Genomic DNA, 72,089 nt, shown 5'->3' with positions numbered 1-72,089 from the left:
GAATGATTGCTTTACATAACAGGCGTGGTGTCTACAACATGTGCATCTAGTTTAAACAGCCCCATTTCATATTCATACTGGCATCTGCCTGTATGAATAATCGTAAAATCCTCAGAAATGCAAACTGTATTCCATTCCAGGGATTACAGTGTAGTTAGTTATATTTACTGGCATAAATGTACATACCGGTATACATAAATAAACGTAAGCTCCATTTACATACAATTCTTAATATTTTCACGTTTTTTAAATAATGGTCAATGGATTTGGAGAGATTTTGGCACCCAAAGACCACAAAGCGTAACAGGCCATACATGTAGAAGCATGAATAGATGTCAGATCAATTTTAGGCATGATCTCGGCATAAGGGCCGCCTGTGAAAAGATCAATTATTTTGCCTGTATCTGAAAATAATACTACTGGTAGACCAAAATCTTTAACATCTGTGTTTAATACATGATTGCATACTGTTTGCTGTTTGACTCGTTATGCAGAGAAACGCAGATGGCTTGCTCAGATACACAATTTATCAGTCTGGCTCTTCTCTCATAGTCATGTGCTTGCTCCATAGACTCAGTAGGTCTTCAGGCCTTTGCTAGACACAGCGTGTATGTTTCATGTTTTGTTTTCAACATTTTGAGCATGATATTGATAGGGTTGGGTACAGAGTAAATTGCTGCTATAATCCCTTGTTTCAGAACAATCCATGGTTATACATGTAAGCCTCTACATTATATTTCTATGAATATTGATTAATGAAGTAATTAAATGAATGATAAGAACTCCATGTATTATTTTTGCCGGAATGAATTGTACTTTAAAGTGTCGGTTATCTATCATTCAGCAAATTTGTATGGTTTGGTGTGTACATACATGTATGTATAGACATGTAGGTTTAATTGAATAAGACAAACTAAACATTTTGAAGTATCAAAATATGCTTGTTCTTTGAATTACTAAAAACAAACAGTCCTTGACATTTTCTTGATAACTACATGCAGTATTGATCCTACAAATATTGTGAATGTATACCACATTCATTTATAATATTCCCCCCATTCAGGTCTTTCCCTCACAAAGGCAAAGGCATGTCGTGTGTACATAGTGCATCATACCAAATATTGTGGGATAGGAATCTCCCCTGTGTGTGTTTTGTGCACAAACCGTTGTCCCATGTACTGTCTTTTGTGTGGGTTGTCCTTTTGTTGTTCATTGGAGTGGAACGAATAGCTGTCCCATCCAAGGGGGAAGTGTGCTGTTTGTACACAAAGGATGGAGCCTCTCCACTGTCTGTCTTAAATCCATATTGGGAGTTTATCCCTTTGTCCTGAAAAGGCATGCTAGAAATGAACTGTACGAGGTGATCTTAACTCCCGGGGGGGCCACTTACATTGACGAGTGGATACCATGCGCGACCAAAAAAACACGTAAAAAGGATGTCCTTTTCACGATAGGGCACGTTACGTACGTAACGTGATAAGGGTGTCAAAAACACAAAAATAATGAAAAAAGGGTGTCTATTTCGCTAGGAAAATTACGTGTTTAGGGTCAAATTGGCGGGAATGATAAAACAAAATTAAAATGTTTTATAAAGGATGTCCATTTTGCCCCAACACTTCGTGTTTAGAGTCCGATTTGCGCGAGGTGTAGAAGTTGGGGTCGTACTAAACCAAATAAGGTAAAGCCGACGACCGAAGGACCCGTAACAATAAAACATTCCTGTACTTGTTTAGGGGTTCATTTCAGGGAATATTTGCCAAGAGTATCGTTTTGTTTCCAATACTTGTTAAGGGTAGGGTTTCACAGGCCAATACTTGTTAAGGGATGCATTTTCAGAATATGGAAATTACGTGTTTAGGGTGCTTTTCGAGACCCTATGGTCGCGCATGGTATCCACTCGTGAATGGAAGTGGCCCCCCCGGGTCTTAACTACTTTGTGTTGAGAAAAAAATGAGAATACATGTTAGAAAAAATCACAAAGTTATACAATTTTCATTTGGTTATAAAAAGGAATGAAGGTGAATTAAGGGATATAATGGAAAAAATGTGTATTTAAAGTCATAATTGATTTATTTTTAAAGTGAAATACTTTTGTAGGATCACTTGTGCCTGATATAGAGCTCAGAAAGTGTGCAAAGACTCCCATACCATAAAAAAAGAGTATTCAGCAGAATGCCATTATTACTCTGTGTAAAAAATTGACATTCATGGTAATTGAAAAATTATTGCTATTAGCAAAGCAAAGGATGCTTGAAGATTTATGTAACTGTATATTAATTCATATCCCCCCTTTGTTTTTGTTTCATTGCAGTTCTATGTGCCAAGAACATCTGTAAAAAGGATTTTTTCAGTAAGTATGGAAAACTATGTTGTCATGATTTATATACCTAATACCAATTACTGTAGAAATGCATTGCACATTACAAATATTTCATAAATGTTACTTCCTTTGCTAAAAAAGTAAAAAACAAAACCACATGATATCACAGATATTTATTGATTCATAGTGCATTTCTTGGTAGGCCTCTTGCATGGATGTAATTGTATTTCCATTCATGAGTAAAGAAATACTTCATTCAATCATCTACAATATATTTGAGAGCACCACTTTTCTTCCGAGACATAAATACATGTTTGAACTTAATAATAATAATATAATAATATAGGATATTTATATTGCGCACATATCCACCTTGTTAGGTGCTCAAGGCGCTCCTATATTACCCGGCTAAGCTAGGCGTTCATAGCGCACACAGCTTTTTAAGGAATTACTTCCTACCGGTACCCATTTACCTCACCTGGGTTGAGTGCAGCACACTGTGGATCAGTTTCTTGCTGAAGGAAATTACGCCATGGCTGGGATTCGAACCCACGACCCTCTGTTTCAAAGTCCGAAGACTAATCCACTGGGCCACAACGCTCCACTAATAGGAAAACAACTAAGTAAATAAAACAAATAAAAAAAAACTTCTGAAAATGAGCACACACAAAAAATAGAAATTGAAAACAACCAACTCCCTCCAATTCATTTTCGCATAGTAAACCAACATGTAATACTTATTAATATCATTCTTGATGAGGAGGGACTATTTCATTATTTTCACAAGGGATGATTAATTCATTGGTTTGCAAGAAACCTATCTATAACCTTGAACATGGATCCCATTCATAATAAGTCATGTCTGTCCATGGTTTGATTTGAGATGTTTGTGTCACTGCACTGTGTCTCTACCCCCAACTTTCATCGTTTGCTCTAATTATACACAAGTAGTACCTTTGTTGTGGTTTTTCCTTTACCCACCACTGACCCTGTTACCTGCTCCAGCACTAGTACAGATATTATTGATTTATAATTGCAGAATTGTGGAAATATGTACGTGATAGGCCCTCTCTATTTTATTTGTCCTAAATTCTTCATGATATTGATTGACATTTAATGTAATTAATGAACCTATGTTGCAGGGTGTATGGGTTTCTGAATTAGATCTTGTGGCTAGTGATTTGATTTGATCTGTGTTACATGTTTTTGCAATTTGAATTGGCGTTGCAACTATATTGAAAAGTAGAAAGCATACAGTACATTTTATTTTCAATAAAAAAAAAATGGGGGGTGGGGGCACTCTGATAGAATTCAGCCAATTGATTCAACATGTGATGCATTTGCTTGATCTTTGCAGTGGCATAGATCTACCTAATAATTTATTTTGTAAAAGAAATGGAATTACATTGTACATGGTAACAGGGACACGTAAAATAGTAAAAGAAACTCCTACAGTAATCATTCTTTGCCTATAAAACATTAGACCTATAAGAAACATAAGGTGGTTTCAGACCGCCTCGAAGTTCGTCAGTTCTAGGTATTTTCTGATCGGAAAATTTACCCGATCAGAAAATACCAGGTAATATTGGCAATGTGAAAGCAAATTACGCGTGACATCCCCGAAAGAAAATACCCACTAAATAGTAGGTACTTGGCAAACTTACGAGAACTTTCGCGGGGATTTTTCCAAGGTTGCAGGTATTTTGGCAATGTGAAAGCAATTTACGGGAACTTTTATCCCAGCGTGTAGTTGGGTGCGGGCACCGTGGGTGGCTGCTGAGCTAGTGGTTTTGAATCTCGCGCCTTGCCTGCTTATCAGACCATACTGCGCATGCTCCTAACTTCAGGAATTTATCCCGAAGGGTATGTTTCGGGGCGGTGTGAATGCAGGAATAATTAATGGGTATTTTTTAGCCTAAAAAAGTTCTCGTAATTTAATGGGGATTCTTATGATCGAGGCGGTTTGAAACCACCTACATGTATAAAGTGCAAAGTTTTTTCATCTGTTCAGCCTGCATTGATGCCTCATGTTACCCATTGTTATAACCATTTGATATCATTAAAGGAGAATGAAACTCTTGGAGCAAGTTAGCTTTTGTGAAAGCAGAAAAATCAAAGAATAAGATCAACAAAACTTTGAGTAAAATAGGACTAGCAATAAAAGAGTTATGAGCATTTGAATGTCGAGATCACTAATGCTATGGAGATCCTCCCATTGGCAATGCGACCAAGATCTGTGATGTCACACACGTACAACTCTCCCATTTGGACACTGAAAATATACCCCAAAACATCTCTTTTTGCTCATTCTAATCATATGACAAACGATTGATCAATGATATAATGTTGTGAAACCTCTGTACTTGTCATCTCATAAAGAGAACACCTCACCTTGTGGTAGACTCTATAAAAGTGAGAATATAAGTGAAATAAGTACTAAAGTAATGAGGGAGTTGTACGTGTGTGATATCACAGATCTTGGTCGCATTGCCGTTGGGAGGATCTACATGGCACTAGTGATCTCAATATTCGAATGCTCATAACTTTCTTATTATTCATTCAATCTTCCTCAAACTTTCAACAATATGTTTCTTTGATTTTTCTCTTTGATATGGATTCAGCTGGTTTCAAGGGTTTCATTCTCCTTTAAGGGTTATTGAACTCTACCGTCCACTATTTTTTTTTAGACAGGTGGGCATTAAACTATGGGTTAAAAGTCCATGTAATCATGGCATTTATTCATTTCAATGTCTGTAACTGTGTAACATGTCTTGTTTCAAATGTATGCAGTTTAAAACAATATTTTGGTTTGCTTGAAAGAAAGAAAGAAAAAAAAAGAATAAAATTGTTCTGAGCTCTCAGGGTAGTACAGCTTAAATGGCCAGGGTGACAGTTTTTATGTAGTGCTATTATAAGCCTACATGTACATGTATGTAGACCTGCATACGATGTACATGTACATGTACCTGTGGCAAGCAGTTAGAGTAACATTTTGGTCATGCTGTCGATGCATTAAACAATCTTGCCCATTACTTTTAGACGGTTTCTTTTAGTATTCAGGTTCACGACTGGAATTAAAGTTTATCTTTCATTTCATTGCTGATCGTATATTCAATAAGCCAGCCACGAGATGTATGAAGGCACACTATTGAGTGGTCATGTACTCCTGAACAAATAATCTTTAGGTTCAGATCCATCATCATATATAAAGCTTAAATGTATTATTCCAGTTTTCATTATCTTTTAGAATTATTTCAACAGTTTTTCTATAGCTACAATTTATTTGCAATGAATTGGCTCAGAGGCTTTTTACGGTACCGTACCTCATTCTCGTCATGTTTTCAAACTTCATTCTATTATAAAAGTAAACATGTACATGTATATGTTAATGTGCAAACAGTTGAGAACATTCAGCTTCTTGAAGTTGATTGAGGTCATTCACTGCTGCACTTTAGGTTTGAACATTCCAACATGTTCAGGAAATGCTAGGGGTCTTTCCCATATTGTCAAAATATGGCATGAGAACATGTGGATTAAAGAAATAATGATACAGAAGGATAACTGTGAATGTGTCAGAATTCTGCAAATGCTTTGGGTAATATTTTGTTGAGAAGAAAGGGGTGGGAGTGTATATTGGTGAGTAAGAATTTTTCCCACGGTTTGTTGGGTTCTTCAATACAACATTTGGAAGACAAAAGCTGAGAATATTGCAACCAAATCATTGATGCCAGATAAGAAAGCAATATGCCAGACAAGAAAGCAACATGTAATTGCGTGAATTAAATTATGCTGATCACATACATAGGCTATATACAAACAAAGATGTTTAGTTAAAACCATGGTTTCGATTACAAATATTTTTTTGGTCTATCTGTGAAAATACATGTAAGTCTTTCAGAATGCAAACAGGAAACACTGAAAAGGATGCATTTTGAAATGTGATTTTTGAGCACCATACGAAGGTTACTAGTTAATGATATTTCTTCAAGAACTTATTTTTTTTCTTCCAGTATTCGTTATGAGTCAGGAAGTTGGCTTGCATGTGAAAGGACTGGATGTTATGAATCCTCTCTTGGTTTGTAGATGTGGATTTCATATAAGATACAATGCAATGGTAAACATGGGAATGCAGACGTGACTGTAATCATGTTCCAATCTTTTCTTCTCAAAATTGTTTCATTATGGCAATGTATTTTTGGCTTGTGTGAAGCATCATTCTAAAATGATTTGGACAGCAAAGACCTACAGGACTTAAATAGTAATCCTTGAAAATACTGTATTTTTAAATTATTTGAACTTGCAGCGTTGTCTTTGTTCAGGACTATACTTTGCTAATCTACGAAAATTGCAATTGAGATAGAGAGTTGAAAATAATATGGCAGTGTGAATGAAGCAATATTGTAGCATTATGGTGCTACATGTACTTTCTGATAAATTCAAGCTAGAATTCATATACAAATTTTGGGAAATTTATTTCATAAACTACTTGAGGTCAAAGTCTTTGACTCTGTTTTGTAATCTTATTTCTTTGAACTTCATCCAGATGCAGGAAATTGCACCGGTGACTGGCAACATCAGTTGGGCACCGGTAGACCAGTCTGTCCATTTTTAGGCCTAAGTTTTTTTAAAGTTATATATTTTGGAATGTTCAAGTCTACATACATGTAGTACATATATATACATGCAGGCCCAACTAATTTTTTTGTAGGTTTACAAATATGACAGACATTCTAAAGAATCAATTATATTTCAGCCTTCAGGGTGACAAAACAAAAATCAATTGAAAAAAAAATGATCAGATATGAAAAACAAACTTCACCAGCAAATTAACACTTTTCTATTCAAAGATTCAGATGTAACAGTATTTTCCAAATTGTGTGGGCTATTTTTGATGTAATCTTTTGATAGCAGACAGTTCAAGTTGCTATGAAGTGGGGAGACTGTAGTGGCCAACCCTTAAAGACAGGCTGCCTGGCTTGGCCTAGCCAGTCGTACTGATCAATCAACTTCCGTCTGAAGCACTTGGCTCTTTCCCACTGCTGCCATCTACACTTTTGTCAAAGAAAATCGCTATTGCTGCATGCATGACTCAGCTTTTTTAATGAAATTGGCAACAATATAATCGGTCACTACATTTACGCTCGAAATATCGTTCGCACAATATTTTCTTCATCAACAATTGCTATTGTTTTTATTTCTTCCCCAAAATGTGGTTGCAATTCAGGTTTTGATTCAGAATAATATGATAGGGTTATGAATATATACCTTACTTGTACATGTTTACAAAAAGTGTTTGGCTGAAGGATAGAAATGGCGGACCATGGTTCCATTATACAAGTTTGCAATTAATTGAAAATATGGTATGAAGAATAATTTTCCTGCCTTTCAGGTCTATGTTTTGAACAAAAAAACAGAAGAAAATACACACACAACATTGATCTTGGGCCCGTTTCATAAAGAGTTACAACTGTTGTAACTTTGCCATTCGTACCATGACAACCTTGATTATGATTTGCTGCTGAGCCCTGTTACCATGGAAGTTGCCATAATGGCAAAGTTACAACAGTTGTAAGTCCTTTATGAAATGGGCCCCTTATTGGCCATTGCCATCGAGCAATTGATTGCAATATTGCAGGGAATCAGATTTTGAATTTGGCACTATTTCATCATCAAGCAATCATAATTGACATGCATCACTTCCATGTACGTGTATAAGGTTATATTCCATACTGCACATTTAATAGTGGAAACAGACCTCTATGGGAGAGTAGCGGCTGACTCCCAAATCAACCATTCAATTTACGCGGCCATTTAGGCAATTGGCGGACATGGTGGCTAGCATTTTAGCGCTGTCCACCCTATGTCGGTCGACCATTTGACCGTCCTGTTGTTGGATAGATAAATGACCACAGCCTTACGACAGCTTGTGAATGAGCAATTACTTTGACGGTTGTCTCTCTGATGGCGAGTTCTCATTAGACATGTATATTGAATTCACATCAACTGCATGTGCTCTTTTGATGCTTTTGAATTATGGGTTGCAAACCAATGCCCAGATGCTGGTGAGATAACTATTGAGCTAATCTTCCACACTCGTCTTCGAATTTATGGCAAACCTCTTTTTCTGTAAACAGGGAATCTGTATAGACTGTATGGTACTGTTTTGAAGATTAATGGTTGTCATCAATACAAAGCAGACCCTTTTTTGAAAAAAAAAAGAAGTATCTCTGGTCTTGATTTGCTGCTGAAATGCATGATGTATGTAGATGTATGACGTAGACCTGCACAGAGACTACATTATTCCCTAATTCGACTCTCAATCGTGAATAAATTATTTTCAGTCACGCCTCACTATCCTTAAGCACAACCAGTGCAACAACATCAACACCTGAAATAGAAAACATTTATATACTTTACAAAAAGCATACCTGTTTCGAGGGGAGCACCAAGCTTCGACGGCAAGACAGCACGAACGGTACTTACTGACGAATGTACTGAGGCTCTGAGTTCAGATCTCGAAGAACTCATCAATGTACTGTACATGCTGTAAGGCCTATTCATCCATCAGAATTCTCTTTGCTCTATCTTCTTGCATCCAGTCAATCGTCCACATATCCATCCCGAATAAGACGTCCGTACTGTGCTGTGTCGAACTCGGTCAGTGAATTCCGAATCGTTTAGGAATTCAGACACTCCTCACGCAAGCATTGTTATGCTAATCGGATACTTCTGCTAAGAAAAGAAAATGTATTTATTCCCTAATTCGACTCTCAATCGTGAATAAATTATTTTCAGTCACGCCTCACTATCCTTAAGCACAACCAGTGCAACAACATCAACACCTGAAATAGAAAACATTTATATACTTTACAAAAAGCATACCTGTTTCGAGGGGAGCACCAAGCTTCGACGGCAAGACAAGCTAAACTTATAGCTCCCCCTCTCAGTCAATCAAAGAACGGGTAAACAAGAAAATGAGTTACACGACGCAATCATTTCAATTTAACCAACTTTAAATGTATAATGATAATAATACATGTCTCATTCAACAATCTCATCGAACGCCTACAATCCATCTTTAACAAAGTTATACGTATAATCATACTAGGCTGAGGCTAATTTACCCGGTATAAAAATAATTCTAAAGCCCCAAATTCATATAAATTGAAAGACAATCCTTCATATTTTCTTTAATATATCCATCCTTAGCAGTCTCCGACCTCCACCTACCATGTTTCTTAAACAACCTGTCTGGAACACCAAAGTTCGCTGCTGCTGTGGCTCCGCCACTTCGGAGGCTATGCATGCCAAAACTCTTTGGATTCAACCCTACTTTCGCCAACGCCTCTCTCAATAATTCTAAACATCTAGAATAAGACAACTGTCCACGTCTTAACTTGTAACTATTACTGGATTTACAGTAATTTAGAGGCCTAAAAAGAAATACTTCATCAGAGGCATCGTTAAGCCCCGCTGCAATCAAATATTTCCTCAAAGCTAATACGGGGCAGGTGGGGAATTTGTAGCACCTATAAGAACCCATGCTCCTTGCCTGTAAATATCGGTTTTACTTTTCATGATGAAAGTATTCACATGAGACAAATACAAGTCTAAATCACATTTACGAATATGTATCATTTCATCAAATCGTAGAATGCCTGCGTAGGAAATCAAAATCATAGCACATAATCGAATATCTAATAGACTCGTTGAAGATCCATACTTCTCAACAACTGCTTTCAAAATGTCTGGGGTTATAACTTCTTTCTTAACGATCGGTTTGTTTAGTAATTTCTTTAAACATTGTAAAACAATATGTATGAACTTGCGATCACAGGGATTAACATTCATCCTTGGCTTGCAGTCAAAATGCCACTTAATGGCGTAAAAAGCCGATTCTATCCTCGAATAAGGAGCTTCTCTTTGATACAAATGAATAAGATAGCGACTAATATCTTCTGGTTCTGCTGTGTCAGAATTTACTTTATTTTGCTTACACTAATCTTTCCAGGTATTCAACGCTCTGTTGTATTTACTCATAGTGTTATCAGCTCTCGAAGCTGTCAAGACCTTGTTCAAAGTTATATCATATCCTTCATGAAGAGAATTTCTGGATTTAAGAAAAATTAAACAAAACTTAAGCTGGTATATATTTATCTCAACACAATATATTCAATTTGTGATAAATTCTCAAGTTCAGTCATTCTTATCAAATTCTCAAAATTTAATCACTTCTAATACGTTTTACAGCCATGACAGCAAAATTAAACATTAACTATGCAGCTATCCTCAAACCAGGTGGTTTTATATTTTCACTAAAATTTCAGTATGAAATTCATTAGATCACAATTCCATATCATAATTCGTTTCAATCGTCTTGAAGGCTTAGCAAAACAATAGCTTTGGGATTCATTTCCTTTGCGAAAATATCTATTTTTGCCTTAAAACACTTGCAAAAAACTTTCTGAAACATTTCATTCTCAAGAATTCTGTAATTTTGAGACTTTGAATGTTTTCAATCATCACCAATTTCTTCATTCTGAGCTCCGCCGCCAGTAAATTATAACTAATTTGAGAATGAAATCTCATATCAATTCCTTATCAACCTTTACGATGGTTATCCTTTTACATAATCATAACATTCTCCAATTTCCATCACCACTTCTTTGCTCTGCAGCATAAGTGGATCCTAGCTATGCAGCTATCTGCCATGCGGCCGTGTAAAAATTACATGTTGCATTCCAACAGTATAATTTTGAATTAACCTCCGTCAAATGGATTTATTACATACCAGCATTCATGTCAGCCATCTCTCACAAACCGTTTTTTTTTTTTATTTTTATTTATTATTATTTCTGCCTTGAACGAAAATTCCTTGAGGAATATCAATTTTGAAGTATTCAGAGAATAAGGAACGAAAATCACTTTGTTCAGAGAAAAGAATCGGCCAGAAGGGTGCAGACGGCCAGAAGGGAACAACCAAAGTCCCCCTAGCAGAACAAAACCTTCAGATGCTTAAGTACTTGCCCTATACATTCGATAGGTGGAACCAACCAATTATTCTCGCCCGACCAATCACATGAGAAGGGATCAACATGATCTATTAGGGGACACCAATATTTAGAATTGAACTTCTTAATTTTGAAATTAAAATCGTCCGCAAGTCTGTCCACAGTGTGAGGGCCCCAGATTTTGTCCAAAAATCCGAAAAATTCATCTGACACACCCCAATCATCAAAATCTATCATGCGACTTAATGCATCTGCAAAACGGTTCTCCTCTCTGGGAGCCCAATGAACGTGAAGACTAATGTTGTTTCTTTTACACAACTCAAAGATGTGTAAACTCATCTCATGCAATTCTGCAATCATACTTCCTTTATTTACAATCGATTCTACTCCTTTATTATCACAGAGGACCTTGACAGTTTTATGTCTCATGTGAGATACAACTGTTTGCAGTGTCATACTTACTGACTTGAGTTCTCTCCAAGTGGAGTTTTTAACCATTTCAAACTCAAACCAATCTCATCACATTTCATGCCTGCGCACTCAGAAACCCAGGCCCCGCAGCCTGATGGACTTGCATCAGAATAGATGAAAGTCTGTGGAACTGAATAAGCAGAAATAATGTTTACGTTAAGAATATGCAAATTCTTCTCCAGAAGAAGAACACGAATATTAATTCATCAATATTGATCACATTATGTCCTATCCCAATGTACCCTCCGGATGATTTCGTGATGCATAAATCTGGTTTTAATTTGAGTAACTGTGCCAAACACTGTATACAATGTATCTTTCCAACTATAACTACGATCTTTCGTTCTGAAACCTCAGGCAATTCTGCTTGAAATGAATCTGAACATAACTCAAGATCCTTCATCCTTCTTTCAGTAATCTTTATATAAGCTACTCTATCTTTCCCGTGGTATTCCTAACCAATCCAAACACTGGACAGGAGTCCATTGAGATATTTCTCAACATTTGGTATCAAACCTGCTTCAAGTAAGTCATTTTTCACCGTCTTGACCATAGTATCATACGAATCAAAGGAAGCAGCACGACCCAATCATCTATATACAAAAAAAATGAAAATACCATTTCTATACGCCAATGATTAACGATAGGCTTAAATCGTGTAATGAAAACAAAGGTAGCTGTTGCCAACCCAATGGCAAAACCTAAAAAGAGAAAAACCTCGTACCACTACCAAAATCCCAACTAAAGCCTACAATTTTTCATGCACTTGAAAAATGTAATAATGATGATAACCTTGCTTAATTTCAAAGGAAAGCATAAAATCTCCCTGTTTTAAATAAGACATGACTACATTCCAGTCTTCAAGTATAATAGTGTTCTTCCACAAGTGTTAGTTGACATAACGTTAACCAAGAATCAGTCTCTTTTTATATCTGAACTCTGAATTGAATCTGAAAGGGGGTAACATCATGGGGTGCAGTGGTGGATTCAACAACCAAACCCTTTTTAATAATAATTCGTTAATGGCTTCAGAAACGAAATCGGGATCGATGTCAATGCTGACTTATCATCTTATTGTAAGATAACTTGTAACCATGTTCATTGACATCTACAACAAATTGAGATGCATCAGTTGATTTCCAAATTGTAAGGAAGCATTCAATCTACCTTTAACCAAAGGTTCTGAATTTCATTGATCATACTCATAATTTCTCAAATAAAATTCTTCCTCCTACCCTGCACATCTTGTCGAATCAACACTAACGTTACTCGATGTTTCCCAACCGAAACAAATTCAACAATGCTCTGTTTCTGTATTTCTTAATTTAGAAGGGCCCGCTGACGGACCAGGAGTAGTCAATATATTCCAGATTGTTTGATCTGTGTCATATCTATGTCTAGGTTCATTAGTTAGAGGTGGAATTCAACCAAAATAACACATCTTTTCTTAACATATAATTATGGACTAGGTAGAATCAAGAATAGATTCCTTTGCTACGCCCTTCTGATCATTCTACTCTTCAGTTCTCAAATACCACACTTCGTCAAATACAGAACAAAACTGACATTTACCTTGCTCAGTTTGACCATGATCAATGGATCATTTAACTCTGTTGAGCATTGTTATCTCTGAAGGATGAATCTTGCTGGGATCTTGCTTTCTGATACCTGGGCAACTTCTCCAGTGCCCATGTCTACCACAGGCAAAACGTTCGTCGGTGGTCTGAGGCAACTTCCATACCCGCGCCAACTATTTTGTACATATAAGTTGGCGACACTGCCAAGCGAATATCGATTTCTTGACCCAAATGGTATACGAAATAAGTTGTCGGAAGTAGTAGAAGAACCTTGAAAATTTCCAACATTCTTGCCCAATATAACCTTTGTTTGTTGAACGAAATAACTTACGCTTTCTATTTACACAAGCCTGAGCTTGCCTCATTCTTTTCTCCCTCATCAGTATTCATCCAATGCGGACCAACCTAAAATATAAAAATGATCTCTATATATTTATTTGATTAATCTCCCATAATTAAGTCATAAAGTAATTCCGCTGAAAAACGAACAGCTTCCATTAACAACATAAGGCCATATCTATTATGTACAACCGTTCATAAATTTCAAAAGCAATAGCCTAGTTTGGAATTTTCATTCATCTTTATCTCACTAACCTGCTTCAGATTCATCTGCTTTTCTGATATGTTTCTTCCTTTTAATTATATCTGCAATACCTTACTTCAGAAAAGCAAGGGCTGCGCCCGCTGCTTACCTTACTCTAATAAGGCAAATTTCTTATCCAACTCCTCCTGGCGTCTAGAATTATATTCATATTGAACCTTATTACCTTTCGAAAGACATCTCCGACGCCCTTTTTTAGTTGTAGAAGCTCCGCTGACCCGGGCAATGTATCGAGAATCAACATAATCAAACAGCCAGCCCAATCTTTAAACGAGCAAATGCTTCCTTTGTAGCATTGCTTACAAGAAGGCGAAGAGACTCCAGATTATTGAGTAAAATTTTCTGAAACTGCCTTTAATTTGTGGCATAACCCGAGGTTAATTTCTTGATTCGCCATTATTTTATATTTAACATCGAATCCAAACGTAGATCTATTACGATAAGGCCTATAGAGTTTAACACGTGGAAGAAGCGTTGATAATAAGACGTCCGTACTGTGCTGTGTCGAACTCGGTCAGTGAATTCCGAATCGTTTAGGAATTCAGACACTCCTCACGCAAGCATTGTTATGCTAATCGGATACTTCTGCTAAGAAAAGAAAATGTATTTCTCCAGGTTTCCATTCTCTCAAAATTAAAAATTTGTTTTCATCAGTAACATGACAAACATTGAAAAAATACTTGTAAAAGAGAGGGAGAAAAATTATGATTTATCTTCATTCGTTCTTCCCTAGTTTTTTACCAATAAAATTTTACACCGATTTTGGTACATTCTAAAAAGGGATGAATTTTGTGAACCCTCGCCTGCCTTCTGGCACCTAATAACATATTTTAGTCTGCAGGCACAGACCCTTGGCTTTTGCAATTCACATGGTGCAGAATGCAAAGTCCGAAGTAGTGAGACTAGATTCGCTATGTACTGTGGCTGGCTCTTGACACAGAGGCCCGTATTCTGAAGTCGGGTTTAACTTAAACTCGGGGTTCAAAGTTGTGGTTTAAGTATGGATAGCCAATTGTTACATAAATCACTAACAGTACTTAGAGATATACTATTTCAGCTCATTTGGCTCTCAAATCATTCATAATTGTCGAGGAAGTATAAATAGATGATTGTCTTTCCCATCGACGAATCAGGAAAGAGCACAGTAGATGGAAGAAACATACAACTTAATAAAAAATTTGACACTTTTGGTTTCCCATAATTTTAGCACAGAGTTAGACCATGGTCTAAGTTAAACTTGACTTCAGAATACGGGCCTATGTCTTTAGAGTCTAGTCTTCACTCTAGACCTGTTAATGGTTGAAGTGTCAAATATGAGTCTGTGCTTGCAGACTAGCCATTTTCCCCCTTGTCTTTATACTAAAGTAGTTTCATCCAAGCTGTGGAGTTTTTTATTTATTTTATTTCCAGGCAAAAGACAACAAGAATATACACAACAGGAAAAAATTACCACCGACTAGTGCCTGAGGATGACTGAAAGAAAAACTAGTTTCTGTCATGAAGCTCTCCTCACTAGTCGGGGTTTACAAATGTACAAAAATAAAATCGGTATAAAATAACAATATATGTTTAGATGCATTACTTATTAAAACAAAGAACCTAATAATAAAGAGTGTTTGTTTCCATGTGCAATTACAATATCCAGTCAATAAGAAATGTTCATGTATTTAAATAAACAATGTTATGCTATTATCAGATAGTATAGCCTGAGGAGGTGGAGTTGCATATATTTTGAGAACTTAAATGTTACCATATCAGAAAATACACAATAGTCGAACTTGACAACAAGTCAATTGCAGTGATGATGGTGGAATTTTACATATTTTGCCTCTGAATGTACATAATATCTGGCATAGTTTTTTTTCTTGCAAGTTTTCCAAAGATGATATCCCCCCCCAAAAAAAAAAAGAAAGAAAGGTAAAATTAACAAAGCTCTTTGTGTTGTAAGTTGTTACAAGCACATTCCCTTCTCAGTCCCCACATGGCATGGAACATAAAACCTTACTCAGGCCAGGGCCTTCGTCAAAAGGTTAATCTTTGTGAAACACCCACTTTTCCCTTTAACAATAGATTTAGCAAAGTTACGAACAATCAAAGCAAAGACATCTTTTTTTTTAATGAATTCAAAACATCCCAGATCACACTTATTTCTGAGAGAAAAACAATGGTATTGCAAGTGACATTGAACAGGCAGGCGACTGAAGTTTAGCCTTTGGTTTGTAGCTTGTGATCAGACAAGAGGGTTCTATGGTCTCAAGCCAATTATCTGCATGCTGTCACACTAGCAAGTGAGTCATGTGACAGTGGTGCCTTCCTTGTTTTTGGCCTGTCGGTGGTAGGAATACCCTATATAACCATGGAATATTAACACAAGGTCAAAATCTTGTAATTCTGAATTTTGCAGAGGAATAGGGATTTGATTAACAATGAAGGAGTGGCAGTTTTTTAGAGAGAGATAAGAGAGGGCAGGAAATTTAACAGGGGTATGTACTGGAAGATCCCTTAAAAAAAAATTCTATGGAACTGAATTAAAATTAATGAAAACTAACTGTCAAGCAGATCTGGGATGAAAGGTCTGGAATACATTTTAGGTGTATGTTCAAAGAGAAGAGGGCAAAAAGGGCAAGAGAAATAAAAATGTGGATGAGATTGAAATAAGGTGCTATAAAAAGGAAGTATTTGAAAATATATCATTACATTGCAACATTTACATTATGCATAACAAAGTATTTCTGGATATGATTTTTAAAAAAGATACCCTGATCATCCAGTAAGAAGAATGCCTGACATGTATATCTTTAATTTAGAAGATTTTGTGAAACAAATTTGATTCCCAAACTAATTTCAACATATTCATTCTACATATCTATAATCTACTCTTCAAGGTCGAGTCCACCCTAGAAAAATGTTGATTTGAATCAATAGAGAAAAATCCAACAATTCCATCAAAATCGGATGTAAAATAAGAAAGTTATGACATTTTAAAGTTTCGTTTATTTTTCACAAAATGGTATATGAACGAGTCAGTTGCATGCAAATGAGAGTCGATGATGTCGCTCACTCACTATTTCTGTTGTTTTTTATTGTTTGAATTATACAATATTTCAATTTTTATAAAATTTGACAATAGGGGCCAGCTTGATTGAACCATAAAATGTTGAAACATTGGTAATTCCACATTTTCAGAGAGGAACAAAACATTCTTTCACATGACGATGAGGGAAAATTTAGATGTTTCATATAATAAAATATAAGATAAATAGTAAGTTGATGATGTCATCAGTTCCCTAATTTGCACACAGCCCAGGGTGTGCACATAACAGTTTTGTGAAATTAAGCGGAATTTAAAATAAAATGTCATAACTTTTCTTATTTTACATCCGAATTTGATGAAATTTTCAGTGTTATGTTTGTTGGATTTTTCTCTTTTTATTCAAAACAACTTTTTGTTGGGATCGACTTGTCCTTTAACTACAGAAAGTTTAAAGAATAAGCCAGTTCGTAGTTCCATTCTGCGCATGATCAGAAGATTCTGCGCATGATCAGAGAAAGGTCATTTGTACTAAAGTGACATGGTGGTTTAAAATCTAATGAGATAAGCACCAAATTTGGTTCCTTGATTATTCATATATTCTTTTGAAGTGAGTTTTTCATTTACAATGTACATCCACAAAGAACAAAAATGTGTCCACGAACGACTGGTATTTCACAGTTTGCCAAGAACATTGTACAGCATGATATAATATGCATTCAAAGTAGAAATGCAACAAATACCTTCATGGAGTGTTTACTGGTGTACTATTCTAGTCACCTGGTCTATTCAATTTCTTCATCCTGCTATGTAAGGCATGCATACTTATTATCTTGCTTTGAAATCTGCCTATCACAATGAAATAAATGAAAGGTAATTTGACCAAAATTGTCCACGAAGTAACTACAAACTGCTCTATAGGTTTTATTAACTCATAAGAAGCAGGAGGAGATTAGTCTGCTCTGCAGGCAGACACCCTGATTAAAACCTTGATCAATAAGTGGGTCTCCACACAAGACTAGCATATACATGTACATGTATATAAAACTTTTTTTAGAGGGTCTTCAATATACAAGTCATTGTCAGCTGCCTTATCAGACCATTTAACCCAAGTGAAGAGTCTGCACAGCAGACTAGGAGGAGCTTGCTGTTCATGTAGACAATTCTCGCTACCCCAAATAGCGATTTCGCCAAGATCCGGGAAAATCCCTGTAACGTGCATTGCATTATGGGATAGCTTTTTCGGTATTACAACTTCCTGTTCGGAAGTCCAACGCACTGTTTTGCCATTTAGATCAACAGTGCCGTCATGCACAACAACACAACGTAGCTTTCGCTCGGAAAGTTCGTGATCACAACCCTCTCTTTCACTAACAGTTTTACAGCCTTTTCTGCTAAAGTCACTAATTCTGCCTGACGCTTTCCATTGCACGGTATTCATCTGTCAGTTAAGATTTTTTTAAGTTCCGAAACTGATTTTTATCCATTTTGTGGTCGACGAAAAATTGAACGAAATGAATGCTGAATATATTTAGTGTCTAGTTGAATACGATCGTGATGTCAGGCCGGTCGCTAAATGCAAAATTTTAAGATATTCATTATTTGTTTGATTTTTTTATAACCAAATAAAAACATGAATAAAAATTATTCTCACGTGAAATGTATTTTTTATTTTTATTTATAATTCAAATGGAATCAAAACTGACCAAATGTAATAAAAAGTATTATACTTTGTACATATTACGCTGATTGGCATCGATTTCAGCGTGGTGGAAAACTCAGTATCGCGAACCTCGCGCGAGCATGACTCTAAACCGGAAGTGGTGATGACGACCCGACGGAGTGAAAATTATCTCGTCTCGCGCATTATGAGATTTTTGTTCCTATTTGGGGTAGCGAGAATTAGAGCACCATTGTTATGTTCTTATTCTGACGTGCCTAGTGAGACAGTGATATCTGACGTGCCTAGTGAGACAGTGATATTTCAAAATGCCAATATAGCCACATTGTTTCACAATGCTCTTCCATTTTTGATGAAAGGAAAATAGACCACAGCACAGTTGAACTTCAGCACAGGTGCCAGTAAAGCGCAGAAGGTAACTAAGAGAAAACAAAAAAAAACAGGGGGGGATAATTACTCTGAAATTGATAACATGTAGGAATACATGTAAATGAGTGAACATTGTCGTGTGCTCATAGAAAACTGATTCAGTAGGAATTGAGTCAAATGTACAATAGTTCGTACCTGTACATGTACAAAAAAAAATCTCTTCTCCATCTTTTATGTAAATATTCTGACATGCTTACTTGAGAAAAAAGGGGAAATTGTTGGGCAGTATTGTAAATGTAAATCAGTTTGTGGTATTGACCGTATCTTATTTCCGCAATGCATTTTTTTGCTCAAAATTCATGGTACATGTACATTTGTACATGTATGAGCAAATTTTGGTCCAAGGAATGTCCTTGATCTATTTCCTGTGAGAAATATACAGGTACATGTATTTTTACTTCTTTAGAATACTTGTTCAGCTCTTAAGCAGCTGCCATCAACTTGTGATAGCCAAAGTCATATCAATTTATAATGCCTGAGACGTTTCATTGTCTTTTTCCTGTGTGTGATATCAACCGTGTAGGTAGCAGGATTTAAAGAGGTACTCCAGCTTGAAATAATAATAATGATATATGCAATATTTTCAGATCACTTAAATTAATACAATGTTTCTAAGCACTGCTTACCATTACCCTGATCTACGCTCGAGCATTCAAAGAATTTCTTCCTACCGGATACCCATTTTCTACACCTGGGTGGAGACTGGTGAATGGAAAATGTAGTTAAATGCCTTGCCAAAGGACACATTTGCTGCAGTGGGATTCAAACCCCAGACCTTGTGGTTCAGGAGACTTATCCACTGAGCCAAAACACCTGTTTTGAACAGATGAAGTATTAACATTGGACAAACAAAAAATACTGAGTTTCATCAGAATCGGACAAGGAATAACGTTTGCCTCAGGTGATGGTTCATGTAGGCTTCACTACACTTCACAACCGCTACCCTCTGCTACACCTACCCGAACTTTCGGGCAACAAATACTCGCTCTCAAAACCAGTGACAAACTGTGTCACTTTGGTAAAAAAGGCAACACGTCATGTAAAAAAAAGACAGGCGTACTCTACAGTGACTAAACTTACTATCGGACACAGACTCACTCCTTGCCCTTTCTTGTAAATGTCCGCAATTCGCGTTCGCCAGTGAATTAATACGTGTGGGAAACAGAACCGGCTTCAAATCACCGATTTTGAGATGTTTACAAGAAAGGGCAAGGAGTGAGTCTGTGTCCAATAGTAAGTTTAGTATGCTTAATGTTTTTTCTTTACATGTGTTGCCTTTCTTACCAAAAAGTGGGGATATTTAAGGTGATAAGGTGATAAAATGCTTAAATCCTGTTGGAATCGTGTACTTTAATAAGCAAAGCAAACAACTGATGCGTGCACTTAATATGCAAATAAGTGATCAGCACCCGTCATATCTGCATCCATTGACTTTGCACATAAAACAGTGATACGTTTGCTGATCGCGCAAATTGAAAATGCGGTCACTGTTATATTCCCTGAGGCGTTTTTGTACAGGGGAAATCTAAACTGCTCAAACCAAAATTACAAGCATGTAGCTCTTTTGTGATATTTTCTCTAATACTTGGTTCCTTGTGAAAATAAAGATACCAATATTAAGCACTTGTCTTGGTTGGCTTGGGACAAAGAGTGGAAATTAAAGTATACTGAAGTCAAATTTCTCAGAAATGAGTTTTGCACTGTCGTATCGCCATGTGACGGTTCGGATGATTACCAAAATTACCATTCCTGGGTCAAGTGTGGCGAATTGTAGATCAGTGTTTCTATGAAAATATAATAATCATTGCTTACAGCACTGGCAGAAATTATTTTAAGTAGGCATACATGTACAATCTTAGATTGCTTGTTGCCGCATATACAATCTTTGGATATATATGAATTGACCTGTTGAAGGAAATTTATTGCCAGCTTTTTAACAGGATAGATAATTTTGTTCAAGTCAAATGATTAGAAAAATTGTATGGACACATTCAAAGTACAGATGTGGAGCAGCGAGGTTGGTGTAGGACTGACCATGTATGGTTCATCTGGTGGCACCATGATTCTTACCTCAATTTAAGTCTTATTTCCTGTCAAGTTCTTCATATTATAATAACCAGACCTAAAACCCAAATCCTGCTCAATAGGTGGTTTCAAACCGCCTCGATCATAAGAATCCCCGTTAAATTACGAGAACTTTTTTAGGCTAAAAAATACCCATTAATTATTCCTGCATTCACACCGCTCTGAAACATACCCTTCGGGATAAGTTCCTGAAGTTACGAGCATGCGCTGTATGGTCTGATAAGCAGGCAAAGCGCGAGATTCAAAACCACTAGCTCAGCAGCCACCCACGGCGCCCGCGCATAACTACACGCTGGGCTAAAAGTTCCCATATTGCTTTCACATTGCCAAAATACCTGCGACCTTGGAAAAATCCCCGCGAAAGTTCTCGTAATTTTGCCATCTACCTACTATTTAGTGGGTATTTTCTTTCGGGGATATTACGTGTAATTTGCTTTCACATTGCCAATATTACCTGGTATTTTCTGATCGGGTAAATTTCCCGATCAGAAAATACCTGGAACTGACGAACTTCGAGGCGGTCTGAAACCACCTAATATCTGATTTTGCCACATTCAAGAGGAAAACAAATGAGAAATAGGAATCTTTGTTTTTCATTGTCCTATCTGCTTTGTTTTGATTTTAATCACTTTGGTCTGATGTTTTCTTTCTAATGTACAATAAACATTTAAGGACTGCTTGCCAAAATGATCAGAATTTTTAGAAAGATAAGTTTTTCCTCATTTGACAAATACTGTAAAACTACATTTGTAAAAAAAAGAAGATGTATATGTAGAACTTGCAATCATTGTCCATTCATGAATTAAGAAAAATTTACTAGGCCCTATAGTAAATGTAGGCCCTATAGATTAGAATGGAACAAAAACATATTAATGCTCCATTTTTACTAGTTGAAGATGAGAGGAAGGATGGAATGAAGGGATGAATTAAACTGGTTAAAAATATCCAAATAAATAATCATTTTTTTTTTCTATTTTTTGTTCTACACCATGTTTGACTTCTATGGTAATATTGTGTGCATGTGTTTACATGTATAAAAAAATCATGGATAATAAATAACATATTAGAGGAAATGAATAATGAATGCCTAATTGTTAAATTGAAAATGTGCTTTTCAAAATTGTTCTAAAGTTTGACTGCTTGGTTGCCAGGTCACATGCGTGCACAATATTAGGAGTGATATATGTACAGACTTTAATATAGTCTCCTCTACAATGATTGTTTTTTCTTTGAACAAAACTTTTGAAAGGAATATATCAAATATATGAAATAAATAATCAGTAGTATGTACATGGTTTAAAGTACTTAGTAGCTGCAACATAAAACCTCTTATTGCAAAGTCGCAAAATAAGCATGATATTGTTAGTGCTTCAAGGTTGGCGCCATGTTCTGGTATGGTTTGTTAGGGTTTGGTTTAGAGTTTGGCAATGTAAAGAGAATGAAGGTAGAAATGGGATTTCGAAGAACAGAATATATATTTTTCTTTTTTTTTTTAGCTAGATAGAATTATTATTGATTACAATGCCTGTCTTAGTGAAGCAACACTGTTGAAAGATGAGATAGGCAACCTCCAAAACTGTTATAACACTGGTAAAATCTATATTCCACTCATAGGAAATGTTTTTCCATAGTCCTTATTTTCTTAAAAGTGGTTTAAATAATTAGTCAATTACTAACTGTAAAAAGATAAATTATCAGCTCCTTATTGGTCTTGAAAGGCAACACTTTATAGTGATTTCAAACACTTTTACCAACATGAAAACAAATTGGCCTACATAGGATTACACTACTGTATGTACAAAGTATTTTATTGTTGTCAATATGCCACATGACATTACTCAGTCAGCAGCGAGCTTTAGTTTTTGGTTTTTTTTTCTTTCATCAGTAACCATGTACAGAAATATGAAAATTACCATCAAATTAAGATTTCATGTGTATTCAGCCCTCCAACTTTCAATTTGTTACACGACCTCTGCGTAGAGGGTGCTCTTAAATAGCATTGTCATCTCTAGCCTTTAAACAAGGCGCTGTGTCTGTTGTGATATTTATATCGCATACCTATACTGACTGGAAAAAACTACCGGTATTCACAAAAAGCCGAGTGAGTGCGAGGATTTGAGCTCAGTCACAGGGCCTTTAGGAACCCGATTTGGATTTCTTATGTTAATCATTGTTTCCGAATCGGAATCAAGAGGTAGCGGCCAATCAGCGAGCGTATTGCTCGCATCAATGAACCCCGTGTGACCCTGTGCCACAGAAGCGAACAAACCCATCCCATGATGTCATAGACACCGACGGTGCGGATTGGCGCATCGGCTGCATCAGCATGCTCATGAATAATTCATATATTCACGTCTTCACCAGATTCCAAAAGGCCTCGCGACTAAAGTCGCTCGCTCTCGCACTCACTCGGGTATCACCAGTTCTCTTCGACGTCCGCTATTCTAGTTTCATCCACTGCTTTGGCAAGGAATAGAGCCAAGTCACGAGGCCTTGTTAAAAGGCTATGTCATCTCAGGATTGTCCAGTTATTAAAAGCTCATTTAAAATTTCCCCCTTATTTTCCATTGCTGCAGAGAGTAGGCCCATACATGTACCTTTGCTACAGCGTACAATTCTCCGTTTTTTACAGGCCCAATGCATATGTTTGATGTATGGATGTACATGTATGTTCAAAAGTTACACAGAAGTTTTGTGGAGATGTAGCAATAGTGGTACATGTAGCCTACTCGACTTGTATGTGAAGCTCGTAGGTATAGTTTTCAAAGGAAAGTGATACTAGGGATCTCCTTTTACAAGGTACATACATCGGTCCCAATTATACCCACTCCCCTTCCCCTTTTGTATCTGTTTCATGTTCATATCATATGCACATATGTATACATGGAGGCCTGCTTTAATACAGATTGTTGCGGTCATAAACCCCTGCATCACAAGACAGACTTGAACTCATGTTATGGAGCCATGGCCCTCTCCACACAAGTACCTGAATTTTTTAATCCCTTATCAGATTTCAGGCTCTTTTAAGTACTGAGTAAACACAGACCATATTTCCTGTTCAGTGTAATATTCCTATTAGGAAAAAAATCCTGCCCTCCCAAATGTAAACTCATTCAGAATATTACTTGATGGTTTTATGACTGCATTGCTGTCTTCTTACCCCACATATCCAAAGACAAGCTGTCTAGCCAAGCATTGATATAGAAGGATTAATGATTGAAATATCAATGTTTGTGAGATTAAAGACCTTGTTCGTCATATTGAGAATTGAGAATTGAGAATTGATTTTATTCTGTCCATTTAGGAAAATATTCTTGTTGGCATTTACATATACACAGAAATATACAAAATCAAAGCGTAAAGATGAATTCTACAGAATATATATACATCACACATATTTGAAGAAAAATACATAATACAAAATAATTTCAATCAAATCGGTAACATTTTACTCTTAATCATCGTTATTATTAATATAATTATCATTATTATTATTATCAATCTTATTATTATCATTATGATTATTATTATTAATTGTATTATTATTATTATTATTATTGTTATTGTCATTGTTATTATCATTATTATTATTATTATTATTATTATTATTATTATTATTACTATTATTATTATTATTAATATTGTTTCTATTATTACAATTATCAATAATCAATCATTACTATTATCATTATCATTATTACAGGATATACAGAAAAAAAAAACATACAAAGAAATACAACAAACTACATACAGTCATACAAATAAGGGGAAAATACATAATATAAAATAATTTCACTCAAAATCGGTACAACTTTGCTCTTAATTATTGTTATTGTTATTTATTTTCAATATCATTATTATCATTGTCATTATCATTATTATTAATATTATTATTACTATTATCATTAATATAATTTTCCTATCATTATTAATTATTATTATTATTATTATTATTATTGTTATTATTATTATTATTAATTATCATTATCATCATTATCATTCATCATTATTATCATAATCATCATTATAGATAGACAATTGCTCATTCAATGCTTTCATTTCAGTCGATAGTATCAGGGTAATATTAGTAAATTGTATACATGTGTGAGAATATAGTAGGTGACTGACGAAGTGGCAAGATTACAGGCTTGATTGAAGTTGTTCGTTGTATTTTCGAATGGAGAGCGGCACAAAAGAATGAAGGAAACGCGATGTTCGAGCCCTCATTGATCTATACCGCCTTCCAGATCGCATTTGAATATAACATGAGTGGAGGGGGTGGTCCTTATTTTGTATGATCTGTGAGGCCTGTTTCAAGATTGCTTGAACGCATTCATTGGTCACATTTGCCACTTCTCCAGTAATCTTCCCAGCACAATTGGCTATTTTCTGCAATTTCTTCATGTCTTCTTGTCTGCACCCTCCGAACCAGACAACACAACTGAAAAGCATAACACTTTCTATCACTGATTTGTAGAAAAGCTTTAACAAAATTCTATCAACATTGAAAGAATTCATTTTCCGAAGAAAGTATAATCGTTGTTGGGCCTTTGTATATAGAGACTGACACTGATCCTTCCATGAAATTTCACTATCAACTATAGTACCCAAATACTTAAAGTTGTTAACATTTTCTATAACCTCTCCTTTGAACATAATATAGAAAGTCATATTCTCATTAAGATATAAAAAAAGGAGTATTGCTTTCAAGGTATGTCACTTTTATTGTGTGAGACACACTAACCTCTATAGTCGACCCATTCTCATTACAAGAATAACTGTATTCTGCTTCAAATACATGTACATGTACTGTACCTCTAGAGTTGACCCCATTCTCATTACAAGATTAACTGTATTCTGCTTCAAACATATACATGTAGGCCTACTGTATACATGTACATCTATGCTATCTGTTCTAAAATGCTCCATGTAGAAGCCACGGAAGTTGAACTGTCTTATTGCTATTGACAATTTTTTATGTCTACCGGTACTTATTAAGTTTTAATAGATACTGTAATACTTGACATACTTGATTGTTCTTTATGCAAGCCATAGCCTTGATAATCTGATTTGGGATTTTCCGCTCACATAATGAGCCTTTTCACCACTCTCTGTGGACCATTCAAACAAAGAGTTCAGAGCTCGAAAGCATCGCATTCAACATTCATTGGCTTTCACATCCTTTCATTTCTTAAACTTATCAACATTTTAAAAATATGATTGCTGCTTTTAAATGAATGCTCTATCTTGGTACATGTAACTAGGAAGCAGATTCTCAAATAATTATACCAGTAACTGTTTGCGGACATCCCATATCATTGTTGATTTGATTACATACACGTTTAAAATGAAATAAGAAATTACGACTTCATGGTTTTGTGAAGCATCTCATCGAATGCATGACTACCGTTTTTGCCGGATGTAGCAACAGCATAGGCCTATTGGCAGACTGGATTCAGGGAAGTGTAATTCATCCATTAATGGGTTAAAAAGAATTACTTGATTTTACAGGAAATATCAGAAATCAAAGTGAATCAGAATATATCATTGTCTATTCGGCCTTCAAAGTAAAACCTTGGACAATTACTTATGTTTGCTAACTGTTGCCAAGGAGGTACTATTGCCTTGTTCTCACTTTACGTTTCATTGATGGTATTGGTTTGGCCTGCATATGTCCTACTTTCACTGAAACCTACTTAAAATATAGGCATTGTAATGGCTGCTTTGGGAGTACGATTCATGGGTCATTGTCAGGGTCATAAATAAAAGAAAGGGACAGACGGCTATGTTAAAGGGAAAGTGAGAAACTCTTGTGGGAAATGACAATTATCATATTTTAGAAAGAATATCATCAAAGTTCTGAGGTACTTGTACTCTGCAGAGGATTGCTTCTCAGATGCCCGATATTTAGGGTGTGACCTAAAACAGCTGACATTTTGGGGCCATAACATCTGTGTGTAGTCCCATTCATGTATTTCTGTGTGCCATTCATGTTTGAATCTCAGCAGATTTCAGTCATTTTCTCTGATTCCCAAATCTTGCAGTATGCATGAATCCTTGGGTGCATACATATGTACATTTAGTCCAATCACTTTGAGACAGCTGTTTCCATGGTTCAATCTCATGACCAGAAATGATGCTCATTTTACATCGGTTGAGAGCAAGAGCGATCACTCATTGATGTTATATTTCCTTTTTAAGTTATTGTAAGTGCTTTGGGAGCAGAATTATTCTTTGTTATTCTATAATGTACAGCACTTTGGGCATATTACTATGGAAAGATGCTGTAATTGTCAAAATGTACATGTATGACATTGTATGTCTTTATACAGTAGTTCTAAGCCTGCTTTCGGTTTGTACAGGCATTGTGTACTACATGTAGTTTGTAAACACTTCAAATTGACCATCAGTTATTTTGTACTGAGCGGTATGGTGTGCAACATTTGGCATGTCTGAAACTGAATTGATGAAAAATTGCTTGTACCATGGAGCTATGTGTTTTATAGCTCCATGCTTGTACCTTCTCCGCAGTAATTGTGTTATATGTTTGCATTCTTGAATGTACACCATGAAGATGCTGCTTCATGTATAACTGTAGTGCTAACCTTATTGTTCTTGTGTCCTACATGTAGAACCTAGTTTGGTGCCAGTTACAGTATGAATTTAATTTCAAGAAAATAATGATGCAAAAGCAGATATATTATTGTCATTGAATTTTATTCTCTTTTAATTCTTAGAATTTAGAATCAATGTGTAAATGATCAATTTTTTAGTTCACTGCTTTTAATGGCAGCAGGACAATATGAGTGTGGACTTTTCTGAGAGGCTTTAATACAAAGTCCTAACATTTTAAATTTACTCTTGTCTCTGTGAACAGGAGGGGGGGGGGGTGGATTGACCTCACACTTGTTGCAATCACCCTGATCTTCCTTCCACTTTGCATGAATTTGTGCATCCTCCATCCACAACCTAACATTCTTGCTCTCTCCATTTTGCTCCTTCGATGACATTTTGGTCTTTCCCTCCACAAACTGCCAAACTCATACCCCATTACCCTTTTTAAGATATGCTCGTCAAACTTGAAAACCAGAAATCTGAACAAACACTACTTCAATAAATGTTTTATTGTATTTATTGAATACATATCAATATATATTTTTTCTCTTGCATTCTTGTTTTCTTTTCTGCAGGGTTACCGGATCCCTTTGCCAAGGTAGTGGTTGATGGATCAGGGCAGTGCCATTCTACAGACTACTGCAAAGGAACTCTCGACCCAAAATGGAACCAGCATTATGATTTGTGAGTAATTCAAGCATGACTGACATTTTCCATCTTTTCCCTTTTATATTATGGAGTGCTTTGAGAGGCATGGTTGTTTCTAGAGGCTCAAGGGGACCGCAACGCGACTATGCCCGAGGGCATGGTCTGGCAGATGCGGTACCTGCGAGCCGAAAGAAACAACCGTGTCTCGAATATAAAAGCAGTCCATATATATTTTATGAACCAAATTAAATGTTAGATCTAGCCTAGGGCCTAGTATATAAAAAAATTCTAGGTCTAGATCTTAAACAAGTTAGGCCTAAAAAGCCCTAGATCTAGCCTTTCTAGGCCCCAGGCTAACGTTAGGCCTAGATCTAGGCCCTAACTTAGCCCTTCAGCTGACGTTAGGTCTCGAAGTCGAATATCAAAGCAGTCCATACCGTTAGTACTAGGTCTAGATATTTTAGGAACCAAATTAGGGTCTGAATAGATCTAGACGAGATCTAGTCCAATGTTAGCAGTCTTTAATCTCCATTAGAGTCTAAATCTAACATTAGATCTCGACTATGTCAGATCGAAATTAAACGGAACATTAGCCTAGGCCATCTAGATCTCGAGTCTACTCTTAACTTCTAAGCTAAAGTTAGATCTAACAACATTACCGGTACCTAACGCATCGTTGTTTGGCATACGGGCAATTCCATGGAAAATGTTCACTTTCGAGAAAAAATGAAGTTTCAGATTTCACTTAAGCAGTCAAATTTTCTTAAAAAGTAATCTATAAAGTTTCAATTTCCAATAGAAAAATCACAATATTGATAAAATTTTGTGTTTTTTTCCATCATCAAAAAAATAAAATAATAAATTGCAAAATATAAAAAATGTGGCTATTTTTAAACAATTCATCTTTCCTGTCTCTACTAAAAGCAAATAAGGTCCCACAGGTCTCTTTTAACTTTTGTATCGATGATTAATGTTTAAATCAACAGAAAATCATTGTTATATTTCATGCCATTCATCAATTTTAGAGAAATCGATCTTCAGATTAATGTGATTTCTTTACCATTATCAGTGTCATGTCCGTTACGTTTTTCACTTAAAGTTTTCACAGCTTACAGGAAATTTGTCTGAAGGTACTGCAGATTCAGATTCTATGTTAGAATTAAACCCCCTACCATGTGTAGCAATCATTTTCCCTGACCACTTCTCATTTTCATAAAAATGGCGTAACGGACATGACACCTAATATATGACAAAAGGCAGCATTCACAAAAACAAAATATTAGGCTCAGTGTCACAGACTGTGGTCAGTCTCAATTGCTTGAGGATAGCTGGATGTAATAACTCCTAGAATCTGCATGTCATTCTAGCTATTTTTAGAAGTTGGTAAATGATGAAAGTTCAGCTCTTGTTCTGGTATATTTTTCTGAGAATTAACGGTATGCCACATAATATTAGGATAAGATGCAGCTAAATCTGGCAACATACTCAGATCACAATCTGCATCATTTGTGTTTGAACAATAATTGATTATCTTAGGTGTTTGCACTGACAGTTTGGAGCATGATAAAACTCCAACTTGTGAATTCATGAGATCTTTGATGACATTGCTTCAAAGTATCTGACTTTCACCAACCCTCAACTTCTTCAGTGATGGCACTGGCTCACATTTAAAACAAGTTTGTAAATATTCAGATATCTGTGTTACATGATGTAGCTCTATGAATCCATGAATCTACAGTGGCACTTCTTCATATCACAAAGCAAAGAGGCTGTGGAAGGAATGTGGCGCGATCAATAAATTATGTCATCATAGTATTTTGGTCAGCCATAATCATGATTTGAATGATGTATCTTCGTTTGTACACAAGCAGCGCAGACAATACAATGAAATTAGATACAGCCACATTTGTCAGCAAGCAAGATCGTAAGATTTAGTACATCCAAGATTTGATGAAAGGATGATTATACCAAGGATCTTTATTTTGAATGAAAAAAATCTCAGAAGCGATTTACAAACATTCCGATTACCTTATAACTCGTACATAATCGATAATGAAAGACTGGTTTCCAGGTACTGCTATTAAAATTTAAAATACTTTTTAATATCATTTTTTTAATCTTGAAATTGACATTAATACTAGTACATATTCTTTATCATAAAATACATTTTATAATACAGGTGTATGTTCATCTTGGATTTAATCAGGTCTGGTACATTTTGTTTTCTTCTCACAAAAAATCTGATTTGCTCTTCTCAGTGTGCCTATGGTACTATTAAAGCATTGTATTCTATATAAAATTATCATGTGGGCTATAGCTATTAAATTAATAATACCTGCCAAAAGTGCCAATAATATCTACATTTTTTTCTTAAGAATGTTAGTAAAGGTACTTTGCTGTTACATAATTACATTCATTATTCATATTTCTTTCATTTTGCAACTAAGAAGTGCAGATGAAGTTCACTTCGGAAGGGTGTCATGTCCGTTACGCTAGTGTATATTGTCAAATAGTAAGCCATGAATAAAAAATAATCTTTACTATCAACTTTTTCTCTTTTAATTAGATGTGGCGGATGGTAGTAACTGGAAAATAATCATTAACTGTTGTTAACTGGCGTAAAAGAAATTTTTCCAAATATTTTTTTGTTTTATAAATATTGTACGCAAAGCCCCCCTCTCAAATTGCAAAATAATAGGAGATATTACAGATTACCAGTTATGATGTGTGTCTCTAACCTCTAGCCTTAACAAGTAACCAATAAGACTTGTACCATATCTTGTAATAAAATAATTATATTCGCTTACAAAAAGTGGACGAAACTGTCATGTCCGTTACGCTTCATGTGTCATGTCCGTTACGCTACATTTTGAGCTATGAATACAGAATGCACTGTAAAACTTTTGTTAAACACCATTTTATGGATAGAGCATGATCTTAAGGTTAAATTAACACCAGCGTCAGGTGCATGCAATCTAAGAATTCACAGGAATTTTGATAAGCAATAGGAGGTAAAAATGCTTCGTCCATTTCGTGTCATGTCCGTTACGCTGACAAAGAGTGCAATTTCTCCGCAACTGTTCAACGAAACGATTTGAAATTTCATGTGTATGTAACTGATACTTAAATGTGTCTGATAAGCTCAGTAGCAATTATCAAAAGACTGCTAATTCTACTGTATAAACCTTTGAATTACAAAAATTTGTCTGAACGTCATGTCCGTTACGCTGGAATTGCCCATACCTAACGTAACGAGTAATGTTATAAGAAAGTGCAGTGACCGTCTTGATCTTTTCACCTGACTCACCTTTTGTGAGCATGCATTTGAACGAACAACTGCAACAAGACTTGATGATTGATACATCCGTTATGTCCTTGTTTAAGTTAGTCTTCTTTTCAATAATGCCATATATTTTAACACGAATTAACAAGCAAAAGTCTAGGATCGGCATCGTTCCATCGATATGTCATATCCGTTGCGTGCACTTGTGCAATAAGCGCGTAAATGCGCGAATTGTCTAAAACTTTCGATCAAATCGCGCGGATATTTATGGTATCCGCAATCACCGCACAAAGCAACATTTTGCATGCAATCAAATGGGGATCTCTGCCAAATTTTGCTATGCCCGTCGTTAAGGGGCGGGTCAGGGGGCAACAGGCAGAAATCTTGTTAACTATGCCTGTTGCCCTTGGTTACCACCTTAGTTTGTTGTTTTGCAGGCATGGTCGTTTACATGACCTCAATTTTGACCAATAAGAGGAACAGATTTTTTGACATTCTTAAAGAGAGGTTCATAATCAAAGATAACCCCCTCCCAGCCCACCCCCCAAAATGTCATATGTTATGATGTATTTGTGGACTATTAGACTTCTTTTTATTCCCGTATCGGGCAAAGAATTAGTAAATTATGCAAGTTAAGGCATATAGGCCACGTCATTTTCAGAGGCTCATTTGATTCATTTTGGGAAATTTTGCAATTTACACTTGGTGTCTCCAAGAGTGAAGCAGGTTTGGCGCTTTGTATTACAGCATACTGTTGATTATCTCCAGTGTGCACTTCTTATTTTGGAAGTTCAATAGTAGTACCGGTTCTACTGTACCTATGTGCTGCTCTCCCAAGGCTAAGCTGGCCTTGCTTCTGGCTGACTGAATTTTGCTGGAGAAGTCTTTTCTATGAGCAGCTAACCTCTAAATTGCCAGATTGGATGATCAGGCCCCATACAAGCATAATGAATTATATGATGGATATTTATGATTGATTTCAGATTAAATTCATTCCTGCGATCAATTATGAAGCTTTTTTTGTTACAGTACAGGTGTGAAAATACAAGCGGGTAGCACAAGAATTCTTTCAAACAATGGGAAGGGACTGATTTCATAGTATGGAATGGAGGAAAAAGATTAAGTTTTAGATTGACTGTATTGATTTGAGTCAAGCAATATGCTGGTTGCAATGATAGAAAATACTTGCAGATATTGAAGTTCAACAAACCTAAATGTAAATCAATGTCTCGAGAATGGCAAGCAGAGATAAGACAGCGTCTGAATGCCATTATTTTGAAAATTGAAAATACTTTTTATATTATGGTACCCACGTCATTCCATGATTTAAGAGTGCAATTTTGCCTTGCAAGCCCTCTTGCAAGCGAAATCTGTGGCAAGTCAACGCACTACGTTGACTTCCCTTGACTTTTCGTTCTCGCTCATGGAAGGGAGAAAATGTTTAGCTATATTTGGGATGGAAGATAATTTCATGTCTTGGGAAGAAAACATGATTTACATAGATGTCTGGCAGAGGAGGCAGGGCTCAGCAAACACTCTCCTCTTTCTCTGCATCCATTAATTCTCCGTCAATTTGTCTGCCTGATTATCTTCCCTCTTCCCCTCAAAAACAAGACTGGCATGGTTTAAGACATTTGACTGGCGGCTGGGAGTGCTTCCTAGCGTGCCAGTCAGTTGTCTATGCCTGTTTTATCTATCATTCACCATCCTGGCACTCTATCGCTTCTCGCTTTTAGACCCTGGGTCGGTCTTGGAATGAAGCTTCCAGAGTTGCCTGTGTTGATTCTTCAAGGCTCCTTGCCCAGTCCCAGACAGGCTTCTTTCAGTTAGCTACTCTATGAAATCTTGGCAAGAATTAGATTTGAGAAACACTGGATTTGTCTAATCATGCAAGAGCTCTTGTCTCCTACTGGTTTTTAATATGCTTTGTTCTTTATGGCTGCTTTCTAATGCTGAGAAAAGTTTAAATTCTGAATATTGAATTGACCCTTTAAAGGGAGATGAAGCTTGTTAGAATTACACAATGACACATAGCAAAAAGTGATTTGCCACCCCCCTCCCCCCAAAAAAGACACCCTCATAGGTTTGAAGGGTTTAATGAAACAACCCAATGTTGTATGTTATTGATAGAATAGTAGAATAATTATTTTGAGTAAAAAATCAACATTCTTTATGGCATAATCAGGTTAATACTCAGTGATGTCCTTTTGTTTTACCTTACAAATGTACAATTGTACATCTCTCCGTACCAAAGGGGATTTTTGTAGGGGGGGCTATTAATTTGTTATGCAGGTCTATTTCTCATTTACTTCCAATGTTTAAGAATCAAACTATTTAAAGTGATCAAGGCAATGCCTTTAATTTCAGAATATGCTGGAGCAATGTATTTCTTAATAACTTCATCACTTTTTGCCTAACCGCGTAATGGAACAACCTCTTTTGAATATTGAGTTCAGAGACAGGAGGAGAACACGCTGTCTGTCTCCCTCGTCTGTTGAATTTTTAAATTGCAATTATGGCATTGTGTTGTAAGAGAGCAATACACACCCATGTTTAACACCCTGAAATTCACTCTGTCTTGCGCCCGCCTAATTAGGCAGCCAATTTAAACGGGGATGTACATTTCTCAAAGTAAACACAATTTTGATAGTGTTGGGTGTGAAGCTATTTGCTGGTACCAGTGTGTACTTACTGGAACATGCAGGGTTTTTTTTATTGGATTGTCCAACATTTGAATAACTCCTAGATTGAAATCATTCAAGGTTTATACTTTATACAGCAACTTTATTACAAATTTTCCCTCTACTTGTAGCTAATCTACCAACAGATTTTTTTCCGCATTACCTAGAATGAAAGATCCAGGCTGGCCCAAGACTTTGTACCATTTCTCATGATCTGAGTTTAGTCAGGCGTGGTTGGACCTGAACCACCTTTTTGCCTGGCCAAATATTGTTTTGACTGGCCAAAATAATGTTCCTCTATTAAGGCTTTATTTGGGAAGGGGTAAAAGTAATGTAGCTGTGAATAATTCAGCTGTGCAATTTAAGTTATAATGATCCTTTTCATAAAAAATTATTGTGAGATTCTTTCATGGTATCATGAATGTCTTATGTTGAAAAGACTACCTTGCCATTGAGGTTGTTTGTTTTGGAGAAAACAATGATGAAGACTAGAATATTGAAGCATGGTATGGGCTGAAGGATGTTCTGAGTTCTAACTTGTGCCTTTTAATCAGAGGGTCTTTGTAAAATATCTCATCAATGGCATTAGTTGCCATTTGAAAGAAAATCATGCTTGTACTGCACTTTGATTCAGCTCTATGGGTCTCTGTGAGAAATATTCATTCATTTAAAGAGAAATTCCAGTAGTTGCAGTAAACACTGATTTCATGAGAAAGTCTGTAAAACCAGGCTTAATTGTCAGTATATCATCGAGGATCTAGATCTGGTACAGTTACATAAACTGAACTTTGTGAAATCTTGAAATCTACGCTGAAAAATGTTCAGACTGAACTTCCCCAACACAGATAAGCGCACGTGGGACAGTGTATAATTATTGCTTTGAGCGTCGGGCCCGACGCTCTACCCAAATCCTGTGCTTATTTGCTGATTTCTCAGCAATTACACAATTTCTTCCAGAATCCTTTGGCACATGCGTTTTAATTATACAAACAGACACTTTGGTGGTCATTTCATTGGATTCTGTACGAACTCATTTTTATATCGTTACCAAAACTAGCATTTACCTTTAAGATGGGAAATGTTGGGATAAAGTTTTAATGATGAATGAACACATTGGTTTTTTTTTCTTTTATTAATCCCATTATTATTATTTTAATTCCCACCTTGTCTCTAATATTTCTTCTTTTTTTTTAGCATGCCCACAATCACATTCTTAGTACCAGATAGGGCCTATGTGATACAACTATTAGTGTATGTTATTAGTTAACATTGTGTATGTTATTAGTTTACATTTTTGGGGTTTGAGTTTTTTTTTCCATTATTGCTTGAGGTCTTGGATTGTGATATTGTTAGAGCAAGGCCACTCTCTATATGGACCACATTTATATAAGCATGGACCTATGTTAGGTCCATGCTAAAATACCTTAGTACAAGTGGAAAATGTGAAAGGGAACAATGAATGTCTGAGGCCAATAAATAATGAATCCAAGGCCCAGGCCTTGGTGGCCTTGATTAATTTAGGCCATGTTACTATTGTAATCAGAAGTGGACTGTGGAGCTTTAAGCAACAACGTGTAGGCATTAGACCAATGTTTATGAATTCTGGTCTAGAGTAAATCCATTCTTTGGAGGAAAATAAAACATGATTATTAATGCCAGTGAAGAGAAAGCATATCCTGATCAAAGAAACAAACTTTTGCTTTTTAACTATCCTAACTGTTCACATTTAGAAAAAAAATAGCATATGGAAATGTGATTAGCCTATTTCAAATGAAACCATTTTTTTTTCACTTTTGATATAATTTTTTTTTCTCATATATGTATCTTTCACCATTGCCAAACTATCTTTCTTGAGGGTTTTGGATCTCAACTTGATCACAAAAACCATGTGACTTTGTCAGGCTAGAGGGCAGAGAAAAAAAAAGGAGAAACTATCCAAACTTTTGATAATTTCCGTACCGGTGGCGCCTATGTCCTCTCAGACACAACACAGCGCATCAGCCAGCGTTACAGGATATTGGTAATAGCTGGTAATGGAGTCTAGGGGAACGTCTCCCAGGGATAACGGCACTGGAATACCCCGCCAGACAGACGTTGGTTAAAGGAGTCTGAACACTGCCCGTAGGAAGTGTCGGCTAACAGAATTTCCCCTTCAGATTTCCTCTTAGGAAGGAGGATCAGATGGGAGGCTGAGGGTGGGTGTGTTCAGTTGGGACTTGAGAAGGTCTCTTCTGGTGTTTTTCAAAAGTGTATAGTGTAGATTTTTTCTACTAACTTTGGGTAGATTCATAGTGAACAGTTGCATCAGGGAGACCCATTGAGGATTCTCAAGAACTTACCAAGTGAATCAAAAGACTTTTACATGATATTGAGAAGTAGAAAGATCCCTTCCATCAGGATTATTACTGCATTTTTTGGCATAGAAGCTATCACTTTTCCCGAAACCAAGATTTTTTTTCTACTATAGATTTTAAAATTACTCATTGGGGTATTGGTACAGTATCTGTTGATATCTGTTAAAAATTGATAATTCACAATGACAATTAAAATTTGTTTTGATCTCACTTTGAAGATTAAGAGATTGAGAAGATATATAAAAATGTAATAAAGGGTGTATACTTTCAAGGCACAGTTTTCATTTCACCCCTGCTGAGCTATATTTCTGATTTTGTGTATTGAGCTATTCTCGCCATATTTGCACCTGGGTGGTGAGCAGCAATTTCATTTGTTACTTTATTTTTCTTGACAGAATAGGGATGTGATTACTATCACTTTTTCTTTTTCGAAGTCATCATTTATAAACCCTTTTTCCCTTGCTAGAAGAGCAATAGAACTGTGATACCTCTGCATATTTTATTTGTTGTTTTGTTAGTATTGGCAGTTCGCATGGCAACAGCATGAAAATATTTGAAATTGTTATATTCTGCATTACATTTAGTTCTATGATTCTGAGTTCTTTTACAGGTTCTTGAGGCCTGTGGCATTTAAATATACAGCTTTCCATTTCATTCCATTTCAGCCCATGCCTTCTATTTTTAATGTGAAAATATTTGTCGTTAACATAGATAAACACTTGGGATTGATATAAACTCTTGACCTCTCCTTGACTGTACTGGTAGTTCACATTTAAGTTTAGCAATAAAAGGCCTACTAGGTTTCAACTTCATATTAATACAGCCCTCATCTTTTGTTGTTGATATTGGTCATGCTGGTTGTTCAGGATGAAAATGCTTTTAAGTTGGTAGTTTTAGACTGCCTCAAAGTTTGTCAGTTAGAACTAGGTATTTTCTGATCGGGAAATTCACCCTTATCTACCCCGATTAGAAAAAGCAAATAACGTGTAATATCCCTGAAAGAAAATACCTGCTATATAGGGACTTATTAAAAATTACGAGAACTTTCATAGGGATTTTTCCAAGGTCGCAGGTATTTGGGCAGTGTAAAAGCAAATTACGGGAACTTTCTTAAAAATTTGGTGTGTTGCGGGGGCCATGGGTGGCTGCTGAACTAGCTATTTTGAATCTCGCACCTTGCTTGCTTGTACTGCACAGGCTTGTAACTTTGAGAACTTTCCCCGAAGGGTATGTTTCGGGGCGGTGTGAATGTGGGAATAATTATCAGGTATTTTGAGCTTGTAAAAGTTCTTGTAATTTAACAGGGATTCTTGTGATCAAGGCACCTATTGATAAACGGTAAACTCTTTGTTGTCGCTCCCTTGGAGATCCTGAATCTTGAATTCTTCTTGGAGTTTGGCTTTGAATTATATACCAACTTTTTATTATCAAGCTATACTCTTGAACTTGTTAATGAGGTCTCCATGGTGCATTTCAAGATCGTTGCTCAGTAACACAAGACTTAGAAATTGATCATAAACCTGATCTCTAGGATTGATTGCATTTCTCCCCATGTGCAGTCAGCCATATACAAATCAGGAGTGCAATCAATCGCCAAGCCTTGTGATATAGGTTCCAATCACCCTGATCTCTTGCTGCAGTGCCTGGTATTCTTTGGTTCCCTCTGACGCCATCGTGGCACTAACATGAGACCTGATTGATAGTTGGATGCAGTTTGATCTAGATGGATTGGAGAGTCGTTGTATGGACTGGGGTCAAAGAATATAGGGTGATGGAAGAGGGAGGTGGAGGAAAAGGGAGAGGGGTAAAGAGGCAACTATTGGTGTAGGGAAAGAAAGATAGGGGAGGGTACAGAATATATGACAGGACAGAAAGAGGAATAGAAGGATGAGAGGAGGGGAGAACAAAATTGAGGAAGGGTTAAAGGGGAAGTTCACCCTGATGTCAATGTCAAGTCCTGTAGGTTTAAAAATAGCAAATGAGAGTAATGTATTTCTAAAGCATTGGCAGAACTCCTTCTAAGAATAACAGTTGTAAGGAATTTCAGAGTTTATTTTTTTATGTTGCTTGCGAGTAGCCCTTACTTGTTGTGATGTATCCAATAAAATGCCATTTTGTCAGAAAATTTGAATTGTTTGTACTCGTTTATGCAATAATCATGAGATGCATTCATGAACAATTCTAAGAGAAAAGTATTTGTAGGCAACACAAATTTACTGAATTTTATACTACTCAGTATGTGGTTGCTGCTCACATGATGTCATGCCACAAAATGGAAACTTTACAAATTCATAGCTTCGTTAATCCTTGGTGGAGTTTTGTCAAAACATTTCATGTTTTCTACCTATAATAAAACCAAGCTGACATCATGTTGAAGGAAAACATGGAAAGAAGGGCTGAACAGGAGAAGGGGAGGGGAGGGGGGGGGGGGGTAGGCCTACCATCTACATGTACTTGCATGGGGATGGGAGTGAGGAAGGGTGTGGAAAAGAGATGTTGGAAAATAGAGGTTGGAAATAAAGAAGGCGTGGAAGTGTGGATATAAGGCTGTTCTCACTATGTTTCTAAAACTAGTTTAGTGGAAACTAGTTTAACGACGTGTAGTGAGAACGGTCGAGGCGGTCTTGGAAGCGATCTTCCAAACCAGTTTGGAAAACCACCTCGCGATGTAGTTTTCAAGATCGCTTTGCCTCGTTAAACTGGTTTTGGTGTAAGTGAGGACACAGCCGTTCTTTGGGAAGCGATCTTCGCACATTTTGAGTGCGCTACTCCACATGACAGGTGTAGAATGCCTATGCTGCGGTTTCGAATTTTGCGCGCAATGTGTCACCCCACTGAGAGTGTTTCCATAGCAACAAGAACGCTTGATGTGAAGTGATTTTGAAAACCACTTTCGTATGATCAAGTGGGAATGCTAGCAAAGCGATCTTCCAAACTGGTTTCCTGAATCGGTTTTCCAGTAAACTAGTTTTAGAAAGCGTAATGAGAAAGGCCTCTAAGAAGGAAGAAAATACGCTTCAGGAGGGAGAAAGGAAGGGGTTAACTTAGAACATTGAGAAGTGAATGTTTTAGAGACAAGGGAGGGGTCCTAGATTTTCAAGAAAGATACTCAAGGATTTCATCAAACAGTGCCAGTATGTATGATTAGGAAATAAGTCTGGACATAGCCTCTTAGTGAAAAGCCTGAAAATTAAAAGCATTTTGTCTACTAATGGATGGTTGTTGACATCTGCCCTTTTCATAAATAGCAGATCCTTGCAGGGGCAGTTAAAACGCATTTCATTTTGGCACGATTAAGACAAGTATAAGGCAGTCTAGGAGTCAGCAGTCTCATCAGTTAATTCATTTATTATCCATATCTTGCCTTCATGACCATACTGCTTAGGACAGAATGCAGCCAGTCTTTCATTTAATAATATTTGATTATTGCAAATGTTGTAGCCTGTCTTTCCACAACATATAAAAGCACATGAACATGTATAGTCTTTATCCTTGTCTTTGTATTAAAAGATTGTTTTTGGAAGACAAATGCTAATCCTGTTTGGTACCAACCTACATGTACAAATGATTTAGCTTATTAAAGTTTGTCTTGACATCAAGTGATAATGAATTTTTCTCTTTTTCCTTTTTTATAAGGAGCAAGAAGTGGATCATTGACTTGGTTAAATAGCCATTTTTAAGGATATTTGCAACTGAATTGAACCGTTGTTGAAAAATCATGAATGGGTTAAATGAAGAAACACATAACCAATGTTCAATGGCATGCTTTTAAAATGGATCACCTGTGAGCTCTTTATTGTATTATCATTTTTGTGCGTGTGCTAATGTGCACCAGAGTTTGGAAATCACATAGGAAAAGAGTATCACATGAAATTGCATATGATATACACCTTTTTCCTATGGTTTATTGATAATGTCTTATAGAAAATATGGTGTAGCTCAATTTATTTTATGACAGTCGAACACATGGTATAAAACAAAAAATGCACAGGCTTATGGTTTGTGATCTTATTGGCAATGCAGGCATCTCAGTTACAATGGTCATGCATATGAGCTTGAGTGTGTTGCTTCACCATTAGCACATTCACACCTGTGCACGCTTTCAGAGCTACTTGATGACCAAAATACTGAGAAGATTGTTCATATGTACATGTACCCCCGGCCCTTTCAAGATTAGTTTTAAAATTATGAAAATCTGTAATACTATGGTCTGAGTAGCACACTGCCAGGTTAAATTAGGGTAGATTTACCAATCATAAAATAATGGGTATAATCAGTTTTTTATTTGGACTGAAAGCACCTACATGTACACATAAAAAAATTGCATTAAAATATTGCCTTTATCAATATCACCTTTACTTGAAATTTCACATACTCCATTAAAGGTCTGTCAAAAGTTCTAATTTTGTGGGTTATCTTTGTGTGACAGCATGGCAAAAAAACAAAAAAACAAAATCTATTGAACTATGTACCACTTCTTGGAGTGACAGTTTAAGTGGTGATATAAAACTATAAACGATAAAATCACTCAAAGCCTTCAAATGAGGCTGTTGGGGAGCTGGCTGCCTTGCCTCAAGTCTAGACACTTTTTTCCAAGATGATGTGTAACTTTGAGGTCGATGCTGAGAAAAGATCTAGTCATAAAAACATATTGGGCCATTAGAAAAATCAATGGAGGAAGTTGGGGGACGATTTGGTTGTGGATAAATTAGATGACTGGACACTGTGTCTATGTAGGAGACAGCTTAGAGGCTGGACTGTGGTGGAAGTTCACGCACTCTGTGATGGTGTTCTAATCAAAATGGAAACTGGAAAACAAGATAAAGGAAGAAAGTGACAGAGGCATAAAGTGAGTGAGGGAAATGATGAATCATTTTTCTTTTCTGGGGCTACCATTTTTTGCTCACAAAACAAAATGTGCTACATTCTATTACAGTTTGTATTTGATCCTATGGGAATTTTGGGGGCCTTTTTTAGTTTCCAGGGCATTAAGGGGCCTGAGGCTGATGAGGGGGTAGATTATCCTTGAGCCCCCCCCCCCCCCTACCCCGTTTGTTTTTCCCCTGAGGCAGAGTGATAGGCATAGGGATAAAAAGTGAGTAAGATGAGTGAGAGAGAAAAGGAAGAGTTATGCTTAGGACAAAAGTTGTGAGTGTGAGGGAGAGAGAGGGGGGGGGGGGGGGGGTCAATAGGCTATCTGAAGAAGAAAACATGGTATTCATCTAAAATAATTTTTCTAGTTTATGCAACTTTTATTTGAGGATTTGATCTCTATTACCCGTTTTCATATTAATGGCAACGGACTGACTTGACATATCTCGTTCCAAAATTCCCAATCTTTCAATATTGATATGCAGCAAAATGCACTGCCCGCCTGCCCCCCCCTCAGCCTACTCTGTTGGTTTGTTTGATACATGATGTACTATGGTTAGGATCATTAGGATTGTGGTTGATTTGAAGGTAGTAGTACAGCAACACCAACAAAACCGATATGGCCTACATGTGACGTGAAAGCTTTGGTCTGGAATTAGTTTCGTAGGTGTGTTAAAGGGGTAGTTCACCCTGACAAAAAATATCATAAAAATAATAGAAAGAAATTATAAAAAATATTGTTGAAGGTGTGAGGAAAATCCATCAAAGATATTCAAAGTTATTAGAAATTTATAGAATTTTTATTTTTTGATTTGTGACGTCATATCATATGCCTGCAGCTTCCCATGTATCGTGAATTTAAAAAATAAATGAAATGTAATTTTTTTATTAAAATGAAAATGAGTTTTGTACCTTCCTTGTTCAGATAAATTATTTCACTACTGCTCCAGGAAGAAAAAAAATTGAGTCATCATGAACCATTTAAGAAAATTGAAATTCATGCATTTTATATTACATAACATATAGCAAGGCTCCACATTAACTTATTTTGGTGGTGGCCCGTTCGGGCCACCAAAACCATCAAATAATTTTTTTTGGTGGCCCGATATTAAAGTTCGGTGGCCCGAAAAATATAAAGAAACACATTGAAAATTAATAAAACGAACTTCTGAAATATTAATTCTGCAGCCACTACCACTAAGTACTTTCACTTTATCATCTTGTATGTAAACCTTGTTTGCTGTTATTTTACTTTGCTAATTGGCTTGTGGTAAAATACATGTATACATTGTTTCTATCGTTGTAAAAATGAAATGATTGAAAGAGAATAAATGAATTTTATTGTTCGCAGGTTGTGTGGTTTTTTTTTTTTATCTCCGTATAGACACACACTCATAATGGTAAAGTAAATAAATAGTGCATAGCAAACTCAGATAGATGTACAAAACAATGGTTTTTCATTTCTTCCTCTTTGAATCCTAAAACCTAGATTATGCAGGCCCCAAATCCAGTTTATTTCCGTTTTCTCTTTTGCAGCATATTATAGCAGGAGAAAATCACAGAAAAATATGCTGCAAAATTAGAACAATGCATAAAAGGGGGAAACAAATGAAAATAATTTTCAAAAAGTACATTACAAAAAGAAAACAAAAATAATAAAAGAAATAAGTGCAATAAAACAAAAGAAAGAAAATGAAGAAAGAAAAAAACGAAGAACAGGGAAAAAAAGAAAAGAAAAAATTTAGAGAAAAAAAAAGAAAAGTGAATAAAACAAAATTAATATAAACATGGAGAAAAGGGGAAAATTAAGAAGCCATTATGAATATTTTTTTAACAGCTGTGGCAACAGTCTTTTCTGACTGGAATATAATTAAAAGCCAAGCAAATAATTTTCACTTACCTTCTGGGAATGGCACATTTCCATTTTTATATCCTTTAGTTTGTAATTATTTTATTTTCAGTAGAAACATATTTTTTAATCAGGCATATTCAATGGGAAGGGGTATAAATAGTTTAACCACTGTAAAAAAATGAAAGAAAAAAAAAAGAAGAAAACGGCAAGTTATATCTGGAAAAAAGTGTGAGAAAAGTCCTTCCCTATATTTGCCAAAATGTTGGAAAAATTCACATTTCATATCAATGAAATGCCTTCCCAAAGTATTTACTTTCTCAAGAGTGGTTTAAGAAGTCATTTATAAACAAGAAAGAAAGAAACTGTCTGTTTATTTTTGGCTAGAAAAGACACAGCTTCGAAAGAAACAAAGTATCAACATACATACAAATGCACACGTGGGACTGTGATGTACTTGCCTATGTATTTTTATGTGTATTCATTTGGAAATCGGTCTTTTGTAGTCAAAAGAGAGGTCATAATTCCTCTTCTTAATGCTTGCAAATAATCAGGGTACACCAAATTTTCGTAATATAGACTGAAGAATGTCATTTCATTGGTGTAAAATGTGACTTTGACTCAGATTTTCAAAGTTCTGTGGAAGATTTCTTAGCAGCAACATTTTTTTTTGCAGCTCCCAGAGTCTGAATAGGCTGAGCTAGATCTAGAGCACAGCTGTATGCAGTGGCTTCATGCAAAGCTCATGCCAGCCGGCCGGCGCGGCTGGCTGGATAATAGCTACTGTATGCTATAGCTGTAGGCCTAATATGCAAACTTTGTGTGTGTGTATTTGTGTGTAGATCAACAAAAAGGGCGCATGACGAACTGGGTTGCAATTTGAACTGTAGAAAGTTGATAAATACGTGCAAAATCGGGAGAAAAATTGCGCTACTTTGAAAATTATTGGTTGCCCGATTCGGGCCACCAAAACTTAACATTTTATCAATAATGGTTGCCCGAGGTGAATTTCTGGTGGCCCTGGGCCACCGGGCCACCGCTAATGTCGAGCCTTGCATATAGGACAGATCTATGACATCACAAATAAAAAAATCAAATAACTTTCTTAGTCTATTATGGATTTTCCTCAAACCTTCACCAATATTTTTCATTATTTTTTTTCTCCATTTCTACAAACTTTTCGTCATGGTGAACTTCCCCTTTAAATGAAGGATGTATTGTATGAGCTAGATTTAAGCACATCTGTAACTAGCCAATAATGGATTTGACATTGAGCAGATGTCAATGAAGCAAGTTTTGTTATTAACTAGTGTGACCAACTTTCCTTGATAGTTGAATATGTAGCGTGGTTTGCAATGTCCAGTGTTATTAAGTTATTATTTGCTTGAAAATGATTCATTAATCAGATTGAAAGACGGATTTATTGGTCAATGAACTCAGCATGCTCCAAGAAATGAATCATTGATCTGGTTCACGCATGAATAAATTGTATGACTTACACATAGTTAGGGACAGTGATTTTCCGCGATCTAGGAAAACGGACGGAATTCACAGAAAGGGTGTTTTGAAACGGAAAGTGTCATTTCAAACGGAAAATCACGGAAAACGTATTTTCCCTCAAAATACACAGAATAGCAACAGAAATTACTCCAAAATCACAACAAAATGAGAATATTAAATGGCCACAAAACCCCAGAAAACACGATCTCACTTCGCTACTTTCATGACAATTCACACATCGTGACTGCACTCGACATCAGCACACTTGATTGTACCCCGCACCGTACCCGTACCCTGCTGCCGGCGCCGGGTTGGGCTTCACATGCACACACATATCGTTCACTGCACGGTCGTGTGTTGCTGCCCTCTACGTTTGAAGATGTAACAGCACGATATCGTGGTCTTAAAATCCAAGATGGCGGATTGGCAAAAGCCGTTGACTGATGATAACGATGTCCAAAAAACCCCAAAATTATCGATGAAATATCATTTCACCGTGAAATAATGCTAATAATGTGAAAGGTGAGGATGTATGCATGCTAAATGGGGTTGGAAAAATATTTTTTGCACCCGCATAGATCCGATTAGAACGGATTCTATTGTGTTGTTGGTACAGTAGCAGATACAAATTTTGACCAGTGCGAGTGTACGGTATTCAATGTGTAAACGGAATTGTCACTTTTCCGTGTGTACAAAGTCTATGGGGAAACGGAATTTCCGTTTTCTGACATGCTGAAACGGAATTTGAGATTTTCTGAAACGGAAAAGGCAATTTTTTTAAACGGAAAATCACTGTCCCTACATAGTCCATTTCATCACGTGCACAGATGCAGCATTGTACATGTACATTGGAAGTGGAATGAAAATGTTGATCTAATTTAGAATGAAGTTTACAGATTGGTGGAATGATGAATTCATACCATTTTTTCTCTCAATTTCCAAGACATATAGTATAGGAAATTACAGGAAGCTTTTAAGTCACTAAATCAATGAAAATCTTAAATATAGAAATGTAGGTAGTTTTCAAGTAACTAAAGGGGTTTGTTGAAAAAGAATTTGAAACATGGTTTACTATATAAAGAAAGATGTAATTGGAGTCTCATTTACATGTATTATTTATGTGGACGTTCCTTTCCTATTCAAGTACCAGTAGTCTTCTCTTGGATTATTCAAAATTGATTTAATCCTCCAATAGTGAAAATCTGTATTTGCCTGCCATGGACATTGATTAGGAATGTCTTCATTGCCTCTGTAGGTCAAGCTTTTAAATTGAATTATATTTCATTGGAACGACTCGTCATATTTTGTTACTCTGAGGTGCTAGACACAATCAAGTCTGAAGGGGTCATACAACGGTCAATTACAGTAGTGACCTGTATTGACTGCCACTGTGCATTTCTGACACTCACTTTTGATTTTCTTTCTCTCTCTCTCTCTTTTTTTTTTTTTTTACAGATTGTTAGTATTCTGTCATGCCCTTTCCTTAATATTTTGCTGACAATCATAACACTACTGTTTCAATATGTAATTTGTTTTTCTCTGTATACTTGATATCTTTTACTTCCTTTCTGTCTTCTCCTCCATTCTTTATATATGCGACCTCATACATTATAAACTACATGTACATGCACAGATATAGATTTTGTTTGATTTCCATATGTCCCAATGCTTTTCATTTTGGTTGATCTGCTTTTTCCATTTTCTTTTACCACAAACCCTGAAATTTTATTGAAATCACCAGTGCTGAGTCTGATGACGGGGATGGTGTGAAATTGTATGTGACAGTCAGAGCCTGCCAGTTATGGGGACAAGGCTAGCGTAACGAGGCCGACAAGTGGCGCTGGCAAACCCATCTGATCTTGGAAATAGAACACTGTATTCATTTATGATGTTTTTGTTCATGATTTCTCCTCCAAGCCTTTTGTTATTTTGGGCCTTCAGTTGGGATGGTGCAAAATAGGTTGTCGTTGGTTCGTACATTGTACATGTGTATGTTGATAGTGGTGTGAATGATTTAACAGGTTGAAGCCAACTAAAGTTATATGAAAAGTGTTCAAAAAAAAAAAAATGATTGTTTGTAATTACGCATGTACATGTACTTCCAGAGTCAAATTAAAGGGGTGGTCCAGGCTGAAGGTATGAATAGCTTAATAAATAGAGGAGAATTCACTGAGCAAAATGCCGAAAATTTCATCAAAATCGGATAACAAATAATAAAGTTATTGAAGTTTAAAGTTTAGCAATATTTTGTGAAAACAGTCGTCATGAATATTCATTAGGTGGGCTGATGATGTCACATCTCCACTTTCCGTTTTCTTATGTTATTACATAAAATCATTATTTTTCATTATTTCATACTTGTTTTAATAATATGTCTCCCTTATTATGAAATAAGTTGCAGCAATAAATATCTAATGCACTAAATCATTTGTCAATCCAATTTTTCTAGTTCTTGGAGGAAAAAATTTGAATAAAGCTAATTTCATATAATAAAATACAAAAGAACAAGTGGGGATGTGACATCATCAGCCCACCTAATGAATATTCATGACGACTGTTTTCACAAAATATTGCTAAACTTTAAAATTCAATAACTTTGTTATTTGTTATCCGATTTTGATGAAATTTTCGGCATTTTGCTCAGTGAATTCTCCTCTATTTATTAAGCTATTCATACTTTCAGCCTGGACCACCCCTTTAAAAGTACCCAACATGTAAAAAAGTTATTTGATTTAAAATAATTTCATATGTGAAATGATTTAGATCAAATAGCTATGAATACATAGATATCAATGTATTGATGTATCAACAGCTTTGAAAATGCTGACGTTTTGAAAAAAGAATCTTTTTTAAAAGTCAATTGCAAATTAACATTGTTTATTTTCTCTTTTATTTCTCTGTAACAGATTTTTGAGTTTAAGTGACAGCATCACACTGAGTGTATGGAATCATCGGAAGATCCACAAGAAGCAGGGAGCTGGTTTCCTGGGCTGTGTCAAGATTCTTTCCCATGCCATTCAAAGGCTGAAAGACACCGGTTGTAAGTAACTTTAACATGAACATATCAAAGAAGTCGTGTCCTGTAAAACTAAACGTTATAAGTCCTATGTTTTCAAGGTTGCGTCAAGATTCTATCGAGCTGAAAGATACCGGTTGTATTACTTGCGCCTTCACACAAGTTGTGTCCTGTAAAACTTAAGTTGATATGTCATTGGTTTTCAAGGTTCCATTGCCAGGGGCTAAAAGACACTGATTGTAAATAACTTCCACCATGAATATATCAAGGAATTTGTTTCCTGTATCTAATCCAAACCTTAAGTTGAACAGTCTACATTATTCTTGTTATTCAAGGCTGTTTCAAGATTTTACCCAATGCTCAAATACTAGGGTTGTAAGTTACTAACGGTATGAGCTTTTGAAATAGCTTTGCTTTTTTTATTTTCATACATGTCAGCCGAATCTTAAGTCATAGGCTGTCAAGGCTATGTCAATTTGTTTTCTTTAAAGTTATGCAGAAAGACCAGTCTTGGTACTGTCATGGACTAATCCCTTATCACTACTACCATCATTAATATCATCATAAAAAATATTTTTTAATTTGTGAGAATATACTAGTGGAACAATATTTATACATACAGTTGTTTATGGAAGCTAGTCCCACCTACCAATCATTATTACATGATAACAAGTGGATCTCACCTCTATTCTCTCTGAGTAATATTTTTTCCCCAATTTTTCTTCCATATTGCACCAGATCAAAGGTTAGATCTATGCAAGCACAAACCGGAGGATGGAGACAACATCCGCGGTCAGATCGTCATCAGTCTTACATCGAGAGATCGGGTTGGGTCATCAGCGAGCGGAGCGGTGGTCGACTCTCGTAACATCAACCCACATCCTATGCTACCTTCAGATCCAAATGAGCTGCCTGATGGGTAAGAATTCTTGACTGCCTGTTTGCCCAGGAGTCCTGATTGCATCAATGGCAGTCAGGGGCGGCGGAACATACTTTCATTCAGGGAAGGGGGCAAAGCCAAAAAAAGGGCATTTTGGTGCAAACAGATATTTTCGCCATGAGATTATCATCTGTGTGAAGAAGTGTGTTTTGTAGTAATTAAGTTGAGCAAAGTTTTTTTTTGAAGTGATTCCTGATTGATAAGATATAGGTTTTATTATTCGCGAGTGAGTGTAGCGAGCGAAGGGTTTGGAAAATTGTTCAAATCTGAAATCCTTTTTTGGTCAGTTATAGAGTAAATTATTGTTAAAAGGGCATCCTTGCGAGATGTTGTGAGCGCGAATCACGAGCTCAAACTTTTGGAAATTTTATGTAAAAAGACATGAGAAGTAATCATTTCGAACAGTTTTTGTAATCATAAAAAAAGATTGTGAATCTAACTAAAGAATTAACGTGAGCGCGGAAATTTTTAATATACTGACCAGAAAAGGAACCTTTTAAAGACTGCATTTAGTGACTCATGAATAGGATATGGGCTACATTTCTCACCAATCGAATAATGTGAGCATGAAGTGCGAGCTGAAAATTTGTGATACTCTAACCAAAAAACTGGACAGTCTAGGGATTTTAGTTAACCAGGAACAGAATGACTACCTTAATAAACAATAATTGGTGTGAGCGAAAAACACAAAAACCTGAAAAACCTGAAAACTGGACATTCTAAGCATTTTTGTATGGACAGGATGAGTATCTTACTAAACTATTGTTGATGCGAGTGTGAAGCGCGAGCCAGGCCTGAAAACTGGATATTCTGAGCACTGTTTAAACCAGCAACAGAATGAGTACCTTAATAAACAATAATTGATGCGAGCGCGAAACATGAGCCAAAAATGTGATGTTCCAATCTGATAACTGGACATTCTATGCATTTTTTTAACCATGAACAGGACGAATACCTTATACTAAACAATAATTGATGTGAGCACGAAGCATGAGCCAAAATTTTGTGTTTTTCTAACCTAAAATGTATTATGTTTTACTTCAAAATGGGTATTTCATTTTGAAAAAAGGGCATTTTTTTCCTATGGGTAATTTTTTGGCGGGCTTTTGCCCCCCCCCCCCTAGATCCACCGCAGTTAGTCCTATTTCTCTGAAGGCACAGGGTCTTGGCTAGGTCTGTGATATGGCTCTTAAGGGGTTGTCGGCAAATGATTATCATTGGTGAAAGTGATGGTAATAACTGTCATTTCTGAGGTAATTTTGATGTACCGGTAGTTACCTATCAAAAGAATACCTTAGGAAAGATACCGTCTACATTTTTATATCACTGAGGAAAGTAAGAAAATGAACATGGAAATCATTGTTTTTTCCTGCAAATCTGCAAACTTCCAAATTGATACATTCTCTGTGTTTAAAAATTTTAAAGAAATACAGGAAATAAAAGAAAATTCTGCTATATCCAGATTGAAGAGTAATAGCCTTTGAAATTAACTATGTCTATCAATATCATATCAATTGTTTTCTGTTGACATTCGATATCTGTTAATCATTGTGATACTAAAAAGTCCAAACAATTGTTGGGGTTTATCTACATTGTAAATGACATCGCAGTTTTACCTATGTTTTTCAAAAATGATGTATCCTCATTCGTACCTCATTTGAAATCATTTTGCATAGTGAATCATGCTTATTACCTATGTAAGCCCCACATGATTATTGCTAGTCATTTCTTCGCCCTTGGCAAGAAAAAGACAAAAAGCAGCTTCGTAGTCAGTCTTTCCATCGGAAACTTAATTTGGCTTGAAATCATATATGGGTATGCTCTCAAGTATGAAATTGGGGAAGCTAGCAATTTGATTTTGAGATTCAGAATCATTAGTTACATTAAATTGACAATCATCTCTTAGTAGCTCTTGGTCCTTTAATTGTAATTAACTGAAAATTCTCTTTACTTTTGGGAAATGTGAACTTTAGTTCATTTGCTAAATGCGATACACAAGGATGTTAAATCATACACTAGTTGATTGGGTTATGAAAATGTACAGATTTTTTGCTTTGAAAGTGTTTAAATACAAGGACTTATGCTTCAAGAGATAATACAAATCTTTATATTAAACCTAACCATTCCTTGTTTTGAGAACTTCACACAGTAAGATATTTTCCTACTCTACCCCTTAGTACCGTACAGCAGTTGTGAAAGTGTGAAGAGACAACAGATCCTTGTTTCTGATTCTTGCTGGAGAAGTTAATCGGATAACAAATTGATGTCATGAATTTATCAAATTTCAGTAATATTTGTTGACAGTATTTAGCACAAAGCAATCTCATCACATGTCTCTACTCAAAATTAGTTTGGCTATGTACTCCTTTTAAAAGCAATATTTTATGTGGTCTTTGACAGGTGTGAATCATCGTCATGGCAACGGATGAATAAAGTGTGAAACCGTTGAGATCATTGTCACTTGGTATTAGGAAGGGATTAGAAAGGGTGGTGGAGGGGGAAGACATGTGTCTGAAGGGGGATTAATCCAGCTGTGATGCTGTGCTGATGAAGGAGTAATACCCAGTTTAGACTAGGGGAAAAGTTATACAAATGATGGCTCACTCAGTTGCTGCGTAACCAGGTTGTGTATATGGATCGTGTAGGTACATATAATCTTATTGGGGTGGTTAATTGGTCAAATTTGTGGTCGTCTGAATGGGGAAAGTGTTTTTGGAAAGTCCTTGCCCTTTCCATTGGAGAGATTGAACTCTCTCTGCTGAACCTGAAATACATGGAAGCTCAATGACACATTGCATCATTATGGATTTTGTGACAATTGGTTGCCAATTTTGTGACTGCTTTAAATTTGATGGCTCAGGATGAAAATATTGTGAAGGAAGAGATAGGGAAAAAGATAGGAAAGAAAGTAAGTGGATTGAAGCAAGAATAAAACAAAGAGGAAGAGAGGGAGAAGGAGGAGGAAGAAGATGAGATAGAGGAACAAGAGTTACTATAAAAAAAAGTAAATAAAAAATGTAATCTAGGGGCTGTTACAATGAAGCTGTATATGAAGTTACATATAAACTTTATTTGAACGACTATTGGAGTATGAAGCGCAATGAGGTTATGCACTGAAGGCAGAATCAAATGATAGTTCACTTATGGAAGTAGTCTGCAGGCACAGACTCATATTTTACATTTTAATCAAAACTATGTCTTGAGTGAAGACTACACTCCAAACTCTGTCTGTGTCACAGTAAATGGTGAATGTAGTCTTACAACTTCAGACTCTGCATTATGCACTATGCGAATTGCAAAAGCAAAGGTCTGTGCCTTCAGACTTGAATGGAAGAGCTTTTGTACCCAAGGTTGTTTAATTCATTCATACTCGGTCTTTGCAAAGCACCGTGCTGGTATATATGTGTTCGATCAGTGGCACTTTTGTACATTTCAAGCAATAAAAGTCTTGCCTATTTGAAAAGTGTATATCAGGAAAGTTTTTGTAAGACAAAGTCCAGTGGTAATAATGATAAAAAAATCAGTTTGTATGAAAATTCTTACAAAATGACTTAAACTGCCTGTAAATGTATTTGTGTAAATTAATCTTGGGTGCAAATAATTCTGAAAGAAATTAAGTAATTGCTCTGTAAGAAAGCAAGGCATACTATAATCAGACATTTTTTTTTTCAAGGAAAATCATCAATCTACCTATGTACAGGTGCTATTATCATCGATGTTTCTCAGTGCCACTTCTTTTTTTTCGCTACTTTTCCTATTTAAAAAACTATCAAAACTTTCTTGTTCAAGTTTTGCTCATTTTGACTTTTCAAATTTGGCTTCAAGTCCCTAGCCCTGAAGTTGAATGTCATCGGTACACATGAGCATTTGGAGGCAGGTTCCTCAGTGTGCTCTTTAGATGTTTAACAGGTTCTGACAGTAGGCAGACAATATCTTAATCATCAAAACAATTTCTAGGAAAGTTTGTAAATCTTGTGATGATGTCATTTCAAAAGAGGGCAGCTGCACTGTGGATTGAAGTTATGGATTGTTTGATGATCTTTTCTATGTTATTTTAAAGTAAAAAGAAAATACCACTGTTCATGTTGATATGAAAAATGGATTGGAATTTCAACATGTTCCATTTTCTGAATGTGATACAAAGTAGTAATTGAAATAGCTCTGTGACCCCATTCCCTTAAAATATTAGGATTAAGATTCTTAAAGATTCTTTTTTATTTTATCTCATACAGCAGTTTAAAATTGATGAAATCTGTAAGTTAAAAAAAATTGTGCAAGAACTTGTTATTAAAAAGTGCAACCTCCATACACCAATGCTGTAACTTAAGTCTTATTTTCATGCAGAGGGTCACATATCCTTTGAGGTAACAAGCGATTGGCATTGATGGTATTCATTTAACTGAACTAACTACAGATGTAGCTGTCATCGTACTTTTTAATGTGCATTATTTACGTAGGGACTACATGTGAAGGAATTCATAGTATAGTAATTTAGCATGTCTAGTTGTTATATGAAACTAATAGTGCCCTATCTGTACCTTATAGAGTCACAAGGTCATATGTTTGTTCAGTCTGTAAACAAGATTTTCTCTATTAGAAAAACAAGACATGAAAAGTAAGTTTAACTGGTACAGGGCAGGGTTACAGTATAAAGTTTATGTCTTGGAGAGTAAAATATGCACAGTAAATCAATTATTCATTGCATTGGTAATCAGCTGAGTCTTTTTGTGGGTTATGATGGGGTAAACTTGGGTACCTATACATATAGGGAGATTGAAGACAAAGAAATGTAAGACATTTTAATCAAAGTAACACCCTCAGCTATGCCTCAGGCATTTAGTACTGTCCCACAGGTATCTCATATGTGTCATTCTTACAAATACCCTTTTATGCTGTGTTGTGTATGCTTACAAAGAATATAGTTTTATTTACATTGTTTATGTATACTCTTTTTTCCAGGTGGGAGGAGCGTATGTCAACCTCAGGAAGAGTGTATTTTGTCAATCACCTCACAAGAACAACACAATGGGACAGACCTACTAGGTAAATCACTCACAATGGTTCATGTTAATGATAATAATAGTAATATTATATGCAAAATTAGTACACTGTTTCAAAGCGCTGCATACTATTACCCAGGCTATAGCACGGCTGCTCTTATCGAGTGCTCAGGCATTCAATGAATTTCATCCGACGGTGCACCGATTTATTACACCTGGGTCGGGCACTCAAGTGTTCAATAAATTTCTTATTTACTACACCTGGGTGGAGAGTGGCAAAAGTAGATAAATGCATTGTTAAAAGATGTGAGTGCTGCATAGGTGTTGAATTATTTAGGTTTTATTTGATAGCCTAGTCAGACTTGATATCGTCCTTTACATATCATTTTGATTTTGAAAACTTGCTTAATGCAAGTTTATGATTATGATCAACGTAATTTATCGAGGTTTAATATTGCAGAGTATTGCAGACTTATGTGAGTATTCCAGACCATTTTCACTCTGTCTGTGTTGTATGGTGTAATTAACCTGCGTAAAGAGATAGACTGCTTCCCTTCAGTCACAGTCACACACTTTACTTCCTTAATATTTCCACCTTTATTCCCCACTTTCCTCATCGTATCATATAACATCTCTAGAGAATTCACTGCGGTTTGCCAAGAAATGCGATCAGGAAACAAGATTGCGAGGGATAGATGTTTAGAGACTTTGCTCCATGCCAAATCAAAATGTTGTAAGATATTATGAGAAACACATTATTTCTTTGGCATTCCCCAGCTGTCATATGTGATTAACTCTGCAATGTATAGACATTCTTTTTCGTGTACATGTGGGAATTTTCTTGTTATGCTGAAAGTTGCAACATTACTTTCATCTTTTAAACTAATAGCTATTTTATTAAGAGAAAAATACATTAAAAAATTAGGATTGTTGCAGTTGAGAAAAAGAATGTGAAGATGAAATATAGATTACATACATTGTATGTGGAAGTGGAATGTAAAATATTGCTTGACTTCTTGACTTCATGTTTTGTACTCATACAGTAAGACAGCTTTTGAACTGTCTTTTATATGATTCTCAAAATATCTTTCTTTGTAAGTGTATTTACTTTGTATTTGCAACGTTATGCATGTTGAGCTATTGTTGATTTCATTTTGATAAATCGTGACATAAGGATTGAATTCATCATATGCATTAATAATATGATAATAGCTGGATTTATATAGCAATTTTGCCTGAGGATACAAAGCGCTTTAGCTCGAGCTAACATCACCGGCGCTCAGTGCATGCAAAGAATTAATCATGCCGGGTACCCATCACCTCGCCTGGGTCGAGTGCAGCACAGTGTGGATAAATTTCTTGCTGAAGGAAAAACTCGTCATGGCTAGGATTCGAACCCACGACTCTCTGTTTGAAAAACAAGTGTCAGAACCACTAGACCACGACGTGCCCACATTTTGAGAGATAGAGGGGGGGTCACAGAAGCACCTGATAAGATGCATCCCTTGGTCCTTATAAACAGGTTTGCGTTAATGATGTAGTTTTAGAATATAATGTTTCTTTCTTTGAATTACTTTTTTCACCCCCCACCCACCTAGGCCTGCTTCTGAGTGCAGCCATGCTCCTTCATCACGGACGTCCACCCACGCCAATGGTCACCATCACAACCACCACCACCTCTCATCGTCGTCATCGTCGTCCTCCTCATCTCAACATCATAGAGGAACTGGTCATGGCGATAGAGGAGGGGGCAGTGGGGAGGGTCATGAAGGGGGGCGGTCAGGGGCGTCCAGTCGGCATGGTCGCTCATCGGACGACCACAACAAGTACAGCAGAAGAGCATCCTCAAGGCTCAGAAACTACATGGATCGATCAACATTGCACAGAGTCATCGATCTGCCAGAGGGATATGGTGAGAGACCCCATATTGTCTGATGTGGGATTAAGAACACACAGCTGTTTAAATCTGCTTGCCTAGGAACTGATAAATATCAACATACCCAGTCTGGATCCCACACAGTTCATATTGTTACTCCTATTGAAAGTCACTTTTAATAGGGAACAGTCATGTTTGATTATCAGCTCATTTCGGTTTGTGCCACATGTGTAACATCTAATGCACATGTATCAGCATTCAGCAAACAACCAAGAACCTTTTTTCTCTGATGACTTGCAGTATTATGTGAATCATTTGAAAGATTTTTGTCTAAGTCTTCTTTCGATATTGCAACTGTTATATGAAGTAAGCTATTACACACTTGGTCCCGTTTGTCCAAGGTTTTCTTGTCATAATTTTTTTTATTTTTTTATCATCCATTACAAATGAAGCATTATTTTATAGACTTTTGCTCCTGGTATCAAAATAGAAATTGGAAATATCCCAAATTAATTTAAATCATGACTTAATCCAAATGAATCAAAATCAGAACTGATGTTCATACAACTAATAATTGTAGCTTCTACACTTTTGAAAAATGTCTAAAATACAAAAAATATCTGTTCTCTCTTCAAGATATATTTATGAAATTCCTCTTAATATCTAGAACAACGAACAACGTCACAAGGCCAGGTCTACTTCTTAGACACGAGTACGGGGGACAGTACGTGGCACGACCCTCGACTACCACGTGACCTTCACATCAACGAGGCTGACCTCGGAGGGCTCCCTCCTGGTTGGGAGACGAGACACACGGCTACTGGGAGGGTCTACTATGTAGACCATAATAACAGGACAACGCAGTTCACCGATCCAAGGCTTGATGCTCAGATCATTAATAGGGCTATGTCAAAGTAATTATCATTGTTTGCTTCATTTGTCATTTTAAACATATTTTGGGCATCATAGGTCGATTGTAAGTCCCAGCATCGTTCATAAGCCTTGCAATTGATTGCAGGTCTGCTTCTTGCAATGAAAAGTAACAATTTGCTTTACTTAGTTTGATCTGGCTTGCAAATTTCTGACTGATATTGGCAATCTACCAGTTTCCTTAAAGGGGTACTCTGGGCTGAAAATATTTATATCTAAATAGACTGAAAAGCACAGAGCAAAATGTTGAAAATTCCATCAAAATCTGATCACAAATAATGAAGTTATTGAATTTTACAGTTTACCATTATTTTGTGAAAACAGTCATGGGCAGGTCGTCATGAATATTTATTGGGTGGGCTAATGATGTCACATCCCCTCTTTCCTTTTTCTTATGCTATCACATGAGATCATAATAAGCCTGTTCACGGTTGTAAACTGCGCACGAGCAGAAAAAGGTCATTTGAGATAAGCCATGAAGGTGGCTTTCAAATTCACTGACATAGGCATTTGTGATTTGATGATTATTCATGTATTCCTTTCAAAATATTCATTTTATCACATCCAAGCTGAAGAGTAATTAGAGCATTCATAATCACTGGTATTTGACAGTAGCCTAAACAATAGTCAAATGTGCCAAAAGCAGACAATAAAACAGATTTCCAAACTTTATCCCTGATGTACTATAAATTCTAGTCACCTGGTCTATACAATGCCTTTTGTTCTTGGAATTTGAATACTCTACCGGTAAAGCTTAAGCAACATCTACATTTGAAAATGATAGTGCTTATCTTAATGAAAAATCACAAAGGTCATTTGAGAAAAGTTTATCATGAGCTAACCGTGAACTGGCTTATTGTTTCATTTTTACATACATGTGTGAATGATATGTCTCCCTTATAATGAAATAAGTTGTAGCAATGAATAACTAATGCACTAAATCAGTTGTCAATCCAATTGTTTTAGTTCTTGGAAGAAAAAATTGAATAAATCTAATTTCATATAATAAAATGCAAAAGAACAAGTGGGAATATGACATCATCAGTCCACCTAATGAATATTCATGAAGACATGCCTTGAACTGTTTCATTGGAATAATGCAAATCTTTAAAATGCCATAGCTTTGTTATTCCTTGTCTGATTTTGATCAAATTTTCAGTGTTTTGTTGGTCTGATTTTTCTGTTGAAATCATATTATTTTCAGCCTGGAGCATCTGTTTAAACACCCCTTAATTTGATAAAGTGAAATGAGAAACTATTTCAACTATGGGTTTTCATGAAATGCTCATACAATATCTATTCCTAAGACATTTAAACATGTTTACTGAAAAGATTGCACATAATGAATACTGTCATTATTATAATATCATGATGCTTAATATATTTCCAGTGGTTTTAATGCTTAAAATCCTCTTATTTTACCTAGGCAAAATGGCAATACAGATTCATCACCTGTACCGAAGTACAAGCGAGACCTTGTCCAGAAGATGAAGATATTACATGCAGAGTTAGCTACAGTTCAACCTCAGACTGGACACTGTAGGATAGAGGTCTCAAGAGAAAACATCTTTGAGGTTAGCATTTCATTCTACCCCCAAATACCTTTAAGGTACATTTATTTGCAACTTTTGATTTATGATCAGTTGTTAACTGAAAATGATCTGAAAAGGTTACTTGATATTGCTAACATCTGGAATTGTGGTATCTATGAGTAACTATTTCCAAATATGGAAAAATCTGACCAAATGTTTTATAATTTTCCAATGATTTTATATTTTATGACAATTACTCTCAGTTGTTTCAGTTTCCTTGTTAGCTTTTACAAGTCTCTTTTGTTACCTAAATTGAAATGAATTGTACTCAAGAAGAACAATCTGGATGTCTCTCATTTAAAATCTCTGAGTAGTGAAAATCTGATTTAAAACAATATCCCATGCTCGTTCCTTTTAATGACTCGCATTTAATTCTTGGTAAGAGTGTATTTTCAAATGATTTTTTTCTGTTGTTTTTCTTTATTTTTCTGTTTGGCTTAAAGTTTGTGAGGAGATGTAAAACTATCTATACAATATTCTCCCTTACATCTTTAAGAGTGTCCACACATAACTACAAGACACCTCGACAAAAGCATCATGCCTTCATGTGTGTTTGCTATTTTTCAACCCTAGGAATCCTACCGTCAGATCATGAAGCTGAAGCCGAAGGACCTTAGGAAACGCTTGGCCATCAAGTTCAAGTCAGAGGAGGGTCTGGACTATGGAGGCATCACAAGGGAGTGGCTCTACCTCCTATCACACGAGATGCTCAATCCTTACTATGGTCTCTTCCAGTACTCCAGGGATGATATCTATACATTACAGATCAACCCAGACTCAGGAGTCAATCCAGTAAGGATACCGGTGGTGGTGATGGTGGTGGTGGTGATGATGATGATGGTGATGATCTTGATGATGATCTTGATGATGATGATGATGATGATGATGATGAAAATAGTAGTGTTGATGGTGGTGAGGATGATGGTGATGATGATGATGAAAATAGTAGTGTTGATGATGGTGGTGAGGATGACGGTGATGGTGGTTGTGGAGATGATGAAGATGACAATGATAATATGCTGATGATGATGATGAGGGGGAGAATGAGATGGATGATGATGATGATTGTGATAACCTTAATGATGGTGATGATATTCTGCTGCTGCTGATGATGTTGATAAGAATAAATGTTTATATGAATGAGTGAATATATTCAAGACATTAGTGGTATTGTATTGAGTAATAACACCAATGTTGCATCCAGACAAAATATATTTACCTTACCATAAAGTAATCTTCTCAAGATTAAATCTCTCATCTAATCTCTCAATCCAGGAACATCTATCCTACTTCCATTTTGTTGGACGAGTGATTGGTCTTGCCATCTTTCATGGTCACTACATAGATGGAGGTTTCACCATGCCATTCTACAAGCAGCTTCTAGGAAAGCCAGTCAGTCTTGAGGACATGGAGACAGTAGACCCTGAGGTTTACAGGAGTCTTGTATGGATACTGTAAGTTCCTTGAAGATCTTTATTAGAAGTATCAAATTACAAACACTGGTCCTGACTGTAGGCCTTTCATACATTTGTCAATTGTTGCTTAAGAACATAATTCCATGTACAAATCCAAAAAGAATTTTTTTTTGCAATGATTATCTTTTGCAAATTGGAAAAATTCATTGTGTGTGAATGCAAAATTATCACCGATACAATTCCTGAATAACCTTGGTTGTATAGGGTTAAGTTGAGTTATTCTCAAGAACACAGAGGCCACTGCATTTGTTAGTGAGCTTCTTAGGTAGGCACAATAATTGAAAGCTAGATTGCCCACAAAGAATTGATGCCTGTTTGCATGTACGGAACACTTATTAATGGGTTAGAAATCAAAGAAGCAAGCAATGAGACTTAGCTGTCACTGTATTAGGTGCTTAAAAAAGTTCCTCTTTATCAAGAAACATTTATTTTTTTTTTTTACTAAACAGAGAGAATGATATCACTGGTATACTGGAGAATACGTTTGCAGTGGAACACAACTCATTCGGACAGATGCAGGTCCATGAACTCAAACCCAATGGTATGAATATCCCAGTCACAGAGGAAAACAAGAAGAAATATGTCAAGTAAGTAGAAACAAACAGAAAGAAATCAGTCTTACAAGGTAGTTTACTTACATTGGCATTTCACCTTTTTAGGTATAAAGTGAATCTGGTAATTGCCCTTAGGTCCCTTCTCATCTCTTCTCCACCATGAGCTGTCTCCTTTAGCTGTTTTAGTTTCAATGACAGCATTTCTTTTACTTCATCTTAACCTTGGAATTCTCCCTATTCCTTCCATCATTCTTTATATCATGTGTGGTGATTTCTTTGATTTTCCATCACGGCAGGGTGATTAACCCTCTCCCTTGAGATATGTTACAAAATTCCACATCCTACCCAGTGTGTCTTTGAAAAATGTGGTAAAAATATTGCAGTTACGTAACAAGTCTGATTCTTGATTCTTCACCCATTTTCATGTGCATGGATGTATGTTGATACAAATGAACAGGTGGCATCCTGACTTTGTAATCACAGGCACTGGTGATATCATCTAGATCTTGTATACATCATATTTAGTTAATAATGAGCCTGAAGTTTAGATGATTTCACTTCTGAACTATTTCTGCTTTCATCTTCACCCAACAGACTGTTCGTGCAATGGCGTTTCCTGCGTGGCATCGAACCCCAGTTCCTGGCTCTCCAGAAGGGCTTTCACGAGCTCATCCCACCGCGGCTCCTCAGACCGTTCGACGAGCGTGAGCTGGAACTCCTGATCAACGGCCTGGGCAAGATCGACGTTGAGGACTGGAAGAACAATACCAGGCTGAAGAACTGTTCTCTGGAGACTGCCATTGTCCAATGGTTCTGGCAAGCAGTTGATTCCTTTGATGAGGAGAAGAGAGCAAGACTCTTGCAGTTTGTAACTGGAACATCCAAGGTGCCTTTAGAAGGGTTCAAGGCACTTCAAGGTAAGTACCATCAAGGAATCATTTTTCCTGTTTAATTACTTTGATTACTTCTATTATTTCATCGTAAAGAGGTTAATTATGTAAAATCTTCTTGGTTTTTCTCTTATTTTTCTAATTTTTATGATTTCATTATATAGAAGTTTATGTAATATCATCTGGTGAAGATGTTTGAAAGTGTAAGAGTGTTGGGCAGGTGACATTCTGCAGAATATTGTCTTCTCTACTTGATAGACATTGATTCAATTCAACATAATTTTTTCATTTTGTTAACATTTTGTTGAAATGACAATACAATCAGAAGAAAAGACATCCAATAAAGATAGAGGAGACAACAAAAGAAGCATAAAATCTTTCTTAAGAGCTTTAGTTCAGTCAAAGTAATTTGCCTTTCTTTTATAATTCTTGTTTCATCAGGTTCTACTGGTGCATTGAGCCCACGTCTGTTCACCATTCATCAAATAGATGCTAGCACAGACCTTTTACCCAAGGCCCACACATGGTATGTACCTACTGCTACTTCAAGGGGAAGTTTGGCCTAGTATCACTAAACTTGTGATCAATAACAATACTACAAATTCATGACAAAATATGACAAACCAATCAGATTCCATAATTCTTTGAGTTTATGATGGTTTTTTTTAATATTACAGTTGATAATTTAATTTGTGAAATAGTTTATTGGTTAAAGTTACAATGTTAAGCATCAATATGCTCCCCCTTGTCTTGTTAGGCAAAATGAAACATCTGAGGTTATGCTTGCCAAATATATGAATATTATTTTGTACAGTTTGGTGAGTTTGAGGTCCTGCTTTCGTTGTATGAGTCTGATTAAACATGGATATTTTTAATCCATATAGCCATAATAATAATGGTGATGATAGTCATATCATGATGAATATGAAAAGATGATGTAGATGTATGTAATAATGATAATGATTGGTCAACAGTTCTTAATTCTAATAGCAGTATTAAAGATGATGATCATGTGAATCACTCAATTATCAAATTTATTATTCCACATGAAGAATGTAATTCTCCATTAACTTTTTTATCTTTTCAGCTTCAACCGTCTTGACATCCCACCATATGAAAACTACTCCAAGTTCCTTGACAAACTGACGTGTGCTATAGAGGAGACGTGTGGTTTTACTGGCGAATGAGAACAGACATTTCTAATGCAATTGCTTTTGTATTATTTGCACCATCTTTACTGATTGTGGTTTCTTGTTTTGGCTGAGAGTGTAAGACCATGCTCTTGGTATGGCTAAGAACTGGAAAGTTAGGAGTTGGAATGCAATTATCGATGATCATGCAACAAAGAAGAGCCTTGAGGATATCCTTCAAAGATTCTTTGACCTGTTTGGCAAAATCATGGCAATGCAGCATCTGTCATTTGTTGCAATTTAGTGATTGTTGTGAAAAAATGCGTGGAATTAGAATGAAGTTATCTACGATCAAGCTACAAGAAGAGCCTAGAGGATTTCCTTCAAAGCTTTTCAACCAGATGTGCAAAACCATGTCACCTGCTGTTACATATTGAATTTGTTGCAAGAAATGTTTGAAGTTAAAATGTGGTTAAGTTATGATCAGGCAACAAAGAAGAGCCTAGAGGATATTCCTCAAAGACTGTGAAATCATGGCACCATTTGTTGCATCTGAAGATTCCAGGAAATATGGGGAGTAGGAATGTGATGACCAAGCAATGAAGAACTGCCTCTGAGATTTACATCAAAGAATCTGTAATCTGATGTCTCAAAGCGTAACACCGTCTAAGATGGTGCAATATCTATGTAGCAAGACACAACTAGGACACCAAGAGGCTATATATTCATATTTTGTGATACATTATCACCACATGTACCACCCAAAGCTTTTTGTTTATGTTTCTTGTTGTTCAGCACTCACTTGCTTTCTTGAAAGACATCGGAAAAACAGTAGAGGCAACACTCATAGAACAAAGAGAGAGATGGAATAGGAGAAGATCAATTATAGATCCAGTTACCTCCCGTAAGATACATGTATCTTAGTATTGTAATGCTTATATTAACCAAGCAGTATTTTCAGACAGGTGCCCCATGTTCTGTAGCATTTGTTAGAGAGAAACTTTACACTAGTCATGAAAAAAAAAAGGTTTTCATCATGTTTTTACTGTAAAATTTGATTTGAAATAACATGTTGGTAGTGTTATGTTTACAGAATAGAGATGGAAGCTTTGAATGAAAGAAGTGATGAATACAAATTTGATATGATGACTGGTAGTGTTCAATCTGGTTTGAGTGTTTTTTTTAAGTCACTATTTGCTTGTTTAGTACAATTTCACTTCAAATCAACATCCTTATTCCTTTAACCCCCCCTACCAAAAAAAAAGGACCCATGATTGATCATATTTAACCTGTAGCCCTGTAATCTTTACCTTGGTAAGGCCTACCAGATCGTGTATTCCTGCCAGTATATTTTCTTTTTTCATCGTAACTCTCTTTCAATGTATAACTTGGTGAGAAAAGATAACACCTACAACTTCATCATTTTAAAAGGGCATTACATATATATTCTCCTAATTGCACCATGTATTTGAAAGAACAAGTATATATAAAGGGCTCCTTGGCTAGCAGAATGTTGTGAGTGTTGTGGGGGAAAATTTTTAAGGATTTGTTTTCTTATTTGAAATGGTGCAAGGTTTGTTTTGAGTGGTTGAAAGAAAAAGTTGGTTGTTTTCATTGTGTACCATGATACATTTGCCTTATATATTGAGCTGCGGTTAGTCGGGATGCATTTGACACCGTTCTCACTACTGTCCTAAAACTAGTTTAGTGGAAACTAGTTGAACGCGTAATGAGAACGGTCGAAGCGATCCTCCAAACCAGTTCGGAAAACCACCTCGCTGTGTAGTTTTCAAGATCGCTTTGCCTCGTTAAACTGGTTTTAGCGTGAGGACTTAACTGTTCTTCTGGAAGCGATCTTCACACATTTTGAGTGCGCTACTTCACACACTGTGTGTAGAATGTCTACGCTGCGGTTTTGAATATTGCACAAAAGATGTCATCCCCACTGAGCGCGTTCCCATAGCAACAAGACCACTTTATGTGAAGTGGGTTTGAAAACCACTTTCGGCTGATCAAATGGGAACGCTAGCAAAGCGATTGTCCAAACTAGTTTCTTGAATCGGTTTCCAATAAATCTAGTTTTAGGAAGTATAATGAGAACGGTGTCTGTGAGTTACTGAAATGTTTTATTCCTGTGCTAAGTTTGATATTAATTGTATTCTTGCTATGGCCTGATAATGCAGGGCATGGTGATGATTGGGTTAAAGTGTTTTACTTCCTGTTTGGAATTATTCTGAAAAGGGTGGAGCTTCTCTCTTCATGCAATGTCAAATTTTTATCATTTTAATTGTTTATTTTGTAGTTAGTGCCTTCTGAAAAGAAATATAACACAGGGACTGATGTAATCTCTTATTAAAGCCCTGTCATAAATTTGAATGGTATTATGCAGAGCGAGCTGAAACAAACAAAAAATTTAAGCATTTTAGGAATACCAGTTGACTTTCCATCAGTAGCTGGCCATGTTTTGAAGTTGCTTGCCAATTTGCCTTGGTCTGTAACAAAGAGGTTAGCTATTAATCGTACGCTTGATTTTCATGATTAATTGTACATTGTAGTCAATGCAATCAATCATTAAAAAAAAATCTCTAAAATCATTGCTAAGCTTTCAATGCGGTTAGAATGCCATACAAATCATTGGAATGTAGCAAGAGTGCAGGAAAAACAAGTTATACATTTTTCCTCCTCAAATTAAACTTGGGGGTGTTTCACAAAGATTGTGACTTTTATTCATGCTTAGATGCCAACGCGCAAATAATATGTAATCTGCTACCTGATTGATTGATACGCATTAGCGTGTCTTTTTAGCTTGATTTGACCAATGTGGTGATGCCTTTTATACCACATTGAACTTGGAATTTCAGAGCAATTCTTAGTCACCCTTTAATCTTTGTGGAAACATCCCAGGCCGCAAATGTGTTTTAGCATGAGGGCAATTCCATGAAGTATGACCATTGGACCCCCTATATGCGTGAGACCTTTCTAAAATGGTTACTCTCTGCTTTTTGCTTCAAATTAAAACGAGTAATGCTCTCACATCATCATGGCTAGAGTACGGTTGTTCATGATGTGAAGTCAAAATGGAGAAAGATTGGGGCAGACATTTTAAAATGTTGATTGTTTGATGGAATTGACCAATGAGGAAGAATTCAAACCAACCTCAATAATGAGATTATAAGAAAGTTTGGAATTCTCTAAGAATGTAAATCAAAATGTTTGAAATGTTCTTTAAATGCATTCAAGTAGCATTTGTTCCAACTCCAGTATGAAGCAAGTTTGTACTCAAATTATTTTGGGTGACTTCATAGTGGTCTTAACGCTTTTCATGAGCAAATGCAGGATTTTTTTTTGTAAAACAAGCAAAAAGGAAGACAAGAAGAAGGAGAAATAAAGTTTGTAGAATGATTTGTGTTTAATAGAAGCATGATATTGGCGATTTAGTTATTGATGGCATGTTTTTAAGAAAGCTTGGAACTATCAGTGGGTTGTGTAAAGCAAATGTTGTTTTGTTTTGTTTTATACAGGTGCATTCTAAATGATGATCAAAGCAGTATTGAACATACATATGTTATTTTGCTGAATTCAAACAGAAGTTTTATTTTTATGCTTTGTTGGCAGATACTTGTACAAATTTGAAGTTTCTCATTAGTTGGTATAAATTTCTTGTTGCTTATACAGATATTTTGATCCAATCATTTTGATCATTTCCTCTTATATGTATTTCAGGGGATTTTCCTCTTGTGGTTCTTTCCTGTTTTCCAGTCTTGTTTAATCCTTTCTTTTAATCTGTATGTTATTTATTCATTTTACTAGGGCTGTACAATATAACCTATTTGCATAGAAGATTATCACCAGCTGTGATATTATGATAAGGTGATACATTACGACAAGGTGATACATTACCAATGAATACTAGTAAAACCCTTCACATTTAACTTTTCTCTGTAGCTGTTTCTATTTGCTAACATATAACCCAGGTGCAATAGACAGGGAAAGTATTTGTAAGGGTTGACACTGTTATGACCTTTTGAAAGGTGAACCCAGGTTATAGGATTATGGTGATGGAATGATATCTGGGGTGGTATTCTGGAACACTGTCATAACTGTTTTCATAAATTTTGTCATTTCTTTCCGAGATGTGACGCCGCTATGATTGTCACAAATCGGTATTCTGAACATTGTCTTTTCCCTGTCATATCTCTCTGAGTTCCCGCCCAAGCAAACCAATCAAAATCATCGTTAGATCCCAGTGGGAGCCCTTCTAGCCAATAGGAAGGCCCCGTGGCAGATAGGGCATATCTCCAATACAGTTGCTGGCATCGCGCAACTAAGCGTATATTGATACACTTAATTACAAAGAGAGACAGGGAGCTGTGAAGGATTTTAGAAGAGAAATAGAAAAAGAAGGAAAACATTAATTCGTAGGCCCTAATTGTAGCATGAAAAAATAATTTTGAAAATTGTCATGGATGATGAGTGAAACTAATACTACAATCTAATCTAAATAATATCATTATATGCTTGACATTCAGTCGGCAGGGTATCAGGTTATTTGGTACAAAAAGATATGACAAAATTTATGACTGCTACCCCCCGTCATAACTTTTGTCATATCTTTTGCTTGTATAAAAGGATTACGCGCATTTAAAGCCGTGTATTTTCGGTGCGCGCTAAAGAGAAGAGACAAACTTTGTGACAAACGTTATGACATCCACCAGAATACCGATTTTGTCATATCTCTGAGAAAAGATAAAATATGGAGAAAAGATAAAATATGGAGAAAAGACAATGTTCAGAATACTGCCTCTTGATTTCAAAGTGATTTGGAGCAGTTTGAAACAGGTTCGTTGTCTGCAATGCACAAGACCACTCACTGAAAACAAAAAAACAATATTGTGAGTGGTGATATATGATATGTTTGATGTGACAATATCATATCATGCAGCCCTATTTTGTACTTCTCACATGAAAAGGAAAACATTGATCTTTGTTCAGTTATTTTCATTGTGCTATTGGTATGTGCGCTCAGAGGCTGTTTCAGCATTGAACCTTATCCATTTGTGATTGCGATATAAATTACATTTTACCTCAGAATTTTATCATACTTTTATTGATATCACTCCATCAATTCGCAGTTCTGTTTTGAAGGTTCGTGCAACAAAGCATGCCTATTTTTTGTCAATGATTTTCTCATATATGCATGCCACCTACACCCCACTAAAATACTCCTATTGCTCTGGTATGAAACTGTTTTTAAATTTATTGATTGAATTTTGAATGTTAAGCACCAACATGTTATAATGAAGTTTTTCTGCGTTTCTCATAATATATGACTCTATTTCAGATAATTTCATTTAGATTGTGGCTAATAGAGTGATTTTCACTCAGTTAAAATTTACAGGGAAGGTGTAAATCAGTATTGATACATCAACATAAGCTAGTGCCACAAAAATGAATGGGGAACCAGTTTGGCTTGAGGTATTCTACTTCTGGAAATCATGTGTAAACTTTACAAACATCATCATGATGAGTATCGTCATTCTGAACCCATCTCAACGGTGTTGGAGCTTCGGTTCAAAAGCCCTTTAAATGCTCTCTAGACCAATACTGTGCTTGAAATTACCCGATGCTATACTTTGCTCTCCCATAGATGACCATCAGGGGAGCATTTCATCATTATTTGCAATCTAACAAGTTGTAAGTCAACTTCAAAAAATGGAAATGAAAAACCATTTTTAGTGTTTGAAATGAAATCAGAAATAGAAGTATTTTGAAGTCTTTTTGCCCAATTGATTGTGAGCCCGGCAGCCACTGTGCAGTGCCAGATCGACATAGCTTTCTCCCCTGAATCGTCGAATGCTAACCAGGATAGCAGCAACTCCCATTTTTTAATGTCTTTTGGTCTGACACGGCCAGGGTTTGAACTCCTGGTTGTGAGATGGACGCTCTACAAACTGAGTCAACACGCTGGTACAAATGCCAGATCAAACAGGACTTGTTAGATAAATGTCTGACACAAAGTCTTTTCATGTAATGCTCCCTTGTTCTAATAGTCCACTATACAATGCTATGCAGCAGTTACAAGGAAAGGGAATTCTTTGAAAGCATGTTTTCCTGGTGTTACCATGTTCAGAGTGGTGGAGGAAAGTTATATTCCACACAAGTATACATACAATCGAGGAAGCATTTTGTCCTGCTGTTATTAGAATACACCCCAAAATACCCTTAAACAGGGCAAAATCAAATAATGCAAACAGAAATGAAAAGGATCAAACGGTGTGAAAAGTCGCTTTCAAATGATAAACCACGCTACCGTCACCAAAATGATACAAGTGCGCACAAATTCTTTCTGTCAGCATTGTAGTTTTCTTAACTTCTAGACAGCCAAATTTGTTGCCTTTTGTTCCTCTCATTTTCTGTTGTCTTTGTCTAGTTTTAATATTCATTTCTAGCCTTTATATTCATGATTATAACATGTTTTGTGCCACAAACATTTGAATTCAACAAATGTGCTAGATTGTGCCACAAACAATTGAATTAGTTTCTACAAAGTTAAACAAGACCCACAGTTATATTTGAACAATACAAAGAAAATGAGGATTTTAACCCAAAAGATATGGATAGAATGACTGCAGTGGCTTCTCTGCATGTATTCCTGGTGGGCGTTTCATAAAGCTAAGAGGACAATGAATTGCATGGACTAAGCTGATCATTCTAAGGTGATGAATTATTGTTTTAGTGGCCCAAACGTGGAGTAGTGTGTGTGCAGCGCTTTGAAATAACCGAAAGGAAAAGGCGCTATATCAAATGACTGGACTGGATCATTTTGCACAAGAAAGGGTTTATAGTCATGTGTAAAGTCATTTGTGACTTATGAACGGCTTTATGAAACACCCACCAGCTTTCTTTCGATTCCTTGTCCTTTGAAATATAACTAGTCTTCAATGAAGCTATTAATGAACATGTAGCTTCATGGCTGCTGTACACGTAGGTCATATTAAGACCATAAGACGTAATAAAGTTGTGCATGTATTGGTTTCTTTTCATCATACATTTATTATCAAACACTATCCACTTATTGAAAATAAGAAATTTCCTGTAAGTAAATTTCTATTAATTATTTTTTATGAAAATGTATGAATAGTTTATCACCATTTTGTATTTGCATTTGTATTTATATTTGTAATATGTTTGAATGTTTCCTTAATTTATTCACTTGTTTATACATATAAATACCACACAAATATATATTAATACAAATATGTTTATACTCTTGTTAGATAATCCTCGACAGAATGTCCATGGGTATGGTCAGAATGAATGTGTTTATAGCTTTTTATGCTGTATCTATCTGTGGTTTAGTCATACATGTATGAAATGATTTTTGTATCACTCATAAGCATTATTGTACAGACTTTGGACTACTTTGAATGTAGACTTCACCATAGACAGGGTTATATTTCTTTTTGTTTTCACTGTAATTAAACCAATCATCAAAATATATTCAATTTCTTTTATTTATGTGTAAAATTTGTATTGTTTGTACATTTGAGTAGCCACAAGAATATGCTTGAATTGTACTTTTTATTTTCTTGCTTTTTTTTTCTCATGTTGAAGGACACAAGCGTATATCATGTAGTCTGAAATAAATATTCATGAATGATAATTTGAAATAAAGTTGTGCGGCTGTGTTTTTTTTGTTTGAAAACAAAAGTTATTGATAGTAATCAAATTTTAATGATGGCAACTATCGTGATGATACTAGGGAATTTTCAAAAACCCAACATAAGGAAAGAGGTTATACTAGTAAGAGTTTATCTAAATTCAAAGGTTCATGTTTTATGTAGTGATTATTTCAAGAGGTTTTGATGTATAAAAAAAGGACAGCAATGGCAGTCTGCATATAAAGGAAGCTTTAGGAACTCTATTCTGCCCGTTTCTTTTAAACATCACAGGTGGGTTGTGTAGAAGATGCATATGAAGGATCGTGCAAGTTGTGTATGAATCTTGCCTTCTGTACACTTTTATAAATTAGCTCTATCTTTGCTGACTACGAAGATGATACAGCCCTGGTCAATTGTGCTGGAGATTACAAACAAAAGGAATTTCAGACTGAATATCTGCGGATCGACAGAGCTCTTAAATTTCTGTCATTTGTTGTTGTGGTGGTGGTGATGATGATGATAGCAATAAGGACAGTGTTTATGATAGTGGTGATAATCATTTGCTTTGTAATTTACATTCTATAGATTAGCGTTTTGTGACAACACACACAAATACCAGTCAAAGAAATTAGCACCATTGGGATATCTTTCAAGAGCAGAAAATTCATTTAATATCAATACAACATCAAGTTTGAAATGGCAGGTGGTATTACAAGCTACCTGATGTAGGTTAAGAAGTTCAAAATCTATCACTTCAGTATTAAAGTTATCTGGGAGTTCTTGCTCCACGATGTACAACAGATACAAGAACATATATTGTCAATGCCCTTCAAGACAATGACCAACTAAGTAGTCTTTGTCTAAGCTTGGTGAATCAAAACAGCAGTTTTGTCCTGGACAATCGACATATTGCAATGTTTTTTCAGCTCTGAAACTTAAGACGAAGCTGTTCCGTTTCACCAATTTTAGACGACCTCTCAGCTGTGCTTTGTCATTTGACTGGCACTTCGTATATATTTATACCTCAATCACATTTGCTTTACGGCGGCTGTACGACGAGTCAAAAACAGCCATTTTAAACATTTTTTGTAATAGCTACATACAAGTGGTTTGAATAAAATGGCTGTTTTCGACACGCCATAAAGCAAATGTAACTGAGGTATAACTGCTCTTGAATCTGTTTGCCTCTTGGTCAAACCAATAATGACCATTTGGTGGAATCATGTTTCATCTATAACCAGTTGGTCAAGGAACCATTGCACCTTCGTTGTCACCTCGCCTGTTCCATTTTACCGATATCCTCATTTTATCTAAAACCCCCTAATCCGCTTTCTGAACAGTTTAATTTAAAGTATGGTCTATAGTCGTGGTTTTTACTCTGGGGAGCCAAATGTTCCACACATCTTAACAGTAGAGGTTCAAATTCATCAGCATATTTGGCACTTAAACAATAAGTGTATAAAGTAATGATTAATGATTTTCTTTTCTTCACCACTGAATCATGAAAAAAGAGCACTGTATACTTAAAGGCGACCGCACACCTTACGATTGGTCTGCGACCCGATTTCAGATTAAAATGTTGTAGAATTTAATGCTAATATTGAGACTTGGAATATCTTACTGTGTAATGTTCGAAATCATCGAACGAATACCTATGTTCATATCTGTGACTATGATATCATCCTTCTTAGAATAAAACCAATTTAAATCTAGTCGTAATGACGTCATAGCAGTCGTACGATTGGCTACGATTTGAAACTAATTTGGCCTTTACTCCAAAATAAAGGCTTGCAATTTTTTCAAAATGGTTATATTAGTATTCTTTCAATAAATTTTAACCTTAAATAAAATGATCTGTTCCATTCACATGTTAAAAAAATGAGCAAAGTTCGATTTGTTCCAAAATCGGATCGCGAACAGTCGTAAGGTGTGCGGTGGCCTTAACACATACAGTGTAAACTAAGTTGTTTCACATTTTGTTTTGAGTGTCCAACAATTAAAGCACAGGCTCAGACCA

The 72,089-nt window shown here is 36.0% G+C and overlaps 1 protein-coding gene across 1 annotated transcript; it reads left to right on the top strand.

Annotated features, from left to right (window-relative positions):
* Positions 1–27,479: 27,479 nt before the first annotated feature.
* LOC129270461 (E3 ubiquitin-protein ligase SMURF2-like) lies at positions 27,480–66,823 on the top strand. The gene is made up of 14 exons (XM_054907841.2): positions 27,480–27,492; positions 28,397–28,505; positions 47,915–48,048; positions 48,763–48,943; positions 53,924–54,007; positions 55,563–55,876; positions 56,508–56,754; positions 58,197–58,344; positions 58,936–59,154; positions 59,638–59,816; positions 60,287–60,424; positions 60,986–61,308; positions 61,723–61,807; positions 62,369–66,823. Exons 1-14 carry the CDS (start codon positions 27,480–27,482, stop codon positions 62,466–62,468), a joined length of 2,274 nt encoding a protein of 757 aa, XP_054763816.2. The 3' UTR covers positions 62,469–66,823.
* Positions 66,824–72,089: the final 5,266 nt, after the last annotated feature.

This window comes from Lytechinus pictus, chromosome 10 (genome assembly GCF_037042905.1).
Source record: "Lytechinus pictus isolate F3 Inbred chromosome 10, Lp3.0, whole genome shotgun sequence".
NCBI classification, from domain to species: Eukaryota; Metazoa; Echinodermata; class Echinoidea; order Temnopleuroida; family Toxopneustidae; genus Lytechinus; species Lytechinus pictus.
The sequence above is the reverse complement of the archived record's forward strand: the minus strand, read 5'-3'. Positions and strand labels throughout refer to the sequence as shown.

Excerpts from the sequence above, each read along its gene's own strand:
- LOC129270461 (XM_054907841.2), top strand. Across the intron at positions 48,944-53,923 it reads CCAAATGAGCTGCCTGATGG|GTGGGAGGAGCGTATGTCAA; the intron begins GTAAGAATTCTT and ends TCTTTTTTCCAG. Across the intron at positions 61,808-62,368 it reads TTACCCAAGGCCCACACATG|CTTCAACCGTCTTGACATCC; the intron begins GTATGTACCTAC and ends TTATCTTTTCAG.